The 62,975-nt window shown below is 45.0% G+C and overlaps 5 protein-coding genes across 5 annotated transcripts; 2 read left to right on the forward strand and 3 right to left on the reverse strand.

Moving 5' to 3' along the window:
- The first annotated feature begins 19,262 nt into the window (after window positions 1-19,262).
- On the forward strand, window positions 19,263-22,483 carry LOC136546460 (aspartyl protease family protein At5g10770-like). Its single transcript, XM_066538435.1, has 2 exons — window positions 19,263-19,512; window positions 20,494-22,483. The coding sequence occupies exons 1-2, from the start codon at window positions 19,338-19,340 to the stop codon at window positions 21,741-21,743; spliced, it is 1,425 nt and encodes a 474-aa protein (XP_066394532.1). The 5' UTR covers window positions 19,263-19,337; the 3' UTR covers window positions 21,744-22,483.
- An 8,325-nt stretch (window positions 22,484-30,808) lies between these two features.
- LOC136544215 (uncharacterized) lies at window positions 30,809-32,941 on the forward strand. Its single transcript, XM_066536447.1, has 4 exons — window positions 30,809-30,976; window positions 31,057-31,129; window positions 31,289-31,728; window positions 32,918-32,941. The coding sequence occupies exons 1-4, from the start codon at window positions 30,809-30,811 to the stop codon at window positions 32,939-32,941; spliced, it is 705 nt and encodes a 234-aa protein (XP_066392544.1).
- Window positions 32,942-33,969: 1,028 nt separating this feature from the next.
- LOC136546462 (uncharacterized) lies at window positions 33,970-34,747 on the reverse strand. Its single transcript, XM_066538436.1, has one exon. It carries the CDS (start codon window positions 34,546-34,548, stop codon window positions 34,192-34,194), a length of 357 nt encoding a protein of 118 aa, XP_066394533.1. The 5' UTR covers window positions 34,549-34,747; the 3' UTR covers window positions 33,970-34,191.
- Window positions 34,748-35,332: 585 nt separating this feature from the next.
- On the reverse strand, window positions 35,333-38,736 carry LOC136542077 (heat shock protein 81-1-like). Its single transcript, XM_066534361.1, has 3 exons — window positions 38,531-38,736; window positions 37,861-38,283; window positions 35,333-37,075 (listed from the first exon to the last, which is right to left on the reverse strand). Exons 1-3 carry the CDS (start codon window positions 38,654-38,656, stop codon window positions 35,525-35,527), a joined length of 2,100 nt encoding a protein of 699 aa, XP_066390458.1. The 5' UTR covers window positions 38,657-38,736; the 3' UTR covers window positions 35,333-35,524.
- A 347-nt stretch (window positions 38,737-39,083) lies between these two features.
- Window positions 39,084-45,086, reverse strand: LOC136546463 (sodium/hydrogen exchanger 6-like). Its single transcript, XM_066538437.1, has 22 exons — window positions 44,757-45,086; window positions 43,535-43,586; window positions 43,362-43,421; window positions 43,253-43,277; window positions 43,087-43,172; window positions 42,886-42,997; window positions 42,700-42,762; window positions 42,582-42,601; window positions 42,411-42,505; window positions 42,228-42,256; window positions 41,882-41,913; window positions 41,755-41,802; window positions 41,619-41,679; window positions 41,374-41,471; window positions 41,231-41,306; window positions 41,099-41,118; window positions 40,838-40,935; window positions 40,630-40,739; window positions 40,301-40,387; window positions 39,828-39,931; window positions 39,580-39,677; window positions 39,084-39,427 (listed from the first exon to the last, which is right to left on the reverse strand). The coding sequence occupies exons 1-22, from the start codon at window positions 44,950-44,952 to the stop codon at window positions 39,375-39,377; spliced, it is 1,623 nt and encodes a 540-aa protein (XP_066394534.1). The 5' UTR covers window positions 44,953-45,086; the 3' UTR covers window positions 39,084-39,374.
- Window positions 45,087-62,975: the final 17,889 nt, after the last annotated feature.

The raw sequence follows: 62,975 nt of genomic DNA on the forward strand, positions 1-62,975 counted from the left end.
TCTGATTATAGACATAAGGATCTATATCTCTACGGATCCTTTGAATTGATGGTGCTATTTTTTGAGCCGACGACGGTATGTGGCCTGATGTGCCAAAATTAATCATCTGGTTCTGACTTTGCCCCACCGGCTGTTGCACATGCTGTATTGACGGTCTAGGATTGTACTATATTTGATTCTTGGTAGTACCTGGAGTTTATTCAGACAAACCTTGAAGTGCATGGATGTCACCATTATCAGTTGGTGCTGCTTTTTGATGGCTGGTATCAACTTGATTAGTCCCTTGAGTCGACAGATCTGGAATGTTTTAACAAGTCGATCTAACCTGACCAACTAGAATTCCATGAATCTCCTCTTTCATGGCGTTGTGAAATGTGTCAACGAAAGCTTCATTGCGGCTTGATATGGCATCACAAATAGATTTGTGTATGGCTTCCATAAAGAAATGCATGTCTTTAGCTTCGACTGTATCTGTCTGTCCATGTAGTAGAAATCTTGGTAGTGGAAATTTCTGAATAATTGTGCTGTCACGTGTTTTGGTGTAGGACAACAAACACTTCTTCTGAAATTCTTCTATAGCTTTGTTGATGGTATCCTTATCTTCATCAGGTAGGTCTTCATAATGTACCATAAGGATGTTGTCGTTGTTGTGCACCGCCATGACGATTGTGGGGTCCCATCGAGCGAGCCAGAAACATGTGTCGACATAGAATTTTCGTCTCCGTGCCGAGGACACACGCAGCAAGCCGGAAGGGTCCACTCGATAGAGCAGATCCACCAAGCTTCAGCGCAAGGGTGGTCGATCCTGCGTAGTCCTCCTAAGACGTGCCAGTCAATTTGACCCTACAATTGATAAGAAGAGCAAGCTTATCAGTAATTAAGGGCAGAACATGCCAGTGTTGCCAGACAGTCCCGAATGTGTGGCTTCGAGAGCCAATATGAGAGGAGATCGACTAAATAGACGATTCCAGCATATTCATAAGAATAAATCGATTAAAGCTCGTGGGGTTGTATAAGAAGAATCAGTCATCATTCATGATAAATATTATTTAAACAAATATTAATCAATGGCAATAAAGATATCAATGATGATCGGTTTATACTGAGCCAATGATTACAAGTAACCGAACCCCTTTTTATATAAAGAAATAATTCAACACCACTTAACCATTTAATAAAGATAAACCTAATGAACATGTTAGATCTCATCTATTGCCATAACCAGTGGGGCATGAAGCAGAATCATGCTGGACGTAGAAACAACAATAGACTCGACGACCCTAACTCATTTCTAATATCAGTGGGGCATGAGGCAGAATCATGTAGACCATAATACAATAATAAGATCATGGGACTAACATATCTTTCAACTTATCTCTACTTCAATGATCTCATAATGTGAACTGTTCGTGAAAGCGCTCGATATTGGCTAAACAACCGATTAAGGCATAGCGCACAATTAAGGTCATGCCTTCTTAGGAACGGATCTACCAACTAACAGTCCCCACTCCATGGTGCTAACAGTGGGGTGAGAGGCAGAATCCCACAGGCCATGATAACGGGCCATGAAACGGTTCTCGCTAACCAATAGATCTACTTAAGATCGAACATGTCTTAACCGAACGCTGTGCATGATTAAGATTGATATAATACAGCCAAGCGGTGGAGGTCGACCGGATCAATGCAGCCGTACTCGCTGAAGAACTCACCGAGATCTACTATACTCCTACTCCTAAGGGGTGGCCGGAGCCAAAAAAAAGTAATTGACTTGTATTGGATTGATTGTGTCTTCTTACAATAGCTGGGGTTTGATATTTATACCCGGAGTCTAAACATGAATCCTACTCGAGTATGATTTGTTACAATCTTTGGCATAAAATGAAAAATTCCTAATTTAAGATAACCTAGACTCTAATCTTTTCCTTTTTGTAGAGTCCAGCATGTCTCGTCCCAACGCTAATCATAGCCTCTGTCGTTATCTGCTGGCGCTATCTGAAGAAAGCTGATTCTAGTGCTACACCTGAATTAGCTGGTTTCGATCTACACGCAATTGATCCCTTGTTGTCATGATTTTGGGAGTTCTCGAGCTTCTAAGATTCTTCTTTCAAATTCTAGTGTAAACACTTGGTCTCTAAAACCATGACATGTGCGGTGGCAGACTTCCCTTGTCAGTACCTAGGAGTACCCCTATCCATCTACAAGCCAAGAAGAAGTGATGAGTAGTATCTTGTTGATGTCGCCGCCAACCGTATCCATGGCTAGAAGGGTAACTTGCTAAATCAGGCTAGGAGAATGATGTTGGTTCGTGCAACACTTTCGGCAATACCAGTCCATTTGTCTACCATTGTCTATCTCTCTCCATGGGCATTGGAGAACATTGATCGGCGTCAAAGAGCCTTTCTTTGGTTTGGTGGGGAAACGGTCGTGGCCGGGAAATGCTGGGTCGCTTGGACGGTGGCATGCAGGTATAGCTGGCCATTTGGCCTGGACACTACAGGCCAGCCCAAGCATGGCACTAAGTAGCACGTCCTAGGAATGGCTTGGCCCGACGGCCTTCGTGCCAGTGCCTGGCATGGCCTGGCCTTAGTGTCGTTTCTGGGCCGCCATTCTAGCCCGTAGTGCCAGCACGGGCATGGCACGCTATACGGGCTGGCCCAACAGTGGCACGGCTCGGCACCATTGGATCTCTAGCCTCGCTCCCATCAAACCGTTGGATCTAGCCGTTGGAATAGGGGGTATAAAACCCGTCCTAGCTAGCCGGCCGCATCTCGTTCCATCACCCTAATTCATTTGCTCTCACTCTCAGCTCTCTCCCGCACCCGTAGCGCCATCTCGCCTACTCCTCTCTTGCCTCGCTCTCCTCTCTCAGCGAGTCGGCGTCGCCGCATCGATGACTCGTGCTCCTCTCTCGCCTCCAACTTCCTCTCTTCTTCTCGCTCTCTGGTGGCCTCTGGAACCACCGTTGGCCAGCACTGGCACAATCCCTAACCCTAACCCATGCTCAATCCCCAACCCTAACCCTTGATCTCACTTCGTCCTCGTCGGATCCATCAGTTTCCTTGTCGGATCCGTCGGATCTCCGGCCTCGCTCCTATCGGACCGTTGGATCTGGCCATTGGAATAGGGGGTATAAAACTAGTCTTGGTCGGCTAGCCGCATCTCGCTCCGTCTCCCTAATTCATTTGCTCTCAGCTCTCCCCCATAGCGTTGTCTCGCCCGCTCCTTTCTCGATGAGTCGGCGTCGCCGCATCATCGCGTCGGTGACTCGCTCTCCTCTCTCGCCCTAACCCTTGCTCAAACCCTAACCCTAACCCTTGATCTCGCTTCATCCTCGCCGGATCCATCATCGACCTCACTGGATCCGTCCCTCATCATCGACCTCACTAGATCCGTGCCTTGTTGACCTCGCTGGTGACTCTGGTGCTCCGGCTTTGAAGGTAAGTCACCATCAACCTAACCCTTGCTCAATCCCTAACCCTAACCCTCGATCTCTACTAACCCTTGCTCTATTTTGTCTAAAGCCATTGAGGGACAGGGGCGCTGATGAGTGGCGATGGCTAGATCCGACGATGAGACGGTTGAGGTCGGTTCCAACCAAGAGAGGCGGTTGTGCGGGTTGGCCGGATATGATGACGAGGACGACCTACGCGATGACACCGCGAAGCTATTTGGCCATAACGTTCAAGCTCCCATCGTCCTCGAGCCCTGTGATGATCAAGCAGTGGATGGAGAAGAGAATAATGGCAAGCGGTCACATCCCTCTACCTTAGTAGTGTGGCTTGATTTCAAGAAACTCTTCAAAATACAGAATGGTAAGAAGGTCAGGTATGGAGCTAAGTGCATCCATTGCTCTAAGGAATACTCTGGGCACTCTAGTGGTGGCACTGGTCACCTCACCCGGCATAGGGATAAATGCCCTAGGAGGCATGAAAAAACTCGCATGTCTTAGTCACAGATCTCTTTTAATCTTGATGGTAGTATGCGCAATTGGAAGTAATGTCCTATTGTTGCTCGTACTCAACTGGTTCGATTGCTTGCTAGGCTTGATATTGCTATCTCTTTAGGAGAATCATATGCATTTGAAGAATACATTAGAACTGCTCATAATCCTAAATTTGTTTCAGTCTCTAGGTAAACCACCACTAGAGACATGCTTAAATACTTCACTAATTGGAAGGCTAAGCTTGTTGAGACTATTAGTTCTGCTAGTGTTAATTGTGTGTGTCTAACCTCTGATATTTGGTCTGGTAATGCCAAAGAGGACTACCTTAGTATTGTTGCTCACTACATAAACTCTGATTGACAACTAAAGAAGAGAGTGTGTTGATACGGGACCCATGGGATACCCCATAAAGAAGGGAGAAGATCTAGTCTAACTAGGATTTCTTTCCCTGTAAACTTAGTAGTAGTATTATTCTGTAATCCTACTAGGAACCTCATTGTAAACCAACTAGGACTCTGGCCTCCTGACTATATAAAGGAGGGCGGAGTTCTTAGAGAAACAATAGATAACACAACGCAACACTTTACAATCAATCCAACATGAAGGCTAACACCGACTGGATGTAGGGCTATTACTCAATCACGGTTGAGGGCCCGAACCAAGATAAATCGACTGTCTCTTGCATTTACCATCGAGTTCTGCATATGCCGAAGCCCAAACAAACTGCCCCGGGTACCCCCATGGTAGGCTATCGGTGGTAAAACATCGACAGCTGGCGCACTAGGTAGGGGCTTTCGGCGAATTTGCATTTGAGAGCTCAACGGACCTCGTCAACATGATCTTCTCGATGGGATCAACCTTCATCTTCGGTTCATGGATCTGCGAGGTGGATGACAATGACAAGCTTCAAGGCCGTCTCCTTGAAGATTCGGATCACCATGAAGACCTCGCTATTTTGGCAACTATGGCAGATCAAATCGTCGGGAAACTCACGCGGCTTGTGATGTCTAACCCGACTCAGATTTCATGACCAACCGTTTTCCACGCTGGTCCGAGTTCTTTTCCGTTAGAACTTCACAACGCGACCATTCAGAGTTCTCTCGAGAATAGTCCAAGTTTTTTTCTGGTGGAGCTCCAGAACACGGCATCAACCTATCAAGAATTCAACTCAGAAAGCATTCAGAGTTCTTTTGAGAATAGTCCAAGTTCTTTTCTGACAAGGCTCCGAAAGGCAGCCTCGGCCTATCAAGAATACAACTCGAAGTACATTCAGAGTTCCCTCAAGAAGTCAGGTCATGGTATGACTATGTCAAGCTGTCTGAGCTAGGGGCAAGCCAGTTGTCTGGCTGCATCCCAAGCCAGAAGCAAGCCAGTTGTCTGACTACTCATCACAGTTTCCGACTACTTTGGCTACGGCGACCAAGTACTCGACAGCTCATGTCCAAGTACTCGCAAGCTGATGGTCTGGGGCTACAACCACTGGGGTCTCCTGAGCACAAAATGTTAGGATCGCATGTTGATTCTACCACGCGGCCGTCAATCAAGTTGATTTACCTGGGTTGCTAAGGATAGAACAATATGACGAAGGAGAAGCAGAACACACCCGAAGATTAGAACTCGACAGTACAGAAGAAGTTAGAGTAAATGCTACCCTTCAATCAGCTAGATACCTCCAAGGTTTAAGACACCACTACAACAAGAATACCCAGCCTCGATCACTCCAAATCGGAGACCTAGTACTAAGAAGAATACAAAAAACTAACGGACGCCATAAACTACTTGGTCCATGGGAAGGTACTTTTATTATCACAAAAGTCATCGGACCAGGCATGTACAAGTTGATAACTGAAGATGGAAAAGAAGTCAACAACATATGGCACATCAGCCAACTAAGAAGATTCTACGCATGAAAACAACTCAAGGAAGAATATATATACAAGCCACAAGAGATCAACGTTCATGGTCAATAAAGATGGTGTTCCTCAACAACATACGTCTTATTATAGCTTTCCCCCAGTTGTTTTCTCTGAGCATACCGGCCGAGAGCAAAAGAGCTGAAAAGATGCTTGAGTCCACCGATGAGGGTAGCTAATAAGCTAACACTCGAACCAAAAAGCAAAATGGCTAAAATTATGCTTGAGCATACCAGTCGAGAGCAAAAGAGCTGAAAAGATGCTTGAGCCCACCGATGAGGGTAGCTAATAAGCTAACACCTGAACCAAAAAGCAAAATGGCTGAAATTATGCCTGAGCATACCGACCGAGAGCAAAAGAGCTGAAAAGATGCTTGAGCTCGCCGATGAGGGTAGCTAATAAGCTAACACCCGAACCAAAAAGCAAAATGGTTGAAATTATGCCTGAGCATACCGGCCGAGAGCAAAAGAGCTGAAAAGATGCTTGAGCCCACCGATGAGGATAGCTAATAAGCTAACACCCGAACCAAAGAGCAAAATGGCTAAAATTATGCCTGAGTCTACCGGCCGAGAGCAAAAAAGCTAAAAAGATGCTTGAGCCCGTCGATGAGGGTAGCTGATAAGCTAACACCCGAACCAAAGAGCAAAATGGCTGAAATTATGCTTGAGCCTACCGACTGAGAGCAAAAGAGCTAAAAAGATGCTTGAGCCCGTCGGTGAGGGTAGCTAATAAGCTAACACCCGATCCAAAAAAGCAAAATGGCTGAAATCACGCCTGAGCATATCGACTGAGAGCAAAAGAGCTGAAAAGATGCTTGAGCCCGCCGATGAGGGTAGCTAATAAGCTAACACCCGATCCAAAAAGCAAAATGGCTAAAATTATGCCTGAGCATACCGGCCGAGAGCAAAAGAGTTGAAAAGATGCTTGAGCCTACTGATGAGGGTAGCTAATAAGCTAACACCTGATCCAAAAAAGCAAAATGGCTGAAATCACGCCTGAGCATACCGGCTGAGAGCAAAAGAGCTGAAAAGATGCTTGAGCCCACCGATGAGGGTAGCTAAAAGCTAACACCCAATCCAAAAAAGCAAAATGGCTGAAATTACACCTGAGCATACCGGCTGAGAGCAAAAGAGCTGAAAAGATGCTTCAGCCCGCCGATGAGGGTAGCTAATAAGCTAACACCCGAACCAATCCTAAGACGTTTATACAACCAGGTAAAGAGCCAGATGCTGGCCACATCTCGAGTTAAGCAAAAAGCTAAAAAGAAGAAGCTAAAGATGCTTGAGATCGTTGGTCCTAAGTCTTTTCAGTACTAACAAGAACAAAAAGGTTATAAAGACAAAGATCTACTTACCCTGAGTTGTTTACACGGCACAGACGAGAGCCAGACAAGCACTCGACAAATCAAGAAAGTTTGTCAAGACAACGATCTACAAATGCCGAGTTGTTTAAACTACACAGACGAAAGCTAGACAAGCACTCGACAGATCAAGAAAGTTTGTCAAGACAACGATCTACAAATACTGAGTTGTTTACACAGCGTAGACAAAAGCATGACAAGCACTTGACAAAATCAAAGACATCTAGGCAAAGAAGACATCAACAAAAAATAAAGGATCTTCATTCAAAAAGAAGTATAATATCCTATTATAGAGGCTGGAGTACTAAGGTCAAATACATCAAGCATCGTCAGTAGGAGAAGAAATATCAATATCAAGATTATCTACAATCCTCCTAGACAAATCTTCGACCTCAGGCTCCATCTTTTCAACAGCATCAAGATATTCTTGACTCTCGGCTTCCTCTGTAATCTTGGACAGAGGCATCTCCAGAGCAAGAACCTAGACCTGGGTAAGAACATTTCTGGTACATAGTTGGACGCACCTCTTCCTGGACTCCTAGAAACAGGTCAAAACTTGGGGAATAAACTGAGCCCAAGATTGACGATCATCCGATGGAGTCCGGAGAAGATCGGCTACTGACTGAAATGATTTCCACAAAGCATTCCAATTCTCAGTAGCCATCGCCAACTTACTAGTTAAGACTTCAACCATTTTTTGGACCTACACAAGATCCCTGTTAGCTCCACGCCTAATCAACTTGGCAAGCATGAGTTCTTCTTCAGCACGAGTAATTACCTCTTCAGCCCTGTTGTGACTATTGCGAGCAAGTGTCTTCATTTCCTCAATACCCTCTGAGAGCTTCTGCTTTTCGACTCGGAGAGCTAAACCAGGCACCAAAAAACAAGTCAGCAGAAAGGGAAATTCGAATACAAGAGGAAACCAAAAGAACCCACAATACCATTGCACTCATTCTTCATGGCCTCCACAGCTGCATCCCTCTATTTTTCTGCCTCAACCACCTGGGCACGGAGAGCTTTTTCCTCCTTTTGGTGCGTTTGACGCTCGGTCTCCATCTTAGCCCGACAGAGGTCAAGCTCTATTTTCAGGGCACTAACCTTAGAAGATAACTTTTTCTCGGTTTTAGATGAGAAAAAGAAGCCAGTATGATCCTGAGAAAAAGACTGAGCAAAAGAGAAAGAGAAAAATAAAACATAAGAACAGAAGAAAGATGAACATCCAAAGAAAGAACTTCAGAAAAAACTTACCTGGAGTTTTTCCCCAAAAGAAGTCATGAAGGTTCCCCAGGCAGCAGTCAGCTCTGACAATCAATGAGTGGCATCGACTTGTTGCACCACATCATCATCCAAACGCTGAACGCCACTAGGAAGAGGAGCAGAGGGAGAAGCCGGCCAAGGCAAAGAAGACAAGACTAGGGCCGTACCCTGGGAAGCCCCGGCTACCTCCTCAGATGGCCCCACCACCATGGCCACAGTCACCTCCAGAGCCAGCAAATCAGCAGCTGTGGGATCACTAGAGAACCCTGTCTCCCTCATAGCCACCTCGCCAACCACATATTCTGAGTCCTGAGACTCTTAACATAGGGGCGCACCAAAGGATTGACAAGAAGCTGACTGAGGGTTGAGGGAAGGCGAAGGCCTGCAAGATGATAAGGAAAATCGACAATAAGAATATGAATCAGAGAAGAGGAAAACAGAAGCAGAGAAACATAACCAGGATTCACTCACTTGGCTATCTTCTTCTTCATCAAACCCCCAAGACCAACAGAAGACCTTAGAGGGGGAACTATAGTAGCAAAAATATCGCCACCACCTTGCAACGGGAGTGGCGTGGTTGGTACCGGAGCTCCAGAAGAACTCGAGGTCGACGACCGCTTACTATAAGAGAACAAGGTCAAAGTCAGAACAAAAAGAAGTGTTCAACAGCAAAAAAACAAGAAAACAACTCACCGACACGTAACAAGGGCAGCATCATCTTCCTCACTCTCAAACATGGCAACCACAGCGCCATCTGAAAAAGAAGAAAAGTACTTAGTTAAAGGCAAAAACAAATAACAAAAAGACAAAACATATTAATATGCTCATCTAGGAGCACGCTACCTGTAACTTGAGTACCTAGACGAATACTCGATTGGTGAGACTTCTTGGTAGCTACCAAACCAGAAGAAGAACAATCCGCTCGCCCTCTTTTTCTGACACTACAGGGAGCTCGAGGAACTAGACGAGGAACATACTCTACATAGGTGTCAAGAACTGTGGAAGAAACACCAGAAAATATCATGGTGGTTTGAAACTTACTAGTTAAAGATGACCTAGCAAGATTCTCCCCAAGCTCCAAAATGGCAGGGCAGTCATCAAGGGGGATTGGGTCAACAAAGTTACGCCCCAATTCCTATAAAAGAGTAAAACAACTAGACAAGAAATATTAAGCCAAAAGTGGAGACAGCAAAGGAAATACGAAAAGTACCAGCACAAGAAAAAACAACTCACAGCAGGAGGCGGGTTGTTAGCATAATACTTAGGGACAGTATGTGGGATGACGCTTACTCCCTTCAATATCTTCTGAAGGCGCTCGAGCACCTCCTCACCAGTCAACTCAGGGGCAGGGACCATACGAGAAGGGTCCTCCGCTCTAGAGTATTCAAAACTATAGTTCTCTCGCTCCTTCAGAGGTTGAACACGGCAATGAAGAAAACTAGAAATGATACCAAAGCCGGTCAAGCCTTGCTGTTTTAGAGCACATATCCTCTCCAAAAATGGCTTGATCGCCTAGAGCTCATCCACCATCATGGGATTCTTTTCCCATCGATCGTTAACCACGGGACCAGAAGAAGAATGGACAGCAAGAGGAGGGATCATATTGGTGGCATAAAACCAGTCGGTACGCCAATCCCTCACAGAATCAACCAAGTCATAATCAAAGAATCTACCCTTACGACCCTAATGAAACTGAATCCCGTAGCCACCAAGAACATGGGTGTCATCGCTGTAGGGTTGGGGCTTCAGACGGAAGAAGTAACGAAAGAGAGAAAGAGAAGGAGGAATTCCAAGAAAAGTTTCACAAAGATGAACAAAAACAGAAAGATGAAGGACAACATTGGGAGTAAGATGGTTCAAGCTAATCCCAAAATAATTGAGAAAGCGATGAAGAAAAATAGAGGCAGGAAGGCAAAGACCAGCACGGATAAAGGAGACAAAAAGAACAATCTCACCAGAGCCTAGAGTTGAGACCCGATGCTGGCTTGGAGCTCTCCACTCAGCAATCTCCTTGTCCTAGATTAGGCAATCACTGACCAACTCACACAACTGATCCTCAATCATAGTCAGAGCCGGCCAGACCTTCTGAGCAGCCCTCATGGCCATAAATTCCCAATTTTCAATCACAGAAAGTGATGCCTCCTCGTCTACAAAGGTTGCCTGGGACTTGCTCACTGATTTCTTCCTACTCATATACTAGCGAAAGCAATAAGGCACTAAGAAACGATGACGGTCAGGCAGCGACGCTCAGATGATGGTAACAATGGCAATGGCGGAGTGAAGACTAGGGTTTCAAGGCAAAAGCAGGGCAGCAAAGAAAAGAAGAAAGAAGGTCTTTAAATAGATTTTTACAACGATAAAAATGCGGCCCACTAGGCCAGTATGAGAACGCAACGGTTCATTTCCCAACACAACTGACAAAGCTGAAATGATGGACGGCACACTTCTACACAAAGGTACAGTTCAACAGGTAGATTTCAGACTTATCCATCCAGCACCAAGGCAGAGTTAACATATTGCTACAAAAAGAACTCATTAACAATGAAGCAACGAAGGGCTACCTCACAGGGAACACAAGAACTCGGTTCTTATAGAAAGAACTCAGATATCTCATAAACAACCAGGACATCAGCAGAAAAAAGAATGACAACCCAGAAGACAAGATTCTTTCCATCATAAATAGCTTCAAAAATTACAAGATTTCACATCTTACAAGACCCAACGAACTCGGTACTACGACGAGCAAGGTAGCAAAAAGGAATCCAGACACAACTAGGCTCTGGAACGACTACGTGTTCCAAATTGCTACTCGGTAGAACAAACCGCACTCGGCTACACTAATTTCTTCAAAGGATGGACATAGAACATCTGAGGCGGAAGTCAGCAGCACTGCGAGACAACATGGAACAGGGAAGCCCAGCAGGCATCTGTCTACCCAAGTCCGATGTGACACTAGATCAGGCATTGATCTGCACCAGACAGTCGCAGGGCAGGCAAGGGGGATCTACCCAGAACTGCTGGATGAAGGAACGTATCCCGCATCACAAGATATCCTCCAACTACCGCAACGTACCTCCTGGTACAATGCCGCTGCGAGATTAGTCTACCTTTAATCTCTATCACAAGACTTCCTCTAGCTACGACAAGATATACAAGAACTACAAGATACGCTCGGGGGCTGCTCTACTTCAGAAACTATCATATTCATGACTACGGAGATTTCAGACCACGCAACAAAATACTCGAGGAATCAAAACAGCACACCAGGAGGGTATTTATAGACCAAAGAAGCGGTGCACATAGACCAGGAGCACCAACGGAACAAACCTAACAAAGGACACAGTGAAAAGACAGAATTTAATGAAAGAGGACTCAGGCGTGAAGGAACAGTACTCAAGGACGTGCATATTCGAAAGGATATACCAACACTGTACAACTCATGAGCAAACATCATTTACATTCAACCACTACCATACAACCACATCTGACAACAACAGACTACCAGAGAATATGCTAAGACCCTGCACTCGAGTTCTTTTTTAGTAAAAGAACCTGAATATACGCTCGGGGCTGCAACAGGAGAGGTTTTTAGCTCTTTTGAACAACATAAGATTCAAGACCCTCCAGCTCCTTGTTCCAAATAGCAAGAGGCTCGGGGGCTACACTCAGTGAGTGCACTTTTTTCCTTGAAAAAGCGCATGTCACCAAAAAGATTTCTTCAAGACAAACCACTTCAAGGATTCATGTCAAAAAGAACCCGGACCGAGCAATATCTGAGTTCTTTTTGATAAAAAACACGGGTATATGCTTGGGAGCACTTCGACGAGGAATTAGAATAATTTCAAGACAAGACCCTCTAGCTCCTTGTTCCAAATAGCAAGAGGCTGAGGCTACACCCAGACGGATGTATTTTTTTCTTCAAAAAAGAACGCACCACTCGAAGATCCCAAGAAGCGCTACACGGTTTCACTCAGGAAAGCAATCGGACAACGCTTGTTCCTGCTCGACAAGACCTGAAGGAACAAGATGAGGCTTTTAGAGCTCAACCATGAAGTGCTCGGGGGCTTGTCGATACGGGACCCACGGGATACCCCATAAAGAAGGGAGAAGATCTAGTCTAACTAGGATTTCTTTCCCTGTAAACTTAGTAGTAGTATTATTCTGTAATCCTACTATGAACCTCATTGTAAACTAACTAGGACTCTGGCCTCCTGACTATATAAAGGAGGGCGGAGTTCCTGGAGAAACAATAGATAACACAACGCAATACTTTAAATCAATCCAACGCGAAGGCTAACGCCGATTGGACGTAGGGCTATTACTCGATCACGGTCGAGGGCCCGAACCAGGATAAATCAACTGTCTCTTGCGTTTACTGTCGAGTTCTGCATACGCCGAAGCCCAAACAAACTGCCCCGGGTACCCCCGTGGTAGGCTATCGGTGGTAAAACATCGACAGAGTGCTTGGTCTTAGGCTTATTGATTGTTCCCACGATGGATAAAACATTGCTGATCTTGTTGCATCTGTGCTTGCTGATTATGGTTTGACTGAAAAAATATTTGTTGTTACTTTGGACAATGCATCATCTAATATATCAGCCATGCAAAAACTTAGACATGTTCTTTCTAAATATCTTGGTATTGAAGTTGTGGTCAATGCATCATCTAATGATAGTGATGATTTAGACAATGCAGTTCATTGTATGTTCTTGCATCAGCGTTGTGCATGTCACATTATCAATTTGATTGTTAAGGAGGCCCTAACTGCTCTTAAGCCTTTAATTGAAAATTTTAGAATTGCAATACTTTCTTAAACTCATCTAACCAGAGAATTGCTACATATAAAAATTACTGCATTGCCACTGGTGTTAGGCCTAGAAAGTTTCAACTGGACATGAAAGTTAGGTGGAATTCTATGTACCTAATGCTTAAGCATTTGTTTCCACATAAGGTCTCATTCACTACTTTCATCCATGCTTAATATCCTAGGGCTGAAGGTGGTCAGTTGCTTTTAACTGATGACCATTGGGCTATGGTAGAAAAAGTGCTTAAATTTCTTAAACTATTTTATGATGCTACAGTTGCATTGTTTGGTGTGTACTATCCTACATCTCCACTTATGATTCATTATCTTATTAAGATCGTTATGCACCTAAAGAATTATGCTAATGATAATCACATCAGACCTATGGTTCAACCTATGATAGAGAAATATAATAAATACTGAAGGGACATACCTTTGCTTTATTTTTTTGCATTCATCCTGGACCACAGAGCTAAAATGAAAGGTTTTAATAGAGTGCTTAGGAGGTTGGGTACCCTTACTAGTACAGATTATAGTGCTTACTAGGTTGGCACTAGAACTCGACTTACTGATGTCTATAATAAGTATGAGGAGAAATATGGAGGTGTTAGGTTGAGGAGGATTGCCCCTCCTAACCTATCTGATAAAAAAGGTCTACTTGGGATGAAATTTATGATGATGATGGTGATATTAGTGGTGCTGGTGGTATGCATACTGCAGCTGCTGCTCTAATCATGGCTAGAGATACATCTGCAACTGCTCCTGCTGCAAGCTGCAAGTTCTTCAGGTTCTAATGTTTTTGAACTTGTTTCTTACTTGACTGTGACACTGTAAACCATTTAGATGATGATTTTAACATCTTGGACTGGTGGCATTAGCACAAACTCACATGTCCAGTGCTGTCAATCATGGCTAAAGATATTTTAACTGTTCATGTTTCAACCATATCTTCATAATCCACTTTTAGTATGACTGGTAGGATCATCGAGGAGCGGCGAAGGAAGCTAAAGCCTGAAATGATGGAGATGCTGACCTGTATCAAAGATTAGGAGGTTGCTGAAGCTCGGCTGCAACACATGGTGGAGGACAAGGAGCTTGAAGAAGCATTTGAATAACTTTATCTTGATTAGTTATTATTTATGTAATGGGACTGTAATATTATGGATTATGGACTAGACTTTGATGAACTTTATAATTGGAGCTGGGTTGTACTCTTTTTTCCTGTCTAGGGTTTCTCACAAGGGTGAGTTTTACCTAGACAGGTTTTTAATGAGGCAGCCATTGCACTAAAGCTCCTAATAAAATGTTATTTTATTATCTCTGCCTGTGTTTGAGACTTTGAATTATTTTGTTATCTCAATTCAATGAATATATCTAAGTTGCTTGTCATTCTCATTTTTTTTAGGTATGCTTGTGATTCTGAGTTGAATGAGGGGTTAGGCACATATAGTGCCCGGACCGGCACAAGCACTGCAGTGCCGCCGTACTCTGTGGCACGGCACGGCACGCCTAAGAGCTGTTAGTGCCGGCACAGCTAACCTATCGTGCCTAGCCGTGCCATGTCTCATCGTGCCCGTGCCCGTGTCGTGCCGGGCGGCCCTGTTTGGCCAATTATACATGCTGGTGTTGCTACGTCGTGCTGGTGTTGCTTTTCAGGTAGCACCTGGGCGTTGCCGCCTGCAAAGCGGGCGAAGGCGGTTGCTGAATTTTTCCAAACCGTTACCTACTCTGTCCTGGGCGATGGCCAAGTCTACCTTGTTCTGGCTGGATAGGTGGGTCGATGGGAGGAGTCTGAAGCAACTGGCACCGGCATTGTTTGCTTCTCTTTGCAGGTCGGGTCGTCATCGTGTTGTTGCCCAGGCGCTTCCCCGCAGGGCCTGGGTTGGGGACATCGGCTCTGAAGTGTCAGTCCAGGTCCTTGTTGAGTACCTCAGAGCCTGGGAGATCACTGAAAATGTTCAGTTAACGCCCGGGGTGCCCGACAGATTGAACTGGCGTTGGTCTAGTAACGCTCCATACTCCGCATCTTCGGCGTACTCGGCAAAGTTTCTTGGTTCTTCAAGGCCGCTGGGAGCCAAGCAACTCTGGAAGACGAATGCACCACCGCGTGTGAAATTCTTCTTCTGGCTCACCCGCCATGGCCGTTGCTGGACTGCGGAGCGACGGCGGAGACATGGTCTACAACAGTCGGATGAATGCATTCTATGTGAGCAGGGGGCTGAGTCCATGGAGCACCTTCTTCTTGGTTGTGTTTTCAGCAGGGAGATTTGGTCCATCGTTCTGGGGAAGCTGCATTGGACTCATCTATTGTTGTGCGCGAGGAAAATTTCTTCTCATAGTGGCTGCACGCCAGGAAACGGGTGCCAAAGGTGGCGCGTCGGGGATTTGACTCATTAACTTTCCTCTTTGGCTGGATGATCTGGAAAGAGCGAAACGAGAGGACATTCGGTGGGATGTCTACGTTGCCGGCACAGTTACTGGTAAGGATTGTCGAAGAGGCCAAGGAGTGGTCCTTGGCGGGGTACGCTCGTATCCGAACGATACTAGAGCTGCTGTAGGGGGCTGAGATGTGTAGCTAGTCGCTCATCGTGTTGCGCAATATCTCTTCTTTGTTATTGCGGTGGAGGTTCTGTTTGGTAATCATGCGATTACCAATTAGAATGCTTGTTACTCTGTAAGTTGAACTTGGCCCTTACTACCTCCTTTTCATGAACAAATACGCATGAACAAAAGAGTCATATCTAAAAAAAAATATAGATTATTTCTAAGATACATATAAAAAAGGTTAAATTCAGGGACGGGGAGGTCCACCAAGGGAGCAGATTGACCTTGATGGAGAAGGTGGTGCCGTGGCTAATCGGCTATAGACGACGATGTCGATGATGCAAGGTCGCCGATGCCCTGCTGGGTAGTCTCAGTGGACACCCAAGTAAAACGGCGCGTGCAGGGAAACGCGAGCTCTGAGATGGGCCTCGATCGCACAGTACAGCGACTCTCAGATTTGTAGAAGACAGCGCGGCCCACCTCAAACTCGACGAAGGAACCAAAAGAGGCATCATTGCAAAGCCCATCTCCTTTTCTTTGTTTTTTGTTTTGATGAATAGTCCTGAAAAAATATAATTCGGAGTGGCTTTTTGCACCTCTTTTGTGTGCACGGGTACATAGTACTTGTACGTTCGGACGCGCTTGCCTGCCTCAATAAAAGTTGGTCTACATTTGGGAATTACGAAATGTCACGCAAACCCAGCAAACACCCCCCACCCACCCACCCCACCCCCACCCCCATCACCACTACCAAAAAAAAAATGTTCACTCCAGTACGTCGTTCACAAACCCAACGACGCAAGCAGAGCTAAGACGGTCTCCAACAACAAACCCATATGAACATATAAATAAAAAATGACTACACGCTAACCACACCTACCACCATTCCACTTACGCTTTCGTCCTCGCGCATAAAAGGATTAACCCAAGGATGGTGGGATGGACTCTAGAAGCCTTATATGTTGGTCTAACCTATCTTTAACAACAAAGGTGGAACTAAACTCTCCATAATATCTCATTAACTTGCATATGGGTCACTATGGGCCAAATTTCAAACTGGGCTGGATGTCACATACAACCCCCCCCCCCCCCTCAAAGGAACTGACGTCCCCGTCGGCCCAATACACCCACAACCAGGCAAACGATGACCAGGAATGTTCTCTCTTAGCACACGCAACCGTGCGCCTAGTGCCGACACATGTGCCATGACGTGCACCCCGCAGGGCCTACGCGCGCAATGAACCTCATGTCTGCGCCCTGGCCCGCATGCGTCCGTGGCCGCGAAGGTCGGCTCTGATACCATTTGTAACGCCCCAGAGTCTAAACGGCTCAGATCCACTCTGCACGCTGAGCGAACCACACCTACCACCATCCCACTTACGCTTTCGTCCTCGTTTCGCGTAAAAGAATTAACCCAAGGATGGTGAGATGAATTCTAGAAGCCTTATATGTTGGTCTATCCCACCTTTAACAACCAAGGTGGGGCTAAACTCTCCATAATATCTCATTAACTTGCATATGGGTAACTATGGGCCAAATTCTAAACTGGGCCGGATGTCACAATGGGAGACCTATTTTGGGTTGCCTGAGAGGCACAACCCAAATATGGGCATCCCCTCTCCTGAAAACCCATTTGCAGAAAGGATTCTCTTTTTTTAATCTTGTTGTTGGAGAAGACGCCGAATAGGTATGGAACTTTTTGCCTATAGCCCTACCTAAAAGACGAATAAACCTTTATTTTGGGTGTTCGTTGTTTGAGATAGCCGAGGCTAGCACTAGTAGAACTCTAGAAGCTTCAGTCGTCTTCATTTCTTGTTCCTCCAAAAAGGCGGGTCCGGCTACGCGAACGAATCAATCTTCTCTAGATGAGTGTGTTTGAAAAAACGTGAAAAAGTCGTAGTAGGCAGCAGGGGCTTTGCCGGTTAGGTACAGACGACGTAGAGTTGCTTTCTAGCTCGATTTGTTTTGGGCAACCGCAAGCCTGATTGCTTGGCCCAGCTCTGCCATGGCAACCACGAGCAGTCCTGCCTTCTTCTCGCGCTGTCGTGCACGCACATGGATGTCTGACGGGTAGTGTACCGTACGCGTCGCGTCAAACAAACATTTCTTCAAGTTGTTACATTTGCGTTTCAGCCGGCACACGGTCGCATGTATAAGCTAAAGAAAATGGTTGTCATATAGGTCACCGAGTCCTACCTTGTCATGCAGCTGAGGAGCACTGGTGCGCTCGCATGTCCGATTCGGCGTCGTGATCTCGCAAGGAATGCGACTCCCTGCCCTAGTTCGCGGCTCGGGTCGCTGTTAGTGCTTCTCTGTCAGCGTACGTAACCGCTGCACTGATGAGTGATGACCCACGCTCGTAGCAGCGACCCGTCCCGAGAGAGAAGTCAAGTCACGGAGCCATGATTACTCCGTCACCTCACCATCTCAAGCGCCGTGGCTCACCACGCACCTCGACGACGCATCGGCGCGGGTAGAGGCCATCCAGTCCGGCCGGCCTCCACGCCTTTTTCCTACAATGTGGTGCACGACAAGAAAGCTACGTCCGCATCATCCGATCCATCCGTCGCAGCACGCACTCACTCACTCACTTCACTCGCCACCGCCCGCGATCGTCGCTGTCGACGGGGATACATAGGATCTCGACGGCTCTATGCCAAGTGGTGTCATTTTCTCCCCTACGCAGCACATACTACCGGACACGGCCGATTTACCGAGTGCAAAAAGATTTGCCGAGCGCTTTCTGTCGGGCACTCGGCAAAGACAATCTTTGTCGAGAGCCGGACCCAGCGGCACTCGGCAAAGATAGGCCGTCGGCAAATACGCCTTTGCCGAGAGCGGCCGTCGGCAAAAAAATCTTTGCTGAGTGCCCGATAAAAAACGTTCGGCAAATAATTCTTCGCCGACGAGGCTCTTTACCGAGTGCATTAGTCACTCGGCAAAGCGCCTGAATCCAGTAGTGACGCGTCCCGGTCTAACCGAATCGAGAGGGGAAGAGCGAGTGCGAACGGCCCGGGCCGGGGACGATTCGCCGTCGTCAGGTGCGGCGTGCGCGCTAAAACGCGTCGTCGCGTCGTGCGCAGTTGACGCGCCCGCGACGCCTGCCGGCCCGCTTTCAGACTCCGTCCTCACTCCCCGTAGACACGCGTGCGGAGTGCGAGTGGCCCGGCACTGGTTCCGCCGCCCCGTTATATGTTTCGTCGAGTCCGTCCTGCCTCCGTGGCTGGCGGGTGGCGGCCGTGCGAGGGGCCCGCCCGCGCGCGCGTGTGTGGCGCACGGCCTAATTTTTGCGCACGACCGTAGACTTTGACGCGGAACGGTACGGCCCACTGCGCACAAGCACAACACACTTCAGGTGGCGCGCGCGGCTGGCCAACCCGCAGTCCAGCACCAGTATATAAGCAGCGTCGCCTCGCGTCATATATCTCGGAGTCGATCACTCTGATCATTGGAGTGGTTAGCGAGCGCTAGCAGCTGGCTATCTACAGCCTACAGAGCCCCGCCAGTCCGGCCCCCATGGCGTCCGTGACGCGGCGCGCTCTGTCCCGTGGCTGCCGCCGCCTGGCGGTTGTGCTGCTCGCGCTTGCAGTGGTCGCGTCGGTGGCGGCGGAGGACGAGAGCAGCGGGCCGGACTGGCACGTCGTCAGCGTCACCTCGCTGCTGCCGGACGCGGTCTGCACGCCTAAGAGAGGTAGGCTTCGTGTGTTCCGCCTCCTTGCGCTGCTGCTTTTTTTTTTGTTTTGTTTCGGTGCTGTGGAAACTGCTACTGCTACTGCTACTGTGCTGTGGTCGCCATTGTCATTTTTCCCCTTGAACCCAAAGGATGGTAGGTTAGCAGTGCGTGCGACGATGCGTGGATTGCAGAATACGGCCGACATGACTAAATGACTATCTGCCTATATGATATGAGTGCGTGACACATCGCTGGCTGGCGTGGTCGTCGTCGTCCACACTCCTGGAGATACCGGAGTTCTTTGATCACCCCTGGAGATACACAAAGTACAGTCTCTTGAGTTTGATCGTCAAATGCATGTTGACGTATGTCGAACTCGCAGTGGGATGTTCTTGTGCGTCTAGTGGTTGTCGCTCTCTTCCAAGTGAACATTCCAGGTGTTGTACGTACCTCTACGGAATTCCTAGGCATTAATCAACCAAGTACGCACGCTATACCGTAAGTATGTGTAAATCCTAGTATTGTTAAGACACTTGGAGCAGATAGCTTAGCTTTATGCCCAAGTCAACAAAGGAAGTTTTTTTGACAAGCAAGTTGGTTGTATTGCACATTTGCAGCACTAACTACTGCTGTTAGGTACACACGACACGACAGTCGGACACGAGAATTTCTTGATGTGACCATCCAACCAAAGGCCAAAGCACTCCCAAAAGAATTGCAGCAACAAAATTTTATCGTCCGTTGTTAACCGAAACAATGATGAATGCCGCCTCCAACTCCAAGCCCTGATAATAAGCACTCAAACGTCCACACATGTTGATTGAGATGGATACACATGCATCAAGACCGTACTGAGCTTAAAAACCATGTTACGGTGTATTTACGACTCTGATAAATGTCGCTGTGCAGAGATTCCACTACCAAACGTCAAATATACCAGTTTTTTCCCCAGAAGTCACCAAAAACCTGCTAACTTCCGTGCTTACTGATATCATGCAGCGGCGTCAAACTCGTCGGCTCTCAGCGTGGTGCACCGGCACGGCCCATGCTCGCCGCTGCAGGCTAGGGGCGGCGAGCCGTCTCATGCGGAGATCCTGGGCAGGGACCAGGACAGGGTCGACTCGATCCACCGCCTGACCGCTGGCCCGTCGACGGCCGACGACCCAGCCAGCGCCTCCAAGGGCGTGTCCCTGCCGGCGCGCAGGGGCGTGCCTCTCGGCACGGCCAACTACATCGTCTCGGTTGGCCTCGGGACGCCCAAGCGGGACTTCCTGGTGGTGTTCGACACCGGCAGCGACCTTTCTTGGGTGCAGTGCAAGCCGTGCGACGACTGCTACCAGCAGCACGACCCGCTCTTCGACCCGTCGCAGTCGACGACCTACTCCGCCGTGCCGTGCGGCGCGCCGGAGTGCCGGCGGCTCGACTCGGGGTCCTGCTCGTCGGGCAAGTGCCGGTACGAGGTCGTCTACGGCGACATGTCGCAGACGGACGGCAACCTCGCGCGCGACACGCTGACGCTGGGCCCGTCGTCGTCGTCCGACCAGCTCCAGGGGTTCGTCTTCGGGTGCGGCGACGACGACACCGGGCTGTTCGGCAAGGCCGACGGGCTCTTCGGCCTCGGCCGCGACAAGGTGTCGCTGGCCTCGCAGGCGGCCGCCAAGTACGGCGCCGGGTTCTCCTACTGCTTGCCCTCGTCGTCCAGCGCCAAGGGGTACCTGTCCCTCGGCCGCGCCGCGCCGCCCAACGCGCAGTTCACGGCGATGGTGACCCGCAGCGACACCCCGTCGTTCTACTACCTCAACCTGGTCGGGATCAAGGTGGCCGGACGGATGGTCAGGGTGTCCCCCGCCGTGTTCAGGACGCCCGGCACCGTGATCGACTCGGGCACCGTGATCACCCGCCTCCCGTCCCGCGCCTACTCCGCGCTCCGGTCGTCGTTCGCGGGCCTCATGCGCAGGTACAAGAGGGCGCCCGCGCTGTCCATCCTGGACACGTGCTACGACTTCACGGGGCAGGCCAAGGTGCAGATCCCGTCGGTGGCGCTGCTGTTCGACGGCGGCGCCACCCTGAACCTCGGCTTCGGCGGGGTGCTGTACGTGGCGAGCAAGTCGCAGGCGTGCCTGGCGTTCGCGTCCAACGGCGACGACACCTCCATCGGCATCCTCGGCAACATGCAGCAGAAGACGTTCGCCGTGGTATACGACGTGGCTAACCAGAAGATCGGGTTCGGCGCCAAGGGCTGCAGCTGAGACTAGTCGTCATCAATCGGTGTGGCGTGCATGCATACGCCCATTGGTGATTCGATATACGATTCATATAGTTTCATATACAAGTTAATATACAGGGCAAGTTGCTGATCACGATCCGTAATTCCTCGATGACAAATGGAAATAAAGATGATCAAGCCGAAAACTCTGGCGCGCTGGTATGCATGGCAGGACAGCGCGGCTGTCGCCATCGTCCCTTTCCTTTCTTCGACCACGCCCGCGCAGGAATTTGCCTGGGCCGCCCCCTACAAATTCACTCGTCGGCAAGCACACACACGTCGGTCACGGTCCCTATCGCAAAATTCTTCCTCACACCAATCTCACCATCTGGTCACACAACACAATGAAGGTGTTCAAGATCCTAGCTTCGTGGTGCTCGCGCTTACTCCTTTGCGCGATCGGGTCCGCGTTCTCGGTGGTGATGCCCTCTGCCGCGGACCCCGCGATGGCACCTGCGGCTGCCGCTGCCGCTCCGAAGAGCTCCCTCGAGGCCATGCTCGACACGGTGAAGAAGCGCGGAGTGCAGAAGCAGGACGACTCCTTCCGCCGTTGCCGCCCCGGCCTAGATGCCGTGGCCGGCCGCCCACACCAAGATAACGGTCATCACTTCTCCTGGATTGAAGATTGGAAATGGTGAGGCCGTAGTTGACAGTACAGATGCAATTGACGAGAGGGCAGATATTGGTACGGGCAGCCGCCGGCATCCTTAAGAACGGCAGCGGCAATCGTGTAGACGGCAAAATCTGTGCTTTACCCACCGCGAAATATGTGATTTGTAATGACACTCATGTGATGTGAGTTATGACAATGGCACAAGGCCCATTATTTTTGAGTTGCAAACTCGTGTATGGTTACATTACATCTACCACACGGACAAGCGCACATTGAGGCCTACTTTGGCAGCAGGAATCCCTCCGGGATCCCGGCGTTTTCCCGGGGCGAGAAGCCCACGCGAAAATTGGCCACGGGCCAGATTATAGCGCCGTTTGGAAACCTACGCGGAGGGGGAGGGCAGCCCGACCCACGCGTTTTCCCCGGGGCGCCGCCCCACGTCTCGAGACACCGGGCACGGTTCCCCGTCCGCTCGTGGGTCGCTCTGTCTATCTTTCGACGCGAGGAGGCGAGGACCGAGGAGGCGCTGCGCCGCCGCCGCCCGTCATCCCTTCGACGCGAGGAGGCACTGCGCCGCCACCATCCGCCACTGGTCTCCGCCGCGCCATCCCTTCGACAACCTCTCGCGTCCGGCGACTCCTCATGGCAGGGATTCCACAGGCCACCACCACCTCGCTTCACCTCCACCACCCTTCCCCGCTGATCCTCTGTGTTTCCGTCGCCATCGCCTCGGATAGCGGCACTAGCAGCTCTGCTTCCGCCTTCGCAGGTGAGTTCTCCTCCAAACGCATCTCCTTCCCTGTTTCTTGATCCGCTAGGGTTTCATCCGCAACTTTGCATGTCTGTGCTCCTTTTTGATGAAGCAACGGTACTGCTTCTGTTGTAAATGGAGGAAGCAGAGATTGGAAAGCCCATACTAGCTAGTTGTTCAGGACTCATAGTAGGGGAAAGCAGAGATCGAGTAAGCCCTGTAGCTAGAAAATGCCTGTGGTGCCTGAAAATTCAGGTCAATGGTCCGTTGTGTCTACTTGCCAACACATACCGAAGATTTAGCTACTTAAGGTTCATTTTTTGTTCAATGTTTGGTGTTTGCTATCTGTTGCAATGCATTCAGCTCATTTCTTTAGTAGTAGACTCTTATATAAATATTACATGCACTTATGGTGTTGAATGTGGCAATAATTGGATATGTTGTACTAGCAATTGAAAATTGAAAACGTCAGCGCTTGGCATAATCTCTGCTTAATTTTTCCAAAGTAGCTAGGCACTAATTAGGGAAAGGGTAGTAATAGTGATTGTTGTTCCATCTTACTAGCGCTAGTAGGTAGAGATGCACTATTGTCGAAAGGAGGCAAATTGGCCTTTGTGTGATTCTATTGGTACTTCTGCAGTTCTGTGTCATCAACATCGTCTCTGGTTTGTAGGGAAAATTGTCAATTTCCTGAGCAATAGTTACCTCATCCTCAGGGTCAGGTTAGCTTCAATCCTTTGCTTGGATGTTTGCTTCCTCTATTGGTGCTTTAGGAAACCTACTTGTTGGCTTTGCTCAGCTATTTTTCTCCCAAAATCGTGTTTCCCCCTAATCCTTCTCGTGCTCCAGTTCTTCACAAGTGTGGCTATAGCTAAGAGCTCCCTCAAACTCCAAATGGCAGCTACCAATATCAACAACCACTAGCATTCATAAGAAGTCAAATAGATGCAATGCATCCTTTCTGTACCTGAATATTTTGATCAATAAAATAGGGAGCAGATATGTACATGCATGTGTGCTACACTGCTACCATTCGTTCATGTATGTACTTATCTGATTGATTGACAGCTTCTGGTCGACTCACTCAGAAACACTTTTTGGGTTCAGCTTATTGATTGTGTGAACTCAGAGGTTGAAGTGATCCTAAATAACGTGATATTAGTCGCAATAGATTGAGTATAGGGGAATGACCTTTTTAAGGCAGCCAAGTTTGCTGAAATATAAATTATGTGAACATGTCTGCTAGGGTTATTGATGTAAGGAGATGTAGGGCTAAATCAATTGTTCTATAATAATCTTGAATAAAATTATCGGTTACTAAAGTCCTTCTAGTCTGATATGAACGAATAGTTATTGATCTATTCATAAGTGAAACCATATATAACTTCAAATAGGTGATGGTCACATGCAAGTAAATTGTACTATGTTTACTACACCTATAATGATTGTACTTGTGTGTTTCCTAGGGTCCACATATCACTAGTTGAGCTATTCTTTATTCTTGAGAGGAGCATGCTAGGAATTTTCTCAAAGTCAGCCCTTGACTTTCAGAAAGTTCCTAGCGTGTTCCTTCTAAGAGCATGCTCTCTCTAGTGCTTTGTTTTGTCAATTGTGGTTGTAGATTTGTGGTACTTCACAGTTTTATATATATATGTTTTTTATATATATGTAATAATATAATTTCATATATGTAACACTAGATGACTTCTTGGGAAGAGCTTGCTAGGAATTTTTTGTTGGAAGAGGAAGAAGAAGATGAGGAGCTATTCTTTGTTCTTCTCCCTGCTATAATGCCCTTTCTCGATGAAGAGAAAACATCTGAGCATACCTCTTCTCTTCCTGGTGCTAAAAAGGTTAAAGAGATCCTCGAAGGACATGAGAATTGGTGCAAGAAAGAATTTAGGATGGAGGCTGAAATATTTAGAACTATAGCAAACTTTCTTAGGGCCGAGAACTTGCTGCGTGACACACGTGGTATGAAGATTGAGGAGCAACTTGGTCTTTTTATGTTAATGCTCTCTCATATGCAAGCATGGAGAGGCTAAAGGAGTTTTAACATAGTGGTGAGACAGTGCATAGAAAAATAAATGATGTCTTCAATATCATTCCAACATTAACCCAAAAATTCATTAGACTTCCGAATCCAAGCCACACACACATGAAGATTACATGTGACCCTAGATTTATGCCATTCTTTTAGGTCGGTTAATACATACAGTACACTTTCCTTAATACCATTCCTAAATACAATCCAAATCTCTAGTAAATTTTCTTACCTGCAGAACTGCATCAGCGCTATCAATGGTACGCATGTCCCAATCACAATTGGACAAGACAAGGACAGTCCCTATAGAAATAGGAAGGCGACACTATCGCAGAATGTTATGTTTGCCTATGACTTTGACTTGAAGTTCACTTTCATCTCATCTGGTTGGGAAGGATCTGCATCTGATGCAGGAGTGTTGCGGTCTGCTCTTGGCAAGGGATTTACTGTGCCAGCAGATAAATTCTATCTTGTAGACGGTGGATATGCAAACATACCATCATTCCTTACTCCCTATCGAGGAGTTAAGTATCATCTCAGTGAGTTCAAGAGACGTGGTGAAAGGTCCTAATGGCTAGAGGGGGTGAATAGCCTATTAAAAATTTCTACAACAACACTTAACAAACCAGTTAGACAATTATGAGGCAAAGCAAGTGTTGCGCTAGCCTACTAAAATAGCAAGCCACCTACCACAATTCTAGTTTATGTAGTTTCTATCCACACAATAACTATATCACTACACTAAGTTAGTGTGCTCTCAAAAGCTAACTAAAGAGCCACACTAACTAAACTAACAAGCTCTCACAACTAGCTACACTAAAGAGCTTGATAACTAGTTTGCGGTAGTATAAAGAGAGTGAGCAAGATGGTTATACCACCGAGTCGAGGAGTGGATCAATCAATTACAAGGATGAATACCAATGAAGTCCAATCACCTCGGAATCAAATGATAACACAATGATTTTTACCAAGGTTCACTTGCTTGCCGGCAAGCTAGTCCTCGTTGTGGTGATTCACTCACTTGGAGGTTCACGCGTGAATTAGCATCACACGCCAAACCCTCAATAGGGTGCCGTACAACCAACACAAGATGAGGGTCACACAAGCCATGAGCAATCCACTAGAGTACCTTTTGGCTCTCCACCGGGGAAAGGTCAAGAACCCCTCACAATCACCATGATCGGGGCTGGAGACAATCACCACTCTTTGCTCGACGATCCTCGCTGCTCCAAGCTATCTAGGTGGCGGCAACCACTAAGAGTAACAAGTAAATCCCACAGCGAAACACGAACACCAAGTGCCTCTAGATGTAATCACTCAAGCAATGCACTTGGATTCTCTCCCAATCTCACAAAGATGATGAATCAATGATGGAGATAAGTGGGAGGGCTTTGGCTAAGCTCACAAGATTGCTATGTCAATGTAAATGGCCAAGAGAGTGAGCTTGAGCTGGCCATGGGGCTTAAATAGAAGCCCCCACGAAATAGAGTCGTTGTACCCCTTCACTAGGCACAACATGGGGTGACCGGACGCTCCGTTCGGATTGACCGGACTGAAAGGTCCTTGTGTGGTTTTGGTAATTGAGTGACAACCTAGGTGGACTAATTGTGTTTATATGAGATACACAGGTGATTAGTCTATAGGTACATATGTGTGAGCAACATATGCCATGAAGGTGAAAATGGCTTGGAGATGTTGCAAAGATCACACATGTGATGATGAAGGAGCTCATTGCACATGAGACATGACATTGAGTCATGTGATCAAGGTGGAGAAGATCAAGACAAGACTTGGCTTGATGGACCGGTTGCAAGCGTGGAGGGCAAGTCGGAGGCTTTGGAGCGATGGACTGCGTGGCGGTGAAGCTTAGGCAAGACTTGGCGCCGATGGACGAAGGCAACGGTGAAAAGCAAGTGAAGTCAATATCGATGAACCAATATGATCATGTGATGATATGAAGTGGATCATATCATTGTTGATCATATTGGTGCATGTGTTGCATCGACATTGGAGAAGATGGAATGAAATACGCAAGGCAAAGGTATAACCTAGGGCATTTCATTTCACCGGTCATAGGTGTGTAGAGAAGTTGATGACTAGGTTTAGGATAGATGGCCGTACTATCAAGAGGGGCAAACTTGTTTGCATATCTGTCATCTAGTGCCACTTGAGTGATCTAACTTTGCATCGTCGCTAGGATTGAGTAGCGTGGCAAGTTGAGTGGCTAATCCTTTGGGAAATGATTGTGAAAATGCTAACACACATACACATGGTGGTGTACACTTGGTGGTGTTGGCACATTTACAAAGGAGATGAAGTTGGAGTTGATGTGAATCAACTCGGCGATGGAACAGAGGTGAGAAGGGTTTGAACTCCACCGGCGGAGTGTCCGCCCATAGAGTGCGGACAGTCTGATGATGCCACCGGCACCCTATATAGAAAAGTAGGGTCTCACAGAGTGGATTGAACACTGGTCACGTAGTGACCGGACGCTGGGTTCTAGCGTCCGGTCAGTAGTGGCAGTCAGCGGGCAGGCATCGGTCATCGACCGGACATTGGCACTGGAAGTGACCGGACGCTGGCCATATGCATCCGGTCAAGGTGACGTGTGATGACGCAGGTAGAGCAGTGTTGCTGGAGGTGATCGAACGCTAGTGCTGCGTCCGATCGCGACCGACCGGACGCGTCCGGTCATGTCCGGTACCTTACTGGAAACGACCGGACGCTAGGGTTGCTACGTCCGGTCAGTTCAAGCTAGAGCGTCCGATCGACAGATGACCGTTGGGATCCTGTGAACACCATTTGAAGAAGGGGACACATGGCGTGCATCACACGACCGGACGCTGAGGTCCAGCGTCCGGTCGATTGGACCGGAGCGTCCGATTGTCCTGACTTTTACCTAGTGAAGGGGTAACGGCTCTATTTATTCATGGGGTTATAAATAGAAGCCATGGTCGGCCTTGGGATGGTAGCTGAGCACACTAGAGCCTTGGTGGCTTGTGTAGTAGTGCTTGGGAGCCCTCCATCTCACATATACTTGATAGTGATCATTCGATTGTGTGAGAGAGCGATTCTAGTGCGATTGCATCGTGAGATTGCATTGAGTGGCACTAGGTGATCGAGTTGCATACCGGTGGTGCTTGTTACTCTTGGAGGTTGTCACCTCCTAGATGGCTTGGTGGTGGTCTCTATTGAAGCCCGCAAGAAGCTTGTGCGGTGCTCTGGAGAAGAGCTTTGTGAGGGCTATTGTGCTCACCCCGCGGGAGCCGCGAAGAGTAACTCTAGTTGAGTGTGTCATTGAGCTACCCTCACTTTCAGGGTAGGTTCTTGCGGTGCCCGACATGCGGGCTTGGCGGGCGATGCCAATTAGCCACCGAACCACCAAGTGAGCAGTCGACACAACAGGGACGTAGCGTGTTGGTAAGCACATGAACCTCGGGAGAAAAATCATCGTGTCAACCTTGTTCTTCCCGTTGATTTGCATCCTTGTTACACAAGCTTGTAATTACTTTCATATACATTGTGCTTGTGTAGTTGCTCTTGTAACTAGTTAGCTTGTGTAGCTTACTAGTTACCTTCTTGCTTGTGTAGCATAGAAGTAGCTCCCTTGCATGGCTAATTAGGTTTGTGTAACCTTGTTAGTCACTTTGCTTAGTTTGTGTAGCTAAGTATTTGCGCTCTCTAATTTGGCATTGGTTGCCTTGTTATTGAGCATTGCTAGTGAGCTTAGTTGGCTTTGTGCTTTTGCTTACTAGCATGTGTAGGAGCTCCCTTGTTGCTTAAAGTACTAGTGGCATAGGTTTATGTGACCTTGCTCCGAGAATTGCTTAGGTGAGCTCTAGCTAGCCCGACACCTTTGTTGCTTAATTAGTATCTTTGGAAGGTGCTAGAGAACATAGATAGAGGGGTGTAGTCTTGGCTAGATCGATAGTTCTAATTCCGCACTTGTTTCGATTAGCCGACGCGATTAATTTTAGAAAGGACTATTCACCCCCCTCTAGTCCGCCATCTCGGCCCTACACGGACGCTGGCCCTTAGCGTCCGGTCACGTGATACACGCCACGTGTCCTCTCTCTTTGAATACTGTTCGCCTGATCTTAACAATCAATAGTCGACCGGACGCTGCAGCTCAAAGTGACCGAACACTGAACCCCAGCGTCCGGTCGTTTCTAGTAAGGTTCTAGAAATGAATTTCTTCGACCGGACGCGTCCGGTCATGCTTGACCGGACACAGCCAGTGTTCGGTCACTCGGCGACTCCTCTGTGCTTGACCATGTTAGTGTGACCGGACGCAGCCAGCCAGCGTCCGGTCGTTTCAGCACCAGCGTCCGGACGACCGACGTCGCTCTTCTTCTGCTGCTACTTACCGGACGCGCCAGTCCTTCAGAGACCAGCGTCCGGTCACTTACAGTGACCTTCATCTTTTCTGTCTAGGGTGCCGGTGAAGTTTCTAACCCTTGCTCAAATGTGCCAACCACCAAGTGTATCACTTTGTACACATGTGTTAGCATATTTTCACAAACATTTTCAAGGGTGATAGCACTCCACTAGATCCTAAATGTATATGTAATGAGTTAGAGCATCTAGTGGCACTTTGATAACCGCATTTCGATATGAGTTTCATCCCTCTTAATAGTATGGCTATCAAACCTAAATGTGATCACACTCTCTAAATGTCTTGATCACCAAAACAAAATAGCTTCTATCATTTATACCTTTGCCTTGGGCCTTTTGTTTTTCTTTTTCTTCTTTTCAAGTCCAAGCGGTTGATCATCACCATGGCATCACCATCATCATGTCATGGTCTTCATTTGCTTTGCCACTTGGAATGTGCTACCTATGTCATGATCACTTGATAAACTAGGTTAGCACTTAGGGTTTCATCAATTCATTAAAACCAAACTAGAGTTTTCACGTGGCCAGAGGGGACATGCATATGCCAACTACAAGGAATTGTTCAATTATTGGCATGCGATTTTTTGAAATCACATTGAGAGGGCCTTTGGGGTTCTCAAAAAGTGGTTTCCAATTCTGAAAGTGGGGACACATTACCCAATTAAATCTCAAGTTATGATTCCAACAGCTGCTGCTGTGTTTCGCAACATCATTAGAGGGTTGAATGGGAGTGAAGAGTGGCTAGACATCCTACCTGATAATATCAACCCATCAAATTATGTCGACATGCCAGAGGGAGACACTAACTACCCAAGTGAGATGGAATCAAACCATGGAAATACCCTATGAGACCAGATAGCCAATCAGATGTGGGCTGCCTACAATGTGTAGGATAGTAGTGTTTGGAATGTAATTTATGAGTTATGTATTTCTGTAATACATTATGTGATGCAACATTCTGTAATAAATTCTCCAATACATTCTATAATATGTTATGAGTTATGTATTTCTGTGTGATGCAATATTCTATAATAAATTCTCCAATACATTCTATAATATTTTATGAGTTATGTATTTCTGTAATTATTTCTTGCAGCAATATCGAAGGCAAGGGCTACATGGAACTCTAGATATGAGAAAGGGCTTGTTGACATTATGAGGGACCATGTGAACATCCCCTTGTTCAGGGGTTAGAATGGATGGAGTGGAGAGGGTTGGAGAAGTATCTCAGAGAAGTTTACCCAAATGTATCCTTTAGCATGCTTCACAAAGCAGCAGCTACAAGAGAAGGAAAAGGAGTTAAAGGGCAGCTGGAAGGCGATACATGTAGCGTTAAAGGATAGTGGTGTTGGTTGGAATGACTCATTGGCCATGGTCATTGCGGAACCAGAAAAATGGAAGAAACTGATCAATGTAAGAATTTTTCACTGAAAAAAAATTTGTTGCCATATTCTGGTTGCAAGTACTAACTATGTTGTCTTGGTATTAAATAGGATAATGGAAAAATGGCTAGGTTTCAGAAGAAGCCGTTTCCTTTACATGAAGACTATATGTCATTGTATGCTGGTATGTTATTTGAAACTTCTCTCTAAGTTTATGTAGCCTTATTGTTCTACTTGAGAGTAAAGCACCATCTAACTTGATAGTATGACTGTGCACTGCTTTCAGTTTAAGTTATAGTATGCCTGCACTTAAAGTATGATTATGCACTATTTTTTTGCATAGGAAGTGTTGCTATAGGAGATCTAAACTTCACATCAACTGAACACTTGCAGCCTGCTCCTCTTGTTCCTATTGCTGCTCTAGCTGCTCTAGTTGCTCCTGTCATAGTGTCTGATAGTACAAGTCCATGTGCTACTTTTGATGGGCTAGACGTCTCAAGTGCACGCAATGAAGCTCAGTCTGCACCTTCCAATCAAGATTTTGTGCAAGGAACGAGTGGTGGGAGAAAGCGTAAGCAAAGTCATATTGATGCTGTTATTGATGGTTTTCTGCAGTTTAAGAAGATGCAAACAAATAAAACCATGGAAGCTCTGAATGAAAAGAAGAAACAAGACGAAGAATTTTCAGTTGACAAGTGTCTCGATGAAGTGGATGCAATGGAACTTACTGATGTGGAGAAGGTGTATGCTATGAATATCTTCAAATCTGAGATTGATAGGGAGGTATTCATGAAAATGTGAAACAAAAATGTTTGCTTGATTTGGCTCAAACAACAGATTAGGTAATGCTTAGCTGCCACTGGATTAGTTTACTTTGGTATGCCTTAGCAGCTAATGCTTTTCCTTGTGCTTACTTGCAGTGGTATCAGTGGCGGCATTGCTGGTGGACGCAATGTTTGAATTGAGAAGAAAAACGCAGCTGCAGTCATTGTATGTAGGTATATTATTTGAACAACAGCTTGCACTTGCCAACAGCTATGACTGCCGATTGATCTTATTTTTTATTAGCCTAGGAATTACCTGTTCTGCGTAGTATGCTACTGCTGCTTCTATATGTGTGGATAATTAACATATCTGTAGCAGAAAACTTGTCTGCTTATCCTTTGTGTTTTTCTCTCTTTTTTGTGAATCATGAATTGGCATATATGAGTAGGAGGGATGGACGGATAGATAGAGATAGAGGACATTTATGAGCAGTCATGAATTGGCAGCTATGAGATGTTTAAAGTTTTCAGATATGCCAATGGGACTTCTTTGTGAATCATATACCAATTCTCATGTTTTCTTTGTGAATTCTTTGTGAATCATATACCAAGTTTAAAACTAGTGTTACAAGCCCTTCAAGTATTCCGGGAACCATATACCAATTCTCACGTTTTCTGAGTTGTGTAAAACTACATCTATCAAAAATGTAGATGCATCAGGTGGAGGTTATAATGACCATTCTAGCAACGTGCTCTGAGTGTAACCTACGTAGTGGCTTGGTGAATTAATGAGAGCCTTAGTTCTTAGTTTACTTCCTATGCCATAGCTGGCTGCACACTCTTGGTAGGGGGTGTACGTGAAATCACTTGCTTCCTGGTTCAACAAAGACAATAGTATCCTAAATAACGAAGATGTTGATGAGCACAAGAATATAGCATGGCAATGGGAGTTCAATGACGACCTAGCCATCAAAGGATTCTTTTAGCAGTCATCAAAGCTATGAGATTTTTTTTGTGAATCATGAATTGGCATATATGAGTAGGAGCAGTCATTTTTTTATGAATCATGAATTGGCAGCTATGAGATAGTTCATATCCGTTTCTGTGATTAATTCAGTACATATCTTTTTCTGTTTACATTTAAATGACTTTCAGTGAACTGAGTTATCATCTATTGTTTGACTGTGTTAACATGTACTGATTTTCAGATATTGATTACTTTCAGTGAATAAGATTTTTAGACGATGATGCAGTCAACTTACAGCTTGATATTGACTACAATTGTTGACACTAATCTGTGACCATCCTCAAATTAATTGATGTTTCCCTTAACTGATTTGTCAGGCAACACATTGCTTCTGTGTTTCTGTTAGCCTAGGTTGACACTTGTTATTTATCTAAGCATCTACGTAGTTCTGAGCACTTTCCTTCCCTGAGCCAGCAACCTTTTCTTCCTTGTACAAAGTTATGCAATTTTATTTCAGCAAAGTTTACTAATAAATTAGGGTATGGTATTCATCAATGTTTTGAGCACTTACCTATGAATTAGTCCTGTAGGCTTGTAGCTGCAAGCTATTTTACCTATGAATACTATTGTACGTAGTAATGACAGTATTTGCTGTGGCATGCCACATGTTTACCCTTGGTTCAAGTTGATGTATCCTAACAGCACTAGATTAGTTTACTTTAGGTATGTCTCTAGCTACTAATGTTTTTCTTTGTTTACCTGCAGGGCTCTTTGTGTGGAAGCAAATGTATGATTTGAGAAAAAAATTATTTTTACTAGCTGCAGTGCCTATGTGAGAAGCTTATATAAAGGAGTTCTTTTTTTTATCTCGAACATCGATTATGAAAGGAGTTAAACCATAATTTTTTTTTGATTATATGTCTTGGATATCTGGATGGATTTGATCTATGATTTGGTGACAAATGGATTAGCTAGGTTGAATTTGCCACTTGAATTAAATTTTCTATGTATTAAACTATGTCAAAAAAATTATCATTCCATATTCTTGATGCGGACTTCTCATGTTACTCAATTATTTGCATTATTTTGGTTTTTGTGATTTTCCATGTATTATTTTCATGAAAATGTTGTGGTTGACATTAGTCTGTGTGGTGGATTCCTCGTATTATTCAAAAAAAAATCTGATTTTTCTTGATTCTCTAGGACATCAATGCAAACCTGTTGCAAAGCTGACATCGATCTGTGATAACATCAACGCAAAGTGACATTGATCTAATGAATATTGGTATTGTTTCTGGTTCCACAAAATCAGAGAAAGTGGGAAACATTCATGATATTTCCAAACATTTCTGGGGCAGAGGCGGGAATCAAAATCCAAATATTTCCACATACAGGGTTATCTGCCCAGGGTTAATTGGCCTCCGCTGCCAAAGCAAGCCTCAAGGCTCGGTCATGTGTGCTGCGCATCGGCCAAGACGCGCGCGCTGACCAGACCCTGCCAAAACCAAGCTAAAGCTACGGCACGCCGTGGCGGTTGATGGCGTCGGTGGCCGTGCCCCCGGGGCGCCTGACGGCCCCTGCTCCTCCTCCACCTCCTCCCAGGTCTCGCTGAGGCTGGACGTCGTCGGGGCGCTTCGGCTTCGCCACGGGGATGGCGGTGCCTGGGACTGTGGGCGCCTCGGTGCCGGTGCCGCCGTGGGGCACGTCGGAGACGGGGAGGTGGCCCTGCGCGCCGTAGCCGCGCATCTTGTAGTCCTCGAGGCCTTCGTACTGCACGTACGGGCTCGTCTCCGTCGGCAGCTGCACCGTGTCGCTGTCGCCCTCGGCGGCGGCCTTCCGCTGCTGCTGCTGCCGCTCCTTGGTCGCCTCCATCTCCGTGTACCCTTGGCTTGATTCGCTGCTCGCGATTGTTCCTTTCCCCCCTTTTCTTGTGGATTAGGTGCTTGCACGAAGTTTTGTGATCCCACACGACGGAATCGCGCCTCCATTTATAGGAACCTAGAGCCGCGCGCTATGGCCACCTCGCCTGTTCACGGAGCGGCGTGGTGCCGAACAAAGGATGGGAACACGAATCGTCGTCTCGTACTCTCGTTCAAGAACACGAAACGTTTTATAGGCTCAGGGAAAAGGGAGAGCTGAGCAGCAACTCAGTTAACAGCCAAGGACTACAGTACACAGGAACGCAAAAGCACTAAAGCAGTATGTATACGGTATACCTGGCAACTCCATGTCTCCATGGCGATCTGAAACATAAGGAAGGTCGTTCTAGGTATTGGACTTGGACAAATGAGAATTGAGTGTTCTTTTCTTTTTTTTCTGAATTTTTTAATAACAATTTCTGAAAAACTATGACAAAAAATTAAAACAGAGCATACGATGGAAACTTTTCTATCCAAGTACTTCCACCTAAGTCGGAATTCGCCAAAAGCCCAAAACAATGCTCGACCTCATGCTCTGCATTTTTTTTTTGTGACAACACATGCTCTGCAACTTTGAATAGCATGCTCCAATTTAAGGGCTCTACAACTTAGAATAACATGATCCAAATATCCAATTTAAAGGGTAGTGGCACCGCCGGCAGTGCAACAGAATGATTCCGAAGTCTAGCACCACAAAGAGCTATAAATATTTATACTTAATAACCAATCAAAAGACATAATAAGAACTTGTAATACATACTATTGCATTACGAGCATCGACAAACTGTTCGAAAGGTAACACAATGCCACGGATAAAAGCTGATCCACACTCCCGTAGCTGGCGAACACAAAATAGATACGGGCCAAAAGCATCGAACAGAAGACGGCTACGAAGCAAATAACTAAGGATAAAATGGCAGCCGCCAGGCTTAGTCGACCTCCTCCATCTTGCTCTCGCCGGCGTCGTCCTCCAGCGGAGGCATCTCAGCTTCAGCCTCCGCAGACTCGTCCTCATCGATGCTCAGACCGAGCTTGAGCATGCGGTGGATTCTGGTGCCGAAGGTGTTGGGGTCGTCCAGGCTGAAGCCCGAGGTCAGAAGAGAAGTCTCGAACAGCAGCATAACGAGATCCTTGACTGACTTGTCATTCTTGTCAGCCTCGGCACGCTTGCGGAGCTCATCCATGATTGGGTTCTCCGGGTTGATCTCCATAGTCTTTTTGCTCGACATGTAGCCCGCCATGCTCGAGTCCCTCAGAGCCTGCGCCTTCATGATCCTCTCCATGTTGGCCGTCCAGCCATACTCACCAGTGACAAGACAGCACGGTGAGTCCACAACGCGGTCAGACACCACCACCTTCTCAACCTTGTCACCAAGAACCTCCTTGATGACTTTGCACAGCCCCTCAAACTTCTCCTTCAGCTCCTCCTTCCTCTTCTTCTCGTCCTCGGTCTCATCAAGCTTCAGACCCTCCTTGGTGGCAGAAACAAGTTTCTTGCCCTCAAACTCCTTGAGCTGACCAACAGCATACTCGTCAATGGCATCAACCATGTACAGGACCTCGTAGCCCCTCTTCTTCAGCTTCTCCAGGAAGGGGGAGTTCTCCACTGCCTTCTTGCTCTCACCAGTGATATAGTAGATGTCGTTCTGTCCCTCCTTCATCCTGGTCACATAGTCCTTGAGGCTGGTCAGCTCATCACCGCTCTTGGTGGAGTGGTATCTCAGAAGCTCAGCAATCTTGCTCCTGTTCTGCGAGTCCTCATGGATGCCAAGCTTGAGGTTCTTGGAGAAAGCCTCATAAAACTTGTTGTAGTCTTCCTTGTTCTCAGCAATCTCAAAGAAGAGCTCAACACACTTCTTCACGAGGTTCTTGCGGATCACCTTCAGGATCTTGTTCTGCTGAAGAGTCTCACGAGAGATGTTGAGGGGAAGGTCCTCAGAGTCAACAATACCCTTAACAAAGCTCAGCCACTCAGGGATCAGCTCCTCACAGTTGTCCATGATGAACACCCGGCGCACATAGAGCTTGATGTTGTTTTGCTTCTTCTTGGTGTCAAAGAGATCAAAGGGGGCCCTCTTAGGAACAAAGAGAACAGCCTTGAACTCCAGCTGACCCTCCACAGAGAAGTGCTTCACAGCCAGATGCTCCTCCCAGTCATTTGTCAAGCTCTTGTAGAAGGCAGCATATTCTTCCTTCGTGATCTCTTCTGGCTTCCTCATCCAGATGGGCTTCTGCTTGTTGATCAATGACCACTCATGAGAAACCTCCTTGATTTTCTTTTTCTTTTTTTCTTTCTCTTCCTTCTCCTCGTCAACATCCTCAACCTTGCCCTCCTCAGCATCTTTCTTCTCTTCCTCATCTTCGTCATCAGAAATTTCCTTCTCTGTTGTCTTTTCAGTCCACAGGGAGATGGGGTAGCTGATGAACTCAGAGTGCTTCTTGACCAGATCCTTAAGGCGCCGCTCCTCAAGGTATTCCAACTGCAAGAGAGAAGTTGAAAGGTGAGTTCAAGCAACACCAGCAGGTTTTACAACAACTCACTTCACTTCATTACACAGAACAAGCAAACATGTTACTTAAGCATCAATGAGGCAATCGACAGGAGAATAATTTTAAGAGAGAATATACTACACAATGAATATAGCAAAACAAGCAGAAAAATAAACATTACTAATTCACAAAGAAGAATACAATCATATACTATCATATAACTATAAAAATTAGTTCATTGTATTATAAACATTATGGACAGCAGAGGAAAATATGTATACCCAAAAATTAAGGCACAAATCTGTCAGTTCAAAAAATATGTACCCCGATTACAATGACATTTTACATGTCAAACTCAGCTAGGCACAGAACACTATAGCCACAACTCTAATATCATGGTGCAGGTATAGATCAAACCTTGATATTACTCCATTTAAGACAGTGATAGTTCACAGTTTATGTTACAATGAATACAGAAAAGCAAGCATATAAAAGTTAACATATCCCAATATAACCATCTTAGCTAAAATTTACCATCTTAGGACGGATAGACAGCATCAGGCATAACAGTAATCTATCTAGTCTAGTATAAAAAAGAACAATTCCTAGTAACCAGAAGCCCTGTAGTACTATCAGTATCAGTTGTACAGGATAGTTAAAGGACAGCTAGACAAAACACAGGCATACTTGGATTATGCAACTAGAACATGATTAAATCATGCATTGCAACAGATAGCATAATAACGAGCTTTGATTGATCCAGCTTCCAGCATACCTGATCGTCCTTGAGGAACAGTGTGATCTTAGTTCCCCTGCCAAGCTGCTCCCCGGACGTGTCACGAGTCACAGTGAACGACCCGCCCGCTTGGGATTCCCACACGTACTGTTCGTCATCGTTATGCTTGGTGGTCACGACAACTCTCTCGGCGACGAGGTAGGCAGAGTAGAAACCGACACCGAACTGGCCAATCATGGACACATCAGCGCCGGCAGCAAGGGCTTCCATGAACTCCTTAGTCCCGGACCTGGCGATGGTACCGAGGTTGTTGACGAGGTCGGACTTGGTCATGCCGATGCCGCTGTCGATGATGGAGAGCGTGTTCGAAGCCTTGTCTGGCACAATGTGGACGAACAACTCAGGCTGCGCATCGAGCTTGCTCTTGTCAGTGAGGCTCTCGAACCTGATCTTGTCCAATGCCTGCAAAAGTCGCACAGAAAAAACAGCACTGAAGTCAGAGCGCAAAATCAAACGTCAGAAACAGTATTAACCGCTTAGAAAGCGCGAGCTGCACAGATTCGGATGGCTGCCGAAAAGATTGCACATCTCGCAGTGTGTAATCACGCCATAGCAACCCAAACAGTAACGCAAAAAACGCATACAACCTATTAAACTCTAACGCGCTAAGATGCATCCAGACTTCGACATTTGAACGGGGGGTACTTACATCGGATGAGTTGGAGATGAGCTCGCGGAGGAAGATCTCCTTGTTGGAGTAGAAGGTGTTGATGATGAGGGAGAGCAGCTGGTTGATCTCAGCCTGAAAGGCGAAGGTCTCCGTCTCCGTCGCCATGGCGCCCTGATTCCTGAGCTCTGAAGCTTGCAGGAGGCGGCTAGGGTTGGAAGGATTTTCGGATCGAGAGGGTCGGCAAGGTTCGGGGTAGCGGAGTATTTATGTGGTGCCGCAGTTCTGGAATGTTCCACATGGGCCTAGAAGCCGGCGAGACTGGAGCATTGACTCGTTCGCTGCTGGTGGGTGCCATTTGGGCCCCCGGGCATGTGCTACGCGCGTGTGGCCGTCCAGGCCTTGCGCTTTCTGGCCCACCAAGTATGGAAGGTCTCCATTATTGCATTGTCTCTCTTAACTTTCGCAATGCTTGCTAAAGTAATGCGTATTGGACATTTGGTTGGAACGTTGAGGGACGTATTTCCCAGTCCCAGTAAGAATCTGATTTCTAGGGCCTATATTTGACATTCAGAATTTCAAACAAATTCACGAATATAGGAAAAAAGTTCTGCTCGCGGAAGATTTGTGGGAACAATACACACAAAGTTTCTAATGGAACGGACCAGAACAGAATTTCAAGGTTGATAAATTCCACCTATATATATAACTCTACGTACAAAGACTACTTACGTCGAACTATCCTAACTAACTAATGTTTATAGCTTGATAATAATGGCAATGCTATGTTCGAATGTCTGGTGCACTTTCCACCTTGGGTCGTCGAGAAAGGTACAAGGAGTATCGTGTAGATTCCTGGAAGATAAGCACTTCATATATGCAGTCATCAATCATGTACCTCCAAATCCCCAGGCCCTCTGGATACCGTCAATTCTTCATCTGCATTTGCATCCAAGAGCTATAGTTAGTCCCAAGGAACAGTCAACTTGATAAAGGTTCACTTCGTAGATGTTGGATAACAAGGAATGGGAATAAAGTGAGGAAAATCTTTAAGGAAAGAGTATCTAAGTTACAGGGACGAGTTCTCTTACTGGGACTTTCTGTAGTACTATCATCATCGCAGTCTCCATTTCGCAAAGTGAAAATAGGAGTAAGGTAATTTTTGTCCAGTAAAGCGAAAGACGAGGTGCTGCATAATAAGAGAATTGAATTACCGGAGTGAGAAGCAGCACTTGCTTGCTCTATTGTAATAGGTTAACACAATAAATAAAAAACTAGAGGTTGTAAAAAAATCAAACGAGATCAGCAGCATTTCAATAACAGGAGCTAGTTAGTTCACCTTCTCCTTAGATCTCTAAGTTTAGATCTGAATTTGCTTGAAGTGGATGCTCCTTCATCATAATTTTGTCCCATGTAACCAATCTCGTTGCCATTAGAATTCTCCTGCAGTTACCAAGCAAGCCATTTATAATACAGAATGAACCAGTAACACTCATGATGTATAAAGTTGAATACAAATAAAATACTTGAATTAATGATTTAACGGCATTGGACAACATTAATGGCCCGTTTGTAAGCACCCAAAAAAAAACCACAACATGGTGATCACAACCCCTGTCGTGTTTGTAATTTTCTATGCAGATGACAAATAGAGTGCATTTCTGTAGAGAAACACTGGGGGGTGTCGGTGCAAGGAATGCAATGTGTGTATATCTTTTTTTAGTACCAATTGGCATTAAGGTTACAATGCACTGGATGACTCGAAAAGAACAAAAGTGTTTTATTGTTGTTACACATTGCAAAAGAAGTTACCTCATACAGTTGGTGATAACGGGTGCTGTCCCCAACTACCTGTAGAGCCTCAAGCATTGTTCCAGTTGAGCCACCAATAAGGAGTACCTTGAACATTGCCATGTTAGGGTTATTTATGCCAGAATTTTGAAAGAATTCCAAAGGATAAATTCAATTCAAATCAAGTAGCATTCTGCATTTGAAGCAAGGCCTTGTTATGTAGGATCACAAAATTCAGAGGCATACCATCCAAATCATTTCCATACAGATATCCTAAGTTCATTTTTATTTACTTTAAAAAAAAAGTTATTTTTTATATAATGTGGAAAGAATTACACCCAGCGGCTTACAGTTAGAACAACAATAGATGTGGTAGCAGTAAAAATTGTCTCGCCATGTCCATCCGGAAGATCATGAACAGACTGAAGAGCGAGGGCAAAAGCCATAGCTCCTCTAAGCCCTGAATAAGCAGCATCAGTACTTAGAAGCATGAAAATATATGACGTCATAGTTTATGGCAGAATTATCGAAAGTGAACATGTTTTATTGCACACATACCACTATACCAAAGAGCCTGCTGATATTGCCTAGGTATTTGGCAATGTGGAGGTCGTGCCAAATTCAGTATGTATGCACAAGAGAAGACATTTGCAGCCCTTCAAAATCAAAACGAGATGAGAAACTGAAAATGTAGATAAGCAGCCTATTACCAAAAAGAAAGTGGAAACTGGAAAGCATTTTCCAAAACCAGTCAATCAAGTTGATAAACATCCCAAATCAAAGAAAATAAGGGGGGATTTTCGATTAGCCAAATGATACCTTGCAAGTAGTATGAAGATCTACACGTCATTGATAAACAACAGATTAAGGAAGCAACAGAAAAATAGAAACATATTTCATTATGTACAGTGCATAGTAGAGGTTTGGTGGTTCAATCCAACAGAAGGATACAATTGAGAAAAATATGAATCCAATATGTGACCAGCTTTGACGTTCCATTGCAATATCAACTCCCATGTATATGAACCTGAATAGAAGCACAGCCAACTCATCATCTAGAGTTGTTTGCATATGCAAGCTGAAACTAGACTTACACGAAAGCTTCTGCTAGTGAAGAAAGAAGATGAAAAAAGCGAGCTGTAAAATGCTGAGAATCGTCTGATAAGTTAGAGAATGTGTATCTCTTCATCACCTGGAAGTAAAATTCTTTTAGTAAGCAACTGAGGTTCGCAAAACTGAATTTTGCAGCTACAACTCATAAGATAAATAAAAGTATTTTCCGAGTCCAGTACTAAAGCCTAGAACAAGATCCATGGTAAATTATTGGAGTTGAACTTACAATACCAGTGAAGAGAATAGAAACAATGCCAGATAGACCAATGCCTTCTGCTAGCATGTACCTAGTACATATGATGGTAACTAACAGAAACCTTTAAATGAAACATAAAAATAAATGAAGTTCAAATAAGTCTCACGAGAAGTATGGAAAAAGCACAAACAAGCAACTCTCCAGGTTGTGAAGGCTGAAAATGATACAAAGTTTAGTTGTCTATGTGACGGGATCCAGTTTCAGACAAACTACAAGTGCCAACTTTTACTTACTTCTCAACGCCCAGTGCTGCATACTTGAAGAGGTTTGACCGAATTAAGGACTGGCAAAGTTGAGACATGACTTGACAAAAGTACAAAAACACATCTATGTGGTGCTGGTGCAAAAAGGATGTCTTGAAAATGGAAGTTGCAGAATTTGGGGGGAAACTTTTAAGATCTAGTGCAGATTTTTGCAGTCTACATAGCTGTCAGCCCTTTTTGGGTGAGCTTCAACTTGTATGTGCTAAAAAAATCCCCATGAGTGAACAAGACTTACTATAAAAGAAGCCAAACCTCCTCATAGCTTTCAAGATTAATCATGTTCATTTTTAAGAAGTAAAGTTAGATTAAAGGATATGAGAGCGGAAATTAGTCCAACACCGATGCCTGCATGAGAAAAGGTCATTACAAGGTCAAATGTGAAACAACATATAAATGTTTACAAACAATCATAAAAATGAGTGGGAATAATCTGATTAAGACAACTAGATTATAGGCTGCTCGGAATCTGTTCTGATATACATAAAGAACTACAAAATACCTGATGACATTGATCCAACAAAATTTTCAAGAAACCTCAGAATTACAAGGAAAAAGTTCTTTCCAGAATGGTGCGTCCTCATAGATGCCATAGTCCTGAGAGGTAAAGCTATTCAAAATAGGATTCTTCGAATAAGAAATAAAAAACACAACTCAGAAAGCACATCCTCACCTGTACAAGGATATAGCCACCTTAAATGACAGACCATAGAAGGGTACCGAGAATTTTATAAGCATCAGTAGAAAAAATTTAAACAAAGGGTATGAGGTATGGAAAAGTTTCTGCATACAGCGTCATTTAAAACTGATTCCCCAAAAACCAGTGCATATAGATTTGTATCAGTGCCAAGCTCCTGCAATTCCATAAACATTCTTTCAAGATAACAGTAGATATGAGAGGTATGTAAGAATGTGTTTCAACATAGCAGCAAAACATGCACAAATTCTTTGAGTATTTGATAAGTGGTGGCAGAAACCTGAAATATAGACAAAACTGTCACAGGATCAGTTGCTGATACAAGAGCACCAAACATCATACACTCCACCAGTGGGAGCCTGTAGACAATGTATAGTAACCCACCAAGGTAGCTGACACAGGTGTAAATTAGATTACTTCCATCTGTCAATGGAATAAATAAATATGAAAACGTATGGATGGAATAGAAATGGGTTCTTACACTAAAAGACCGGTAACAATGGAGGCAATGAAGGTTCCCAGGATTGCAAATGTTATGATAGCATCAAAGTTCGAAAAGAATGGTTTCTATAAAATAAATAATAATATAATGATTAACTGTTCCTGATATGCTAAGCAACTAAAGGGCCTCAAGATCCAACGCTTACTGGTGCTAAGCTGAATCCTGACTGGGTAAGATGCAGTCAAGTAAAACATAAAAAAAAATTCCACAATAAGCAATAAGAAATAAAAGCAGAATACAATCATCAAGGATATAATATAATCGGAGGCAGTAAGAAGAGAAGGAAGAAGTCCTCCCGAAAATTGAACCATCTCCTGAATTGACAAAAGGAAAGAAACATCAAACAGGTTCAAAAACTAACTAACAGCAATGCTTTTGTGGAGATTATTTGGTCAACCAAAAGGAGTAAGAGATGTAAGACACACACCTGATGTTTTTCTGAGTGTTTGATATGTTAGCAAGCCCTCCAACAATCATCCCTGACACCAAAAAAAATACTAAATGATTTCTCATTTCTCATCAGGTACATGGTGCAATCCTAAAAGCTTCAGTTTACCAGAAGAAACTTGTATAACAGTTTAGTAGTTCACGGTACCAATTAAAGATAACATGACTATTCCTATTCTGGTACATGCCTAAAGGCCCTAAGTAATTCATATTATTAAGAAAAGTAAGTCAAATCAACTTGGCAACTCATGAGCATGGCTATCAACTATAAGAATGCCTGCGTTAGGTTTTATAGGTAAACACATTAACTCCTGAGTCCTAGCAAGTGACATAACACGTGTCACATGAAGCAGACAATTGTTTTAAGCAAAAAGCAGAAAATCAGCATTCGATTTCATTAGAACAACATTATTGAATTAACAAGCAAGACCTATTCAGCTGAGAATAATGCATAGACATTGGCCTGCCATAGATCGAGCACATTGACATGTGGCATTAACTGACCAAATATCTAGTAACTGAAGTGTGAAAGTGAACATAGACTTAACATATTATCTGACTCTAAAAGTGACCCATGTTACTAGAGGTTCTATTCTTAAGGTTAGTAGATAGAAAATAAGTAGTGTTAGTAATATTATAATCCATCCAAATGTCACATTCATCTTAAACCCTCACTTATCATAAAAGCTAAACCAGTTTCTAGCAGCAACAAGATAGCTGATCAGGATAACAAGCATCCTTCAGTGAAAAATGCCAAGATGCAGGCTCATTTTCTCTCCTGCAAAGCGCAGACAAATTACAGCTATTGACACGCCATGATAGTAGAATCAGAAGGCTGCGATCTAACAATGTAGATAAATAATACTAATGGAACCATACAGTATGGTGCGTGCATTTTTTGTTCATCGAACCAAGGTCCCCTTAAAAACACTCTCATATTTCTCTCAAATAAAAGAAAAACTAAACTATCCTATGCCAGTTGAACATTTGCTTTGGCGAACGCTCCACGTCGCAACTTGCATTTGTAATAGCCGGACTCATAACATCCCCCAAACCCCAAATGATCCGGTCGCATTTATCTTACCATCCCCCAACCACTTGAATTTTAGAATCCCCAGCTCCGAATGTGCTGATAGGCATTTCGAAATTCTAGCAAACAAAACTACGAGGATCAAGGTGGCGGACGGGGTACGCGTACGCACCGATCAGGAGGGAGCCGCTGGCCTCGGGGATGTAGTAGAACTTTCGGCGGCGTAGGATGTGCCCGAGCACGAACGAGAGCACGAGCATCGATATCTGAAGCAAGATGCCGACCCCCGCCGCTTGCTCCTCCACCGTCCCCGATCCCGTGGCCGAAGCAACATGAGGCGCCGCCGCCACGGCAACCCCCGTCTCCATTCCCGCACCCTCTAGAGCTCCTCCCCGACCTTCTCCGACGATTCGTTCGCCCCGGGTTGGTGCGATTTTCCCTCGACGCTTGCGCTGCGCGGTCGACGCCTCCTCTCCTTCCGTTGCGGACTGGAGACTGGACTCGGCCGAACGGAGAGGCGAGGAGGGTGGCGGAGACGGACGATCGTGGATGCGTTTTCTGCTGGTCCAACGGACTGGATTTAGGACTCGGTTGTGGGCCTCCACAATGTGGCGGACGGAATGGATTCGGCGGGAAGAGATACGGGCCTGGGGTCTCCAGATGGGTGGATCGGATCGGACAGTAGCCAAGGTAAGAGCTTTGCTCAAAAAAAAGTAAGAGCTCTTTTTAAAATCTTACTTTCAGCTTGTTTTTTTTAATTCAGTAAACAACAAGCAGTTGCATGAGCCTAGCCTTGGCTAGCCTGCTCTGACTAAATATATGTAAAAACATATTAAAGTTTATGACACCAAATCTATATCTCTTATCTCCTATATGTTATTTTTTCTTATAAAGCTAATCTCAACTGTGGGTTCTATCTCAACATGTGAGTTATCCATATAATCTCCCACTGACCATCCACATGATCTCCCACTAATAGCCATGTCATCACACTAACTTTTAACCTTTAAACGAAAGCTATCAAGTTTGTCATCTTCACTAAACGCAATTAGTACTTTGAATATTATATTAGAAATGCAGAAGACTTTCACATTTTTTTGTTTTGTCATTCTATCTATAATTTGATCTAATTTTACAGTTTTTTATTGGATTGTTTTGTTTCGTCTAATCTTAATAAAAATGGGTGTAAGAACACGTGGGTTTAACTAATACATATAACATTTTTATTTTTAAGAAAGTCCTATAGCAATGCGAGGGATATGCTTCTAGCAGGTAGTCACTCCGTTCCAAATTAGAAGTCATTTCAACTTTCTTGGCAAAGCACTATACTTGTCGGTGCAGAAAGTGACCAACACGTAAATATTTGTAGTTTTATTGTACGTTGTGATCAGAGGTGGCCTAGCACTCAATGACACAGGGTTTATACGGGTTTAGACAACGTGCCCTATGTCCAGTTTGAGTCGGTCGGTGACTTTATTCCTGAGCCTATGTGCTCGAAGTTTGCTATGGGTTACAAACGGAAGGGAGAAAGATGGGGGTACAAGAGGTCCGGTCGGACTCTGGTCTGAAGAGCCAAGAGTGATGGGAGCTCCGCAATGTGCTAAGTGTTCGAGCGTGCGCTCTGTGTAGCTTTAGAGTGTCTAAGGCTACAAAGGATGAATCGATGTTAGTGAACTGAGGGATCTATCTGTTGGGAGAGAGCGCATCCCCTTTTATAGATGAAGGGGATGACCTTATAAGAGAGAGAGTGTGTGTGTACATATACTAAGTCTTGTTGCCCACGCCATCGGGTACAAGATAATTATAGGCGCCCATAACACTGTTAATGCCAGATGCACGTGGGAGGTTGTGTCGTCTTCTTCTGATATGGCAAACGTTAGTGCCTGTCATATTGTTGATGCCTAGATGCGTGCAAGGGATTTTACCATGTTCACCCCATATGGTAAATGCCGGCATCCGCAACACTGCTGATGCCTAGAGGCATGTGGGGGGAGCCTTACCGTGTTTGTCTGGTATGGGAGTTGATGGCGCCCACAACACTATAGAGAAAATATCGGCGCCCACAACACTACTTGGATTCTGACATGTCAGGAAGGTTGTAGGGTACTATCCTACAGGTGTATAGGGTACGGTCCTCGGTATTGCTGTTGACTTTGAGCGTCCTGCTTTACTTGCTTCGCCCATTTCCTGGTACTTACCGAGCGGGCATTCCCGGTCGGTTGGTCCCTGTTGGCTCCGACTGTGCCAGTCGGAGAAGAGCTGTAAGCAGAGGTTCGATGTATCCCTGGTCGAAGACACGGGTAAGAGTCGGAAGCGGTGTTTGGCCAGGCCTTTTGGTCGAAGAGGTAGGCCAGAGCTGGAAGCGAGCGTTGTTTCTCTTTGGCTAGGCCTTTCGGTCAGAGAGGCAAGTCGGAGTTGGAAGCGAGCGTTTGTTCCACTTTAGCGAGGCCTTCCGGTCGAAGATTGGATCACCCTTCTGGCCTATCGTTTAGGTATTTGGGCTGGCTCAGGAGTTGCGCATCGTTTGTAATATTATCTGCTGGGCCGAACCTTTGATGGGAAGTCAGTTTATGAGGGACTCTAGGTTTATGAACTCGATAGGAGCCCCCGAGCGATTCGGGTAGAATCGTCTGGGGGTTCTTTGTGTTGCCAGCGAGGGAAGTTTGTTTTGTCAGCGGGTGCGAGTAAGCCTGGGCGTTCGGGTTACCCGATTTTTTCGGGTCGGGTAATTCGGGTAATTCAAAATTCGGGTAATAAAAATTGCTACCCGATATTACCTCCGAAAAAACACTACCCGCAAATTCGGGTACTCGATAATTCGGGTTCGGGTTCGGGTATTACCCGATATACCCAAATTTACAGAAAACAACAAACTACACTAAATTTTAGTAGCGATCTATACATAATTTCAGCAGCAATTTGTATAGAATTTCAATAGCAATTTGTAGAGAATAATATATTACAGTCACTCATTCAAATAGAGAGAATTATATTCTAATAAAGTGATAAGTTAAATAGTTCAGCTAACAACACATGATGAATACAAAGACAAAACAAATCTTTGGGTAGTTCGGGTAGTTTGGGTATCGGGGGATATTACCCGAATTACCCAAACTAATTTTGGGTAATCAAAATCGCTATCCGAATTTGGGATCGGGTACCTCGGGTTCGGGTAATTCGGGTCCGGGTTCGGGTAATTCAGGTACGGGTAATGGGTATCGGGTATTTTGCCCAGGCTTAGGTGCGAGTGAGTGCGCCCGTGGGTGTAGCCCCCGAGCACCTGGGCGATTTGGGCAGAATCTCATGGGGCTTTTGTTAGCGGCCATTTTTAGGGATCGGGCGAGACGGAGTCGCAGTTCCTGGCGTTGGACGGGGCTAAGGCAGTTTTAGGGATCGGGTGAGACAGAGTCACAGATCCTGGCGTCGGTGCAGCCGAGGCAGTCTAGGGATCGGGTGAGATGGAGTTGCGAATCCTGGCATCAGACAGGGTCGAGGCAGTTTAGGGATCGGACGAGACAGAGTCATGGATCCTGGCGTCGGGTGCAGCCGAGGCAGTTTAGGGATCGGATGAGACAGAGTCATGGATCCTGGTGTTAGATGAGGCTAAGGTAGTTTAGGGATTGGACGAGATAGAGTCGTGGATCCTAGCGTCAGCGTAGCTGAGGCAATTTAGGGATCGGGCAAGATAGAGTTGTGAATCCTGGCATTGTCATAGCTAGTTGTGAGAGCTTGTTAGTTTAGTTAGTGTAGCTCTTTAGTTAGCATTTGAGAGCACACTAACTTAATATAGTGACATAGCTATTATGTGGATAGAATCTATATAAACTAGAATTGTAGTAGGTGGCTTGCATTTTTGGTAGGCTAGCGCAACACTTGCTTTACCTCATTATTGTCTAACCGGTTTGTTAAGTGTTGTTGTAGAAATTTTTTTATTGGCTATTCACCCCCCTCTAGCCACTAGGACCTTTCAAGTGATATCGAAGCTGAGGTCATCATAATTTGAGGCTTAACAACCTTCGATGTTAAAATGGCTCAAATCAACAATACCAAGAAGCCACCCCAATTTGATGGCACAAATTATCCATATTGGAAATCAAAGATGACCACACATATCAAGTCAATCAATAGAAGAGTATGGAAGGTGGTAGAAACCAAAATTGAGATTGAGGATCTGGAGAATCCCACCGTGGCAGAAGAAGTGCTTCTCCAAAACAATGACATTGCTCTAAGTGTCATTCATGATGCAATTGATGAGAGAACATTTGAGCAAATCAAGAATATTGAGATGGCTCATGAGGCTTGGAAGAAGTTGGAAGAATCATTTGAGGGCACTTAAGCCGTGAAGGGTGCAAAGGCATACATTCTCAAAGAGAAGTTTGTAAGCTTCAAGATGTAGGATGAGAGTGTGCCAGAGATGTTTTATAGGCTTCAAGTGCTTATCAATGATCTCAAAGCACTTGGAGAAGAGGTGAAGGACAATGACTTTGCCTACAAGTTCTTGAGATGCTTGCCTTCAAGATTTGGCACATTGGTCACTATTCTAGTGAGGAGTGGTTTGGACACTAAGACACCAAACCAAGTATTGAGAGATATAATGACCGATGATACATATAGAGATGGTGATGAGAAGGAAGAAAAAGATGGAGAAGAAATATGAGAAGAAGGATGAGAAGAAGAAGAGCGTGGCATTCAAGGCCACATCTGTAACACCCCTGGTGTTACGAGCTTGTTTAACATCGCGATTTAGGCCTAAGTAAAATTTTCGAAATGAGTTTCTCGGTTTTTTGATTTGAAGCGTACTTGAGGCGATAAGCGAATCCTGTGTGATTTAGTTTTGTTGACTCAAATAAACACTTAAGATAAATTACGCAGCGCGTAGAAGTATTTTAAAATGTCCGATAATGATTCTAGCAAATAAATAGTGAATGGCGTGTTTAATTGATTAAACATGAAAAACAATTTTATAAGTAAAATAAAATCTATTAATAAATAGAACGATATACATATATATAGCGTTTGAATCAAATTTAAATTTGAGCTTTGCTGAAATTTTCCTGTGCCTAGACGTTACAATTTGTGTAAATTAGTAAACCGTTATATATATATATCAAATCACATTGCCTCCGTGTACAGCACCACATGTCCTCTGGTTCCGTTGCAGGCCGTTCATTCCACTGGTGTGAATGGCACCTAGATAGAGGTGATTAAGGTTGGGACGTAGCACCGCGTGGCTTGGAGGTCGTGAGTCACGAGCGCAGTAGTGGCCACTGGCCAGTGGGTCATGGTCGCATGGAATCATGCTGGGTGCAGTGTGTTCCATAGTATGGGGGGAAACCAACTTCACCGTGTGCTCTTTCTTTTCTACCGCCGTGGTCAAACGTCAGTGCTCTGTGTCTGGTCATGCTCGACTTGCTTGTTTGATCTTGTCTAAATATTTTAATGGGAGCACCAGCAGCCGAACGTTCACTGCTGCTCTACCCGTTCGGTCTTATCTTGCTTGCCTCTATCTGCCATCTCTGCTTTCTTTTCCTTTTACCAGAGCAAGGCATGCACACAAGCAACACCGAATCCTTGCCATGTACACTGTCAACATAGCCGTCGCCTCAATGCCATCGCCTCACGTTGTTTCACGCTGTGCAGCCCACGCCAGCCCTCGTGCGCCTGTCTACCTCTATCTCCAATTTCTCTTCCGAGCCGAGCACCAGCTTTGGCTGCGTCCGCCATCGTCGGTTTCCCCAGCGCTCCTCCACCTTCCTTTTCTTTTCTACTACTGATGGGAGGAGACCCCACCTTGCTCGCTCTCCTCATTTGCCCTCTTGCTCGGCTCCTCTTGCTGCTGCTTACCACACGTCGGCGCCCCTCCCACAGCACCTTGCCTCACAGCCGGTACCGGCCCTCCCCGCGAGCGAGTCCTGACCCACGCGCAGCTTTGCCCACTGCTCACGATGATGCTCCCATGCTCCGCTGCCTTTTCGCGGCCTGCACTGGTCCAGCAGCGCCGCCGTGGCCGCGCTCCCGATGCCGACTGTCGCGTGCGCTTGTGTGCCCGGGTCTCGTGCCGTGACCCCACGCTGGACCAAGCCACAGCGCCATCGCCGCTGCTCCGTGGCTCTTCCTCTCTAGTCATGCCATGGCTATGCACCGAGACCATCGATGCCACTACAGACCATGCCACCCTCCCACCACCGTCATGCCACCGTGGCCACTTCTGCTACCACCATGTGAGCGTGAGCACGCAAGGCCGCCCGGAGCCACCCTGCCAGCACCGCAGCACCCCCGTCATCATCTGCTGCCACCGAGCGTCCCTGCCGGCTGCTAGCTCTCATGACCAGACCACCTCGGTCCGCACCATGGGCAGCCGAGCCGGTCGTAGCTGTGTGCCTCTCCGCGTGGGTGCCGTGCAGCTCGCCGGTGGGCTTTCCGCCGTCGCCGTGTCCTTTCTGGCCAGGATTGGTCGCCGATCGGAGGTCCTCTGTTCGTGCTCTGCTCCTAGGAAGAGTAGTAAAGGAGAGAAGGGTAAGAGTCCAAGAAAAAGTTTTATACGGGGTCCTTTTTGCTAAATACATGACTTAAGTAAATAGTGCCAATGTCCTGTGGGTTAATTTCAAGAAAATGCAAGGTCCTTTTTGCATAAATCGCTTGTCCACCGGGCTGTCCACGCTGCCTGGCCGCTTGGGCCGTAGTCGGCCTTGCGACGCTGGGCCACGCTCACCGCACGTGGGCCGACGCTACCGGTTGCTAGGCCATTCGCGCCCGCACACTGGGCCGCCCGTGCCACGCCTGGGCCGCTTGCCTTGCCTGGGCCGGCATGCTCTTGGCTGCTGGGCCGCTCATGCCCCATCACTGCACTGGGCCACACGCGCCTGTGGGCCGTTGGCCACGTGCGCCCAGTGCCCCGCCTGGGCCTGCTTGCGGCTGATCCTGGCCGAGCGAGCTACTGGGCCAGCTAGTGGCCACCGGCCCCCTTTTCATGTTTAAGGTGTTTTCTAATTTAAAGTTGAATTAAACTTATAAAATTTGTAGTAAATCATAGAAAAATCATAAAAATGCCAAACCAGTTTTGCTAGTCTCCTAAAATCATGATCTACCTACTAGTATACTTTGTTCACATAGTTTGATAATATTCTTAGAAGCTATATAATTAATTTAGTGTACTTAATATTTTAAAATATAAACTTGTAGAAATTTCTATGATAAATTGGTAATATTGTTGAATCTAAAATTTATACAGTGGGCTCCTAGCAATATTAGGTACTCACTATACTTTTTGTTGTTCCAGAATAACTAGTTGCTAATTAGATAATGATGTCCTATTGTGAATAATGATTAAATCAATAGAATAAAATAAAGAAACACCTTGGTTTATATAACTAAAATTATTGTTGGGAAATAATGCCTTATCCGACCATGTGTATATGTAGCCTAAGTACGGTCGTCGTTAGAATTAGCCCGTTAACTCAGGTGGCGTAAATCGTATTTTACGAGTCACGATTGCAGTCGATTAATTATGTCTTTACATTTGCATCGCATTGCATATCATATAGGTACGATGATGGATCAACGGATCAATTGAAGGATGATTGGGAATCCGAATGTGGTGTATTGGTATTCTCTCCAGGAGATGATGCAATGAGCTTTCTATTCCGTTGATGGTGGATGATCTAAAGATGTAGATACTAACTTTTTAATATATATCTTACCTAGGCAAGCTCCGGTGCATAACTCCTACTTTTCTACAGTTTAAATTATATTTGTGCATTAAGTTTTAAGAAGTTGAATGAAACCCACTTGCATATATATCTTTATCCTATGAGTCTTATTAGTATGACAGGATCGGGTAGAATGCTATGCTACCGGACTCCGGTTGAAGTCGAGTGATTGTCTGTCACTCACGAGAGATAGGAAATATACTACTGTATTATTATCACTTGGAAAATATAATTGGTGGAAAGGAAAAATGGTGACCGGGCAGAGATATGGCTAGGGTATTGGTGGGTGTAAGAGGTTGTGTCACCGTGGACTCGGGGCATGGCTTGGTTACACTGCTTTCCCTGTCTGATCAGTTAAGGACCGATCATTGTATATGACTCTAGGCAAGTCATAGATTTATTGTCCCAGGCGCATACTTGGGTATGGGTGCTTGGAATACTTGTTGCTCTCTTATCGTGGATCCGACTCTTTTTGGACTGACTGATTGGAGGCGAGGATAGTGGAGGTCCTTGCACCACACGGAGTCCAGGACTCGAGAGTGGGGGCTTGGAGTCTAAGTTTGGACGGGGACCTGGACACCCGGGATAGGAGAGTGATGGGTTAGTCCCGCTTGTGCTTGGGGTACAAGCGGAGCATGTGTTTCGGGGCACCTAGCTAGGCATATTGGTTCGCGAATCGCCGCCGAGTCGGTACGACTTGTCTTAACTCTAGCATCGTAGTAAGAACTAAAAGATGAAAGATGGAGGATGGAAAAAGGAAATCTAATGGCTTACCACATGCTTGAAAGTAGCACAGGTGCTTACATAGAATGGTTAGTTAATGAACCAATGCGGCTCTTAATAAAAACCGAATATAAGGATGCACATTTAGTAATGCTTCCTGCAGATGCAATGAACCCACAAGCCAAATAGCCTTGCATATCCTTGGAGTCTTTTATTTCTCCCTTTCAGGTAAGTCTTGCTGAGTATAATTAAGTACTCAGGGTTTTATTCCCCCTGTTGCAGGTGACAGGTGGAGGCTTGAGCTGACCTTTGTGTGTGGATTCCTCCTGGTGGGCTCAGAGAGGATTTTCTTTGCGTTGCGATCGTAGTTTTCATTTATAACTCTCATCAAATGTTTTTATAAATGAAAGCTTTATAATCTGTTGTCATAGCTTATACATCAATACTTCATCATGTCACAAATAGATATTTATTTCCGCTGTAATTCTGATCACATGTTTATATTCCGCTATTCAATTAAATTGGTCATAACTCTGATAATATGATTACATTCTGCTGTTATAATGCTAAATATTATACTCTGATGTTGTACTACAAGTGATGTAAGAAATGGTTAAGAATGATGTAAGCTTTATTCTCTCATTTATGATCCTGATGGCAAAAATGTAGATTTTTGGGTTCTCCCCTGGGGTGTGCCCGATGGAACTGAGTAATTTAGTGTTCTTCCTTGAGTGCTTAGTGTCTAAAGGAAGACAAGCACTCCTATGAGGCATTAGATTAGGCGGTTCTACCACAACATCATCCAAGGGCAAGGCAAAACAAGATACATCAAGAGAAGATGATGGCTCATGGGATGCTGATGATGATGATGAGAAGATGGCTCTCTTTGTCAACAGATTTGGCAAGTTCATGATGAAGAAAGGCTACCATGATAGAAGAAAGAAGTCTTCATCTAAGAACAAAGAAGATTCAAGAAGGTGCTTCAATTGTGGAAGCAAAGATCATCTTGTTGCTCAATGCCCATACAATAGCGACAAAGATGATGACACGAAGAATAAGAAGAAGGATAAGAAGGAAAAGAAAAAAAGGACAAGATGACCTTTAAGAAGAAGAAGGGTGGTTCATATGTGGTCACTTGGGATAGTGATGATGATGATAGTGATGATGACAAGACCACCAAGAAGAAGGCACTTGCAAGCATTGCTATCAATGAGAAGCCTTCTCTCTTTGACACTCTATCATGCTTCATGGCTAAGGCCACCAAGGTATAAATTTGTGATGATTGAAGTGATGAGGAACATGATAATGAAAATGAAAATGAAAGTGATAGTGATGATGATGAACCTACTAAGGATGAACTATTTGACATGCTAGAAGATACTAAAGAACACTTTGATATTAAGATAAGGGAATGCAAAAGCTTGCGTAAGGAACTAAAAGCCCTTAAGCAAGCCTTTGATGAGCTCAATGCATCTCATGAGAGGCTAGAGGAAGCCCATGAGAAGCTTGGCAAGGCTCACAAGAAGCTTGAAAAGGCTCATTCCTCTTTGCTTGATGAGCAAAATAAAAAGAAGCATGTTGAGACTTGCAATGTAGGCTTAACTTGTGATATAATTGATGAATCATTATCTATGTCTATCATTGTTACTCCCATTAACCCTTCTTGTAGTACTTCTACTTCTACCTTATCTAGTTGTGATGGTTTCACTTATAATGCCTCACTAATGGTTGAGAATGAGAACCTCAAGAAGGAGGTCAATAAGCTCACTCACACCTTGGCTAAGGCCTATGGTGGTGAGGACCATTTGCTTATGTGCTTGGGTAGCCAAAGAGCTTCTCTCTACAAAGAAGGATTAGGCTATACCCCCAAGAAAGGCAAGACGGCCTTTGCTCCTCACAAGACTAGTTTTGTGAAGAACAATGATCGGTTTTATACTAGTTGCAAGCAAGTTGGTCATAAAGAGCATGAGTGCAAGAACAAGAGCAAAAATGCTAATATATCCTCCATTAAGATTAATTCTTTCTATGTGCTTACTAAGGGTACAAATGGTGTGAAGGCTAAGTTCATTAGTAAACCATGGATTGGCTCAAAGAAGAAAGCTATTTGGGTACCAAAGAGCTTAGTAACTAACCTTCAAGGACCCATGCAAGTTTGGGTACCTAAAAAGAATTGATCTTCTTTTGTAGGTCAATTACAAAGCTGAAGGAAGGCATTGGGTTCTTGATAGTGGGTGCACTCAACACATGATCGGTGATGCAAGAATGTTCAACTCAATCAACACCAATGGCAATGATGGTTATAATAATATCACATTTGGTGACAATGGCAAAGGCAAGGTCAAGGGGCTTGGTAAGATTGTAATATCTAATGACATGAGCATTTCCAATGTGTTGCTAGTAGAGAGCTTGAACTTCAATTTGCTATCTGTGGCTCAATTGTGTGATCTTGGATTCAAATGCATATTTGGGGTAGATGATATAGAGATCATAAGTGTAGATGGCTCTAACTTGATCTTCAAAGGCTTTAGATATGAGAATCTATATTTGGTTGATTTCAATGCTAGTGAAGCTAAATTATCTACATGCTTGTTCACTAAATCTAGCATAGATTGGTTATGGCATAGAAGGCTTGGTCATGTTGGAATGAAACAATTGAATAGATTAGTTAAGCATGACTTAGTTAGAGGCTTAAAAGATGTTGTGTTTGAGAAGGATAAGCTTTGTAGCTCTTGTCAAGCCGGCAAACAAGTTAGAAACACCTATCCTAAGAAAAGCATGATGAGCACTAGTAAAGCATTTGAGTTATTGCACATGGATTTGTTTGGGCCAACTCAATACACTAGCATTGGTGGTAACAGATATGGCTTTGTGATAGTGGATGATTATACTAGATACACATGGGTATTCTTTCTAGTGGATAAAAGTGATGTGTTTGCAACATTCAAATCATTTGTCAACGGCATTCACAATGAGTTTGAAACAACCATCAAGAGAGTTAGAAGTAACAATGGTAGTGAGTTCAAGAACACTAGAATTAATGAGTTGTGTGATGAATTTGGAATTAGACATTAATTCTCGATCAAGTACACTCCACAATCAAATGGCCTTGTTGAGAAGAAGAATAAAACACTCATTGATATGGCAAGGTCTATGCTTAGTGAGTACAATATGAGTCAATCTTTTTGGGCCGAAGCTATCAACATGGCATGCTATTATAGCAACCATCTTTATTGTCACCCATTGAAAGAGAAGACACTGTATGAGCTCTTGAATGGTAGAAAGCCCAACATTGCATATTTATCTTTGGTTCCAAATGCTATATCTTAAAAAAAAGGCACTAGATTGGACAAGTTTGACAAGAAATGTGATGAAGGATTCCTACTTAGATACTCAACCACTAGCAAAGTATATAGAGTTTGGAATTTGGATAGTGCTACTCTTGAGGAAGTTCATGATGTTGAATTTTATGAAACCAATGGTTCACAAGAAGAGAATAAGAACTTGGAAGATATTTGAGTCATTCAACTTTCAAATGCCATGAAGAATATGGATGCTGGTGAATTGAGGCCTAGGCAAGTAAATGATGATGAAGATGATCAAGTGCAAGTGCTCTCTAACTCAAATGTGCAAGATGATACAAATCAAGCTAGTACAAGTGGCTCTCATAAAAATGAACAAGATCAAGTGGCTAGTACATCATCTCAACCCAATGATCAAGCAAGTGCAAGCAATCAAGTTCAAATACTTCAACCAATCAATATTGCAAGGGATCATCTATTGGACACTATAATTGGTGATATTTCTAGAGGTGTACAAACAAGATCAAGATTGGCTTCATTTTATGAGCACTTCTCATTTGTGTCATCCATTGAACTAAAGAAGATAGATAAAGCATTGAAGGATATTGATTGGGTGAATGCTATACATGAAGAATTGAACAACTTTATAAGAAATCAAGTATGGAAATTAGTAGAGAGACCAAAGGGACACAATATGATTGGAACCAAATGGGTCTTTAAAAACAAGCAAGATCAAGATGGGATAGTAGTAAGAAACAAAGCAAGATTGGTAGCACAAGGATATACACAAATTGAAGGTCTTGACTTTGGAGAAACATATGCCCCGGTTGTTAGAATGGAAGCAATTAGAATCTTGCTATCCTATGCTTATGTCCACAACATCAAACTCTATCAAATGGATGTTAAGAGTGCATTTCTCAATGGTTACATCAATGAAGAAGTATATGTTGAGCAACCTCCTGGTTTTGAAGATGGTGAAGCCCAACCATGTGTACAACTTGAAGAAGGCATTGTTTGGCTTGAAGCAAGCACCTAGAGCATAGTATGGGAGATTGAGGGACTTTCTACTCTCTAAAGGGTTCATGATGGGCAAGGTTGACACCACTCTTTTCATCAAGAAGATTGAAAAAGATTTATTTGTGTTGCAAATCTATGTTAATGACATCATATTTGGATCAACCAATCAAGACTTTTGTGATGAGTTTAGAAAGATAATGGCTAATGAGTTTAAGATGTCCATGATTGGAGAGTTAAGTTACTTCCTTGGTCTTCAAATCAAGCAATTGAAGAATGGTACATTGTGAGTCAAGGCAAGTATATCAAGGACATGATCAAGAAGTTTGGCATGAGTGATAGCAAGGCCATTAGTACATCAATGGGAACAAATGACAACTTGGATAGTGATGCAAGTGGCAATATGGTGGATCAAAAATTATATCAGTCTATGATTGAAAGCCTACTCTATGTGACCGCATCAAGGCCAGATGTCATGTTTAGTGTACGCATGTGTGCAAGATTTCAAGTCTCACCAAGAGAAAGTCATTTGAAGGCTACAAAGAGAATATTGAGGTACTTGAAGCATACACAAAATGTTGGTTTGTGGTATCCCAAATGAGCAAAGTTTGAGCTAGTTGGTTACTCTGACTTAGATTTTGCGGGATGCAAGGTTGAAAGGAAGAGCACCTCAGACACATGTCAATTGTTGAGAAGATCACTTGTTTCATGGTCATCAAAGAAGTAAAATAGTGCTGCATTATCAACTGTCGAAGCCAAATACATATCCACCGGTAGTTGTTGTGCATAAATACTTTGGATAAAGGCCACTTTGAGTCACTTTGGAATCAAGTTCAATGAAGTGCCATTGTTATGTGACAATGAGAGTGCAATCATGTTGACCAACAATCCGGTTCAACATGCAAGAACAAAACACATTGATGTCCGCCATCATTTCATAAGAGATCACCAACAAAAATGGGACATTTGCATTGAAAGTGTAGGCACCGAAGATTAACTTGCCGATATATTCACCAAGCCATTAGATAAGAAAAGGTTTTGCAAGCTAAGGAATGAGTTGAACATATTAGATTTCACAAATATGTGTTGATGCACCCCCACTTATATGACATGCCTCTCCTTCGAGCAATCTAAGGTAAAAGTTGATTGATATGGCATACATCCTTGCTAAGAACATGTTTAGTGCATCTAGTCATCTCTCACATTAAATAGGCTCATTCATGAAAATCAAATGAATTTGATGATTATATGGTACCAATATTGCTTCTATGCTTGACTTGATCTAGTGGTAGCATATGATATGTTTGTTGGCTTGTAAACCTAGTGTTTGATCTAGAAAATGAGCTCTAAGTGTTTAACTCAACATGGTACAAGATAACCCTCATTTGAAGGTGTGAAGAAGCTTGTACTTGGATCAAACTGAGTTAAATATCTTTGGCAAGTATTCTAGATTGAACCAAATTTGGGAAAAAGATCCTCACCCCATTGATTGACATTGATAATCCTAACATATCTATAATTTAAGCCTTTGTTTTCATTGATGACAAAGGGGGAGAAATAATGTACAAAGATAATGAAAAACAACAAATGGGGAGAATTTGACATAGAGGGAGAGATATGACAAAGGAAGGGGATCAATTAAAATTTTGAGCACATAAGTAGGGGGAGAAAGCTCATGAACTTGTATAGTGCATTTGAATGTGTATTTCATATGTTTGCTAGTATGACATAAGTTTTAAATTTCAATATTCATGCTTGTGTGGTGTATGCTAGTTATAGGTTTGAATGATGAAATGAAAATCTAGCATGCATAGATTATCTAGTGATTTCATTTTCAAGTGTTTCCTAGTGGTACCAAGCTAACCATGGTGCTAAGGATGGTATGTTGGTGCACTCTGATTGGTATCACGCTTCAAAGGTCCATCTTTTATACCTTAGCATCATTTGGTAGATATTGTCTCCTATATTTCCTATTTAAGCATATGTGCAAGCTATAATCCAAACTCTTAGCACATATGTAGGGGAGCAATTGCTACCATTTGGGGTTCATGAAACTTGTCCATATTCTTTTACACATAGTAAATATGCTTGGGCAGGCAACATAGATTTAATTGAATTTCAATTAATATCTTTGTGAAAGGGTTGTCATCAATTACCAAAAAGGCGGAGATTGAAAGCTCTAGTTTGGTTTTGGTAAATTGATAAAACCCTAAGTGCTAACCTAGTTTATCAAGTGATCATGAGATAGGTAGCACATTCCAAGTGATGAAGCAAATAAAGACCATGACATGACAATGGTGATGCCATGGTGATGATCAAGTGCTTGGACTTGAAAAGAAGAAAGAGAAAAACAAAAGGCTCAAGGCAAAGGTATAAATAGTAGGAGCCATTTTGTTTTGGTGATCGAGACACTAAGTGAGTGTGATCACATTTAGGATCAATAGTCATACTATTAAGAGAGGTGAAACTCGTATCGAAATGCAGTTATCAAAGTACCACTAGATGCTCTAACTCATTGCATATGCATTTAGGATCTAGTGGAGTGCTAACACACTTGAAAATGTTTATGAAAATATGCTAACACATGTGCACAAGGTGATACACTTGGTGGTTGGCACATTTGAGCAAGGGTTAGGAACTTCACCAATGGAGTGTCTGCCCATATAGTGCGGACAGTCCGATGGTGCCACCGACACCCTATACAGAAAAGATGGAAGTCACTGTAAGTGACCGGACGCTGGTCTCGGTTGGACCAGCACGTTCGGTCAGTAGAAGCTACAAAGACGCTGGCGTTGGTCTCTGACTAGACGCTAGGTCACTTGGTGATAGGACGCTAAAAGGTGCGTCCGGTCCTCATGATGTGGCAGCGCATAGGGGAGACGTCGAGTGACCGGACACTGGGTGTGCCCAGTTGAGCATGACCGAACACGTTCGGTCGTGATTTCTTAGTTCTGGATGCTTACTAGAAACGACCGGACACTAAGGTCCAGCGTCCAATCACTTCATAGCAGAGTGTCTGGTCATCACTTGACCGTTGGAATCGAGCGCTCAGTATTTGAAGAGAGGAGACATGTGGCGTGCATCGCACGACCGGACGCTGTGTCCTATGTCCGATTGATATGACCAGAGCGTCTGGTCACCCCATGTTGTGCCCAGTGAAGGGGTACAACAGCTCTATTTCATGGGGGCTTCTATTTAAGCCCCATGGCTGGCTCAAGCTCACTCTCTTGGCCATTTGCATTGACATAGCAACCTTATGAGCTTAGCCAAAGCTCTCACACTTATCTCCATCATTGATTCATCATCTTTGTGAGATTGGGAGTGAATCCAAGTGCATTGCTTGAGTGTTTGCATCTAGAGGCACTTGGTGTTCGTGTTTTGTTGCGGGATTCACTTGTTACTCTTGGTGGTTACCACCACCTAGATGGCTTGGAGCAGCGAGGATCATCGAGCGGAGGTTGGTGATTATCTTCGGCTCCGATCGTGGTGATTGTGAGGGGTTCTTGACCTTTCTCCGGCAGAGAGCCAAAAGGTACTCTAGTGAATTGCTCATGGCTTGTGTGATCCTCATCTTGTGTTGGTTGTGCGGCACCCTATTGAGGGTTTGGCGTGTGATGCCAATTAGCGCATGAACCTCCAAGTGAGTAAATCGCCACAACGAGGACTAGCTTGCCGGCAAACAAGTGAACCTCGATAAAAAATCATTGTGTCATCATTTGATTCTGAGGTGATTGGTCTTCATTGGTATTCATTCTTGTGATTGATTAGCTCCTTCCTCGACACAATGGTATAACCATTTTGCTCATTCTCTTTACATTACCACGAACTAGTTGTCAAGCTCTTTAATATAGCTAGTTGTGAGAGCTTGTTAGTTTGGTTAGTGTGGCTCTTTAGTTAGCATTTGAGAGCACACTAACTTAGTGTAGTAACATAGCTATTGTGTGGATAGAATCTATATAAATTAGAATTGTGGTAGGTGGCTTGCATTTTTGGTAGGCTAGCGCAACACTTGCTTTGCCTCATTATTGTCTAACCGGTTTGTTAAATGTTGTCATAGAAATTTTTTATAGGCTATTCACCCCCTCTCTAGCCATTAGGACCTTTCACCTGGGATTGCTCAAAGATAGGTGGAACCCACATCCCAATAGGTGGGAGTGCGGGAAACTCTAGCGAGCCGAAGCGAGTCGTATCGCTCGAGCCCGCCATGGTGATGGTGGCGGAAAAGTGGGCCATCCGATGACCAAAAAGTATGAACATACAACGTCTTCCCCATGGACGACGCCAATTGTCGGTGCAGAAAGTGACCAACACATAAATATTTCTAGTTTTGTTGTACGTTGTGATTAGAGGTGGCCTAGCACTCAATGACACAGGGTTTATACTGGTTTAGGCAACGTGCCCTACGTCTAGTTTGAGTTGGTCAGTGACCTTATTCCTGAGCCCAGGTGCTTAAAGTTTACTGTGGGGTTACAAACGGAAGGGAGAAAGATGGGGGGTACAAGAGGTCCGGTTGAACTCTAGTCTAAAGAGCCGAGTGTGATGGGAGCTCCGCTATGTGCTAAGTGTTCGAGCGTGCGCTCTGTGTAGCTTTAGAGTGTCTAAGGCTACAATGGATGAATCGATGTTAGTGAACTGAGAGATCTATCTATTGGGAGAGAGCGCATCCTCTTTTATAGATGAAGGGATGACCTTACAAGAGAGAGAGAGAGAGCTAGTGTACATATGCTAAGTCTTGTTGCCCACGCCATCAGGTACAAGATAATTATAGGCGTCCATAACACTGTTAATGTCAGATGCACGTGGGAGGTTATGTCGTCTTCTTCTGCTATGGTAGACGTCGGTGCCTGTCATACTGTTGATGTCTAGAGGCGTGCAAGAGGTTTTACCATGTTTGCCTGGTACGGTAAATGCTGGCGCCCGCAACACTGCTGATGCCCAGAGGCATGTGGGGAGAGCCTTACTGTGTTTGTCTAGTATGGGAGTTGATGGCGCCCACAACACTGTAGAGAAAATGTCAGCGCCCATAACACTGCTTGGGTTCTAACATGCCAAGAAGGTTGCAGGGTATGGTCCTCGGTATTGTTGTTGACTTTGAGTGTCCTGCTTTACTTGCTCCACCCATTTCTTGGTCCTTACCGAGCGGGCGTCCCCGATCGGTTGGTCCCAATCAGCTCTGACTGTGCCAGTTAGAGAAGAGTTGTAAGCAGAGGTTTGGTGTATCCCTGGTCAGAGACGCGGGTCAGAGTCAGAAGCGGTGTTTGGCTAGGCCTTCTGGTCAGAGAGGCGGGCCGGAGCTAGAAGCGAGCGTTGTTCCTCTTTGGCCAGGTCTTTCGGTTGGAGAGGCGGGCCGAAGTCAGAAGTGAGCGCTTGTTCCACTTTAGCGAGGCCTTCCGGTCAGAGATTGGATCGCCCTTCTAGCCTGTTGTTTAGGTATTTGGGCCGGCCCAGGAGTTGCGTGTCATTTGTAATGTTGTCTGCTAGGCCGAACCTTTGATGGGAAGCTGATTCATGAGGGATCCTGGGTTTATGAACCCGACATTACTTTGGTATTGTATCAGAATCACGTTCTTTTTATTTTAGATAGAGGTCAGGCGCTCCGCTGAGCAGGAACCAATCATACTTTTTTTGAGGTAAAACTAGGTAGCG

Source organism: Miscanthus floridulus, chromosome 3 (genome assembly GCF_019320115.1).
Source record: "Miscanthus floridulus cultivar M001 chromosome 3, ASM1932011v1, whole genome shotgun sequence".
Taxonomy (NCBI): domain Eukaryota; kingdom Viridiplantae; phylum Streptophyta; class Magnoliopsida; order Poales; family Poaceae; genus Miscanthus; species Miscanthus floridulus.

What these genes read in the sequence shown, in the direction of transcription:
- LOC136546460 (XM_066538435.1), top strand. Translation starts at nt 19,338, where the DNA reads ATGGCGTCCGTGACGCGGCGCGCTCTGTCCCGTGGCTGCCGCCGCCTG. An exon ending in GGTCTGCACGCCTAAGAGAG is followed by an intron (nt 19,513 to 20,493) that starts GTAGGCTTCGTG and finishes GATATCATGCAG; the next exon opens with CGGCGTCAAACTCGTCGGCT.
- LOC136544215 (XM_066536447.1), top strand. Translation starts at nt 30,809, where the DNA reads ATGTATCCTTTAGCATGCTTCACAAAGCAGCAGCTACAAGAGAAGGAA. An exon ending in CTATATGTCATTGTATGCTG is followed by an intron (nt 31,130 to 31,288) that starts GTATGTTATTTG and finishes TTTTTTGCATAG; the next exon opens with GAAGTGTTGCTATAGGAGAT. An exon ending in AATCTGAGATTGATAGGGAG is followed by an intron (nt 31,729 to 32,917) that starts GTATTCATGAAA and finishes ACTGATTTTCAG; the next exon opens with ATATTGATTACTTTCAGTGA.
- LOC136546462 (XM_066538436.1), bottom strand. Translation starts at nt 34,548, where the DNA reads ATGGAGGCGACCAAGGAGCGGCAGCAGCAGCAGCGGAAGGCCGCCGCC.
- LOC136542077 (XM_066534361.1), bottom strand. Translation starts at nt 38,656, where the DNA reads ATGGCGACGGAGACGGAGACCTTCGCCTTTCAGGCTGAGATCAACCAG. An exon ending in TCATCTCCAACTCATCCGAT is followed by an intron (nt 38,284 to 38,530) that starts GTAAGTACCCCC and finishes CGACTTTTGCAG; the next exon opens with GCATTGGACAAGATCAGGTT. An exon ending in TGTTCCTCAAGGACGATCAG is followed by an intron (nt 37,076 to 37,860) that starts GTATGCTGGAAG and finishes TCTCTCTTGCAG; the next exon opens with TTGGAATACCTTGAGGAGCG.
- LOC136546463 (XM_066538437.1), bottom strand. Translation starts at nt 44,952, where the DNA reads ATGGAGACGGGGGTTGCCGTGGCGGCGGCGCCTCATGTTGCTTCGGCC. An exon ending in CAGTTTTGTCTATATTTCAG is followed by an intron (nt 42,763 to 42,885) that starts GTTTCTGCCACC and finishes ATGGAATTGCAG; the next exon opens with GAGCTTGGCACTGATACAAA. An exon ending in CTTAGAGATCTAAGGAGAAG is followed by an intron (nt 39,678 to 39,827) that starts GTGAACTAACTA and finishes CTTATTATGCAG; the next exon opens with CACCTCGTCTTTCGCTTTAC.